Below are 68,217 nucleotides of genomic sequence, written 5' to 3'. Positions count from 1 at the left end.
GATCGATATAGCGTGCTTGAATTTTAAATATCACCTGGTCTATTTAATGTTACTTACATATCAAATTAACTATTAAGTTTCAAGTAATTAATTTCACAAACCTTTAACAGCGACGTTTTATTGGTTCTTTAGTATGTGTCCGATACCCTGTAACCGCAAATCCGAACAAGTAAGGCAGCTTGATCTGGCCTGGTTCGATTTTTGTATAGGCTATACCGATACCTGTAAGTGTTTATGGAAAACAAAACACGAAATATTCCTCGTCCTTCGTTAAATTCCGTTGAAATTATTTCAAATTATTTGTCGATTCTAAATTTAGATCATCAATATCCTTACTGATCAATACGAATATTTGAAGAGACCACGTATGAACGACCTTGCGTAATTGCATAAAATGGAGACAGTTGTTATATTTTACAACAAATTTGAAGTTAACGATAATTTGTGTAAAGTTGCGATTTGTACAGTATTTCTTTTTTTGTTATGCACTGCTCTGTTGATAACAAAATACACGATAAAGTGACCAGTGAGCATAGTTTGAAACCATTGATTTTCTTAAGATCTCCTATGGTACGATTAACTTTTGATTATGTGTGCAATGATTTGTTTGTCATGCATGCTAGTTATTATAATTAACAAGGATATCAGTAAAACTGATGGATGCTCCCCAATGATGCTTTGTAGATATATGGGTTAATTGTGTGGAAAAAAGTGAGACCTTGAGAAAATCTAATACTAGCCTCAGTGACCTTGACCTTGACCCCATTGACCTCAAACCTCATCAAAAGGTAGAGGTCCATGCAAGGTACCTACATGCCAAATATATAAGAGATCGGTCAAATATTGAAGGCGCTATGAGAAACTGTAGCCAAAGTGTGACCTTGAGAAAATCTATTATTAGCTTGGTGACCTTGACCCCAGTGACTACAAATCTCATCAAAAGGTAGAGGTCCATGCAAGGTACCTACATGCCAAATATGAAAGAGATCGGTAAAGTATTGAAGGTGTTATGAGAAACTGTAACAAAAGTGTGACAAAAAAATCTATTATTAGCCTTGGTGACCTTGACCTTGACCCCAGTGACCTCAAAAGTCATCAAAAGGTAGAGGTCCATGCAAGGTATCTATCTACATGCCAAATATGAAGTATGAAGTATTGAAGGTGCTATGAGAAACTGTAACAAAAGTCTATTATTAGCCTTGGTGACCTTGACCACAGTGACCTCAAACGTCATCAAAAGGTAGAGGTTGATGCAAAGTATCTACATGCCAAATATGAAAGAGATCGGTAAAGTATTGAAGGTGCTATGAGAAACTGTAACAAAAGTGTGACCGTACGGAAGTACGGAAGTGCGAAAGGACAAACTAGCAACTATATGTTCCCCATATATATATATTTATATAGATATTATATATTTATATAGATGGGGAGCATAATAATCAACAAATCATATTCAAAACACGCACACACGCTCGCACCCGCACACACACGCACGCGCGCATCCGCACGCACGCACACACTTAAACACTCACACACATATACGCACGCCTGTATATTTTGAGTATACCATGTGTTGTGTCGCATACACGATCTCCGTACCACATGATTAAGCAACTTATGAATATTTCTATTTGGTTCTTATACAAACGCATTTGGAATTCAACAAGTGTTAATTAATGTTTTGTCCGCTTTCCAACAGGATGTCCTGGTTTCGATCCTGCCTTAGAGAGAAATCTAATGATCATTCAAAGGACACCAAGCACACGTTCTTCCTAAGATATAGACTCGAGAGTGCCTATATACACCAAGGTTGCGGCGTAATTAAAATAAAATAAATATGTTCAATCACTAGCAGTTATTTTTCGAAACTTAAAATCTAGAGGTGTGACGCGCCATTAAACAGGTGTAAGCCCCAAGGACATGCATTCATCGTTCAAAGGCATCTATTACAGTTTAAGGGATTTTTATGAGAAGGTTATTGTTTGTATTGTTCTGTTTTGTATATGCAATGTATTGCTTTTTATCGTATGACAGTAGTCACAGTACTAACCCAGAAATCAAACGTGAATTCGTTACAGCTGGTGGAAATATTTCCACCCTAAAGATTTTGGAAGTGAAAGTGCGGTTATACAAGCATAAATTATTGATTGAATATAGATGCAAATCATAAATGTACGTTTGATATGAACCCAACGGACAAATATGTGATGAAACTTAACATAACTAGTATTAACGCTGATAACATGTTTGCAAAAAGTGCTGATCGTATCGTAGTAACGAAGAGCCGTTCGGATATTCCGGCCACATTATGTTTTTTTACCGAACAGTTTAGTGATTTAAACGTTTTTACAATTGAACCAACACACAATAATCAGTTAATGCAGATCTTTTCACTCGTTGGACAGTGAATTTACAGGAATTATTGTTGACCATGAAACGTATTTCTTTTAAAAGTAATATTAACATTATTATTATTGAAGCATACGATGGACTTTTGTTAAACGTTATCCGATTCAACTTGAAAGCTGCTAATGCTCATACTTTTAGGTTTTTAAACGTTTATGTTTCTTCCGCGTTGAAGTTAATAATATTACAAAAACATATACATTTAACATCTGTAATTACTAATTTTAATTTCTAGAAGCATGGTTCATCACAATCAAAAAAAAAGGTCATGTAACACTTAAACACTATACAATTAAGACGTTTATGCAAGTCAAGTGAAAGATCGGAAAATTTAAATCACAATAGCATAGGGTCGCCAGCAGAACAACGCAATAAATATAAACAAAATCACAACATTTTAAATGTTTCTTCATGCAGATATTTTATTGCAGCAGCATCCACTGGTAATGATTCAGCATACATGTTAAGGGACTTTATATTTTCTGTTGCTTTATAAATGAACATGCTGACACATTAAGTTGGCTTACATCAGTCCTACCTTGATGTTTTTGGTTAGTAACCGGCCCTAACAATCCCTTTTCACTCATATCATACGACATCATTCGCCAATACATTTCACGTATATTGTTTTTTTCCTAAGTGTAGTCTTTATGTTTTCTGTCGCTCAAAAGTTTGATTTTAAAAAAGGTATTTATATTTTTTATTCATGTTCTGCACTGTGAAAAATGCTGCATGACATTATGCTTCAGTAGAGAAAGTCAGTACACGTTAGACTAGATAGGTCACAATTACATGTTGTTGCTGGTAAGGCCGTTAGGCCGGGTTGTTAGGCTTCTGCAAATATCTTGTTTTTCAGAATATTTTACGGACATTGGAGAACGCTGTGTTAGAATTTAATGAACACAATTTAAATTGCAATGAAAACCGCAATGGACTTGTGTACGTTTATTGTGTTCCACCGACTATGTCATACAATATTTAATTTTAAGACAGCTTTTTCCAGTGCAGCATTTTAATTTTCTGATATTAATGCAGTAAACCTTATTTCTTCGTTCGTATAGTACCAATGCATTGTATACTTTCACATTTTTCTGGCCCGATTATAGATTGCATTAATCAGCGTCAACTTTTTGCATATGCTTTTGTTGATCCTTGTCTAATTTATATCTACATTTTTACACACAGGGCTCCTAGAAATTGTTTAACGTCATCAATAACTGACAATACATAATTGTCTTGTCTAAATTGCAATAACGACCAATAAGACATTCATGACCATGGAACCTAATAGCCTGTCGTCTGGGTCGACATTGTGTACCGTTTGTTAAAACGTACCTTCATCGGAATACATTTACGTAGGCTCATTTTCCTTTGAACCTTTTAATCGTGATTCAAAACAATGTATGCAGAGTAACAAAATTGCTTTGCTTGGTCGAACATAAATCTGAACATTTCGCGATTTTTTTTTGCGTTGATAACTACAACCCTGGTACTTTTCAAAATCCGCTTAAACGCCGAGTTGAAAACCTCTACGAATGGAAGGATTTACGCAAACGAATATGAGAACCAAAAATGTATCGAATTGTTTTGGAACTGATGTCGCGATGTCGCATGATTAGTTTTAGATAGCATAAACAATAATAAAACATTCCTCTGACGAAGTTTTTAACATGTATTTTCTAGGGTATTGTCAGCGAATTTTTCGGCGTAAGCTGCATAAGCCAGCTTTTCACCTTAGCCTGACCTTTGTAAGTGTCCAGTAAAATTCCAATAAAATTTCCCGCGGCTAGGTACGAATGAATACACTTCATTTATTCCATTGGCTGATTTGAGTATACCACCAGAACATTGGAAACATATCCGCGTCTTTGTAACACTGTTTTACTGTATGAAACAATTTTATCTCGAATGAAAAGGCTTAATAGATAGAACAGTTTTACACTCAATTCTCGACATCAATACAGTTTGTGCGTACACCTTTTATTTTCAGAGTATTACCAGCGCAAGAGCGTTTATACTTAAAAGGCTATGTTCTCATATTTAGTACTTCCTTCCTTATTCCTGTCAACATGTAAAAGTATAAAGAGCAACGGAAGCGAGGCCTCACTTTAAAGCATTGCATTTCAACCCGCGAGGTATATCGGGTCAATTCGCGGACATTCAGAGTTTATATACAGGTCATCACCGGAGTTGGCGGCCAGTAAAATAATCGTTATATAATAAAGACGCTATCCGTGAACTAGGTGACCTGGAATTTTCTTTAGACCAGAAATATGTTAAATGAAGATATTCAGCAATATAATTATGGTATGTAAATAATAGATTCTTAATGTGTTTTCAACAATACAATGATAAATATTATTGTTGATAAATTTAACAATAATTATTCGTCCATATTGCTTAATGTACTAAAGTGATATTATGAGCATGTAACAGTTTATAGGTGTCTATCGCAACCGTTGATTATTTTTGATGTTTCTACTTCATATACACTTATATTAATTAATGCAGCATCATCATACTAAAACAATATACCAGAAAGAGAAAAATAATGCATTTGAATATCAACCGTACTTTCGTTTGACAACTGATCATGCGTTTACGAGTTGAACCTAAATTTAGTTTTAGTGCAGATTTGTTCATACGACACAAAGACACGAAATTGTTTTACGGATCATTTCAGCTTACAGGACTGGGTGGGTCACGTAAGAATATCGAATATAAAATATATTTTTATAAACAACTGGTAGCAAGGTGAGTTGCAGATAATTAATCAGTAACCACATTTTAACTAACTATTTTGACCTGTTAATTCTTTTCAGCTCAATTCAACAGTGCAAAATGCCCATAATATCACTTTAAGCATTAGCACGATGATAATTGATACTGTTAATAATCGAATCAAATAGCAATGCCCGACAAACCACTAAAACAGGTTTGTTCGAAGAACGCGCCTATAAATACGGATACTTCTCGTGTGGCCGGTTGACTCATATGTTTAAATTTCACGTCCATTCTTCTTTTGGTTTTCTGTTTTGTATCTATAGGTTTATGACCAGCAATATGTTATAATGTAAAATAAGCCGCGAAAACTCCCCGTAACATCCCGTACTGCGTGTGATGCAGCTAAGAACTGCACAGAAAAAGACATTCGCTATCCTTGATCTCATTCATTAAACTATTTACGCCGTATATCTTTTTTAAAGATATTTCTTGTTTTACTAACATGTTATGAAACTATGGGCACTTAAACGTATGACCTAGTTTAATCCCAGTGCAAAGGTGTTCCCAAAAATGTCCAATCATATTGACGTATTTTAATGTCTATAAAAACATCAAATAATCTATTTACAAAAAAATATATATACATGTAGTTCCTCGCGGTAGCCATACACAGATACACTGATTCCCACGAGTCTGCATGTCGAAATGTGGAAAAAGTTTAGTTCACAATAAGTTTATTTGTTGGATGCGGCATTTTCCCTCATATGCATCATGATCTGATGCTACATTAACAAATATCACAGCTTTTTACCTTGTTGTTTCAGAACAGGATATGATTATGAAACTCGCTTTGTTGTCTTAGGGCACCAAGTGACCCTAGGATCGGAACATGTCAATCCCATAATCATGATTAAAACAAAGTTGTTTGACGTCCGCAAAAACGATATATATTACACACCATATATCTCATGATCTTCTGTTTTAAGAGATTTCAATTGTTGAAAACAGAATGATAAACCATATTGTGTTTGGTAATAACATAGAGGTTAACATATTTTATTTACGGTCATCTAAGTTATTTTATTAAAGCTTGTATTCATGAAATTCCATTTAAGGTCAATTTATTGCATTCCATCAAAGATGAATTCAATTCCATTTGTTATGCCCCCATTCGAAGAAGAGGAGGTATATTGTTTTGCTGGATGTCGGTCGGTCTGTCGGTCAGTCCGTCGGTGTATCTGTCGGAAGACCAGTTCGTTTCCTGTTTTTGGCCTTGGACAGTAGGTGACCCGTATTGAAATTGGGGTCACTAGGTCAAAGGTCAAGGTCACTGTCACAATAAGTGTGAACATCGTTTCCGATCAATAACTCATCAACGAATTGACCGATTGGCTTGATACTTCAAATGTGCATTGACCTTGGACAGTAGATGACCCCTATTGAAATTGGGGTCACTAGGTCAAAGGTCATGGTCACAATTAGTGGGAAAATCATTTCGGATTAATAACACATCAACGAATTGAGCGATTGGCTTGATACTTCAAATGTGCATTGACCTTGGAGAGTAGATGACCCCTATTGAAATTGGGGTCACTAGGTCAAAGGTCATGGTCACTGTCACAATTAGTGGGAAAATCATTTCGGAATAATAACACATCAACGAATTGAGCGATTGGCTTGATACTTCACATGTGCATTGGCCTTGGACAGTAGATGACCCCCATTGAAATCGGGGTCACTAGTTCTAAGCCCTTTTGGGGGGCATATGTATGTTTGGCCTCCAAGAACATGATGTCAATATTTGGCTCCCAAAGACATTGTTTTTTTATAGGCTACCCACGACATTGTCTATTATTTGGTTTACATTATATTGTCTTTTCTTGGATTCAGATTGTTTATTTTTGACTATCAATAAAATTGTCGCTAAATTGACTTCCCATACGAATATATATTATTGGCTTCCCATTACATTTACTATTATTGGCATCCCATTACATTGTCTTTTATTGGCTTACAATAAAATTGTAGTATTATTGGCATCATGTCCTGTTATAAGATTTATCTTATACCATCTCCCTAGTATGCCTTTACACAGTATTGTTTTCAAAACAAGTTATCAGTCATGTTTCAATGAGCCTATTGGCATGAATGGTTAATTAAAGACTTAACTGCAGGCAAAAGTAACATATTTTTTATTTATTAACACAGTCTCCAAAGTATTTCATCTGAATTATCAACATTCTTTTAAAGAAACAAATACATTCTGCAATATAAAATATCAACATACATTCTTCCATAAAATATGTCGGCTATAATATACAATCTCTCAGAAAATTTTAAGTAAAAAGTACTTAATATTAATATTTTTGCAATCTTTTATTTAATCATCAAGAAAGGTTGTATCCTAATGATGTTTTGGCAAGCTAACACAAAGCAAATAAGCAATCTTATAAGTTAACATAATGGATGCTCCCTAATAAATTTTGTCAAGCAGACTAAATATCATAAGGAATTGTATCAAAATTTTAATCAACTAATGCTTACAAATCTGTACAAGAGATGTTCCAAGACAGCACGATAGAATATCCTTGTGTTTTGTATGTGTTAAATGATCTTAAAGTGACCTAAAATAACGATGCTAAGACACGTTACATTTAAAACTTCAATGGACTAAATGTCATCGTTTCAGAAAATGTGAATTTAAACATGCATTTCCTAAGTACAATATAAGGGTCATATGAGGGTCATTTCCTGCTAGATTGCAGGTAATTTAAGGGCCTTGATATCCAAATTACCTTACATGATGACTTTACGGGCATCAGTGTATACCAGCAATAGTTACAGAGATATCGCCATGTCAACAATTTAAACAAAACACGATGAACAAGGGACAAAATTGTCACAAAACCAGGTTTTCATTGTGAAAAAAAAATCTGATAAAGGGAGAAAACTCAAACTGAACTTTTGAAATGAACAAACAAAATTAACCCCCTTTGTAAGTTTGTTTTTAAAAATAATCTATTTTTAGTCGTGGCGACCTTGACATTGGAGATATTGACGAGATTCTTTCGTGCGACACACCGTCCCATGATGGTGAACAAATGTGCCAAATGATTTTAAAATCTCACAATGAATGACATAGTTATGGCCAGGACAAGCTCATTTATGGCCATTTTTGACCTTTGAACTCAAAGTGTGACCTTGACCTTGGAGATATCGACGTAATTATTTTGCGCGACACACCCTCCAATGATGGTGAACAAATGTGCCAAATGATTTTAAAATCTGACAATGAACGACATAGTTATGGCCCGGACAAGCTTGTTCCGCCTGCCCGCCAGCCAGCCAGCCCGCCCGCATTCGCCAATCTAATAACCAGTTTTTTCCTTCGGAAAACCTGGTTAAAAAAATATAAGAATAGATCGATCTTATTGATAGCCAACCTATCTTAAACAAATAAAAATACTGCAAACATACTGACGTGTTGTTATTCCTTTCAATTAAATTACCAATGATATAATTAGTATCTCTTTATGAAAAGCCAGAGAAAACAAGGGCTGTTTGTAAAACATGCATGCCTCCCATATGGGCTGTCAGTTGTAGTGGCAGCCATTGTGTGAATAAGTTTTGTATCACTGTCACCTTGACCTTTGACCTAGTGACCTAAAAATCAACAGGGGTCATCTGCCAGTCATGATCAATGTACCTATAAAGTTTCATTATCCTAGGCCTAATTATTCTTGAGTTATCATCCGGAAACCATTTTACTGTTTCGAGTCACTGTGAACTTGACCTTTGACCTAGTGACCTGAAAATTAATAGGGGTCATCTGCCAGTCATGATCAATATAACTATGAAGGGTCATGATCCTAGGCGTAAGCATTCTTGAGTTATCATCTGGAAACCATTTTACTGTTTCGAGTCACTGTGACCTTGACATTTGACCTAGTGACCTGAAAATCAATAAGGGTCATCTGCCAGTCATGATCAATGTACCTATGAAGTTTCATGATCTTAGGCGTAAGCATTCTTGAGTTATCATCCGGAAACCATTTTACTGTTTTGAGTCACTGTGACCTTGACCTTTGACCTGGTGACCTGAAAATCAATAGGGGTAATTTGCCAGTCATGATCAATGTACCTATGAAGTTTCATGATCCTAGGCGTAAGCATTCTTGAGTTATCATCCGGAAACCATTTTACTATTTCGAGTCACTGTGACCTTGACTTTTGACCTAGTGACCTGAAAATCAATAGAAGTCTTCTGCCGGTCATGATCAATGTATCTATGAAGTCTCATGATCCTAAGGCGTAAGCATTCTTGAGTTATCATCCGGAAACCATTTTACTATTTCAAGTCACCGTGACCTTGACCTTTGACCTAGTGACCTGAAAATCAATAGGGGTCATCTGCCGGTCATGATCAATGTACCTATAAAGTTTCATGATCCTAGGCCTAAGCGTTCTTGAGTTTTCATCCGGAAACCATCTGGTGGACGGACCGACCGACGGACGGACCAACCGACATGTTCAAAACATGTTCAAAACAATATACCCCCTCTTCTTCGAAGGGGAGCATAATAAATAAAACAATTTCATAAATCTTTAAATTTCATAACAATGTGAACACTCAATGATTTATAGTGTTCTTGTAATATGACTTACAAATCATATAAAAGGTTTCTTTAATCTCAGCATGGAGTTGCAAAAACAATTTATGACTGAAGGTGGTAAAAAATGACACACTACGTGATATTTTAAAAATGTTCCATAACTCTGAAAAAACTACAACCGAGTAATGTACAATCTTCCTCTTGGTATCCATGTGACCTTTCAAGTCTCATTCAAAAACAGGAAGTTTAATAGTAAGAAAAACTTCTCAAAAACAAATAAATGTATACTTATAAGTCCCAGAATTGTGCTGGTAGTATGCACACCGCTTTGCAAGTAAGCTCATTTCATAATTTTTTTATTGACGTCAACTCAGTAGTTTGCTCAGAAGTAGCCATGATATTGCAAAAGACATGAATTGTGCATCACTAAAGCAGTGCTGAGAATTTAAAGGGTTAAAAAAAAATAAAGTTTCATACAAAATATCTTTTATTTGTAACCAGCAGCTGCTGAGGGTATTAGCACATTCTCTTCGTTATGAAATTTGATTTGATTTCATCCCACTCATTGCTAAAGAATCATCTGAAAAAGATAATTTGATGGGCTGCCGAAAAGTCACCTATCTACTTGAATTATGTCAGTGAGCGTAAAAAACGAGAAAAATCGTTAAAAAGCCTGTTTGAAAGACATACAAAGAAACAATTTTAAACTAAAGTCTTAGGTTTCTTAAAGAAAATTCAATTTTAATACACAGAACAATATATACAATCTATAACTCGTATGTTTATTCTGTTTGAGAAAAATATTTGCAAATTTCACAACATTTAAGAATTAATTCTTAAATGATAAGTGTAGGTTTATAGTGTATAAACACTTCTCCTGTGCATGTTCATATCAATGTATATATAGCTAGGACAGGATAACCTACATTGTTCATATTTCACACATACAAAAGTGCTAGCCTGATATATGGCAGAAACACTGATTATTTAACACATGCAGAAACATTGAGCTCTAAATGTTAAAAACTCAAGACTTTACAGACAATATCCAAAAACAGACACACACAAATAGTTCATGAATGTGATTGTTTGTCTTGCAAGTGTTATAGAAATTAACTACAAAACACGATAATAATTAAAGTATACATAAAAGAAAACTTACCTAATAGCACATACATAATTGCATCACAGATTCTTTACAATTATCAAACAAGAAATGTGTCCACACGACACGGATGCCCCCAACTGTAACTTTGTCACTACATAAAAGCATAAGTGTGTAAATATTTTTGAGATATACATCGCCTTTATTTTAGTAAACTATTAGTTTGCTGCATAACAGGTTTTCAATATTTAGATTTTGTTGTTTGTTATCTATGTCATCTGCTCCAGTTTGTAGATGTTTCGAACTTGGCCTAGAGATTGTCTAGATAAAACTTGAGACCATGTCTGGTGAAGATCGGATGAAAAGTACTTGCATTAGAGAGCGGACACCATGCTGAATGTTTAAAATGCACTAAGTGACCCCGTGACCCAGTTTTGGGCCAGATATGGCCCATGTTCACACTTGTAACTAAATTTGGTGAAGATCAAATAAAAACTACTTGAAATAGAGAGCGGACACCATGTTTAAAACGCACTAAGCGACTTCTTGACCTAGTTTTTGGCCCGGAATGGCCCATGTTCGAACTTGGCCAAGAGATCATCTGGATAAAACTTGTAACCAAGTTTGGTGAAGATCGGATGAAAAATACTTGAAATAGAGAGCGAACACCATGCTGAATGTTTAAAATGCACTAAGTGACCCCCTGACCTAGTTTTTGACCCCGTGACCTAGTTTTTGGCCCGGCATGGCCCATGTTCAAACTTGGCCTAGACATTATCTAGATAAAACTTATGACCAAGTTTGGTGAAGATCGGATGAAAACTACTTGAATTAGAGAGCGGACACCATGCTGAATGTTTAAAATGCACTAAGTGACCCCATGACCTAGTTTTTGACCCGGCATGGCCCATGTTCAAACTTAACTTTTAGATCATCTAGATAAAACTTGTGACCAAGTTTGGTGAAGATGGGATGAGAACTACATGAATTAGAGAGGGGACACGAAAAGTGTGACGGATGGACAGACAGACAGACAGACAAACCGACAGACAGTGCGAAAACTATATGCCGCCCGCTGTGGGCATAAAAACATTACAAAACAAACAATAGTAATCATCAAAATCATACAAATTTAAATAATGAACAAAAGGGCAATAATGGCCCAATGTTGCAAAACTAAATTTAAGACGCACAAAAAGTTCAAAAAAGTTCATAGTCGCAACATAAATATTTAAAGTTAACTGTAAAGATATATTATTACGAAGGACAACTAACACCAATAGCTAAATAAGAAAAATTGTCTGCTCTCTAGCATTTCTGTTTTTTAACAGAGCAGAATGATTTGTAGGAATATAGAGGTTCAGCCAATAAGCATCACTGTGAACTAGAAAATCACACAACGATTGGCAATTTAGTTGCATGATTATAGTTTAATAATTTTAAAACTCCCGAATAGCCACGGATTTAAACAATTGAACTTTTTGGAGGATATCCAAACTTTTCCCAAAATACTGTTCTGTGAATATATTCAACTTTGTTCAAATTAAACCACAGACCTATATTTTGCCTGCACATGACCCAGTTCTGAATTTGGTTTTATTAGGACAAATGTTCTGAACTGTTTTTCATATCAGTTTATGAATAATTAATATGGCCTCTAGATTTCTCAAAGAAAATGATGATGTCACATGAGTGATGGAGTGATGGAGAACATAATTAACATGTTATCATGAAATATGGTTCTTACAAAATTATACTTCTATCATTAACACACATGTGATGTGCCAATAAATTTCTTTCCATATGATAGTAAAATGTACATTTTTGGACCTTTATCTTACATTATGGCCCCACATGCACATTTGAGGAATATCATTCTATAATACGTAAAACATGAACCTGAAGGTACACACCCGCTGCCTTTTTTATGTTATGTTGGGGTGGGGTACTGTAAATGAAAAGTCATGTGATGGTAATTTTTAAAACTGTAATGTTGATGCTACTCAGATGACCCCACTTGTGAGCATTAAAGAAATCTGAATAATTGTGTCATGTGTCATATTATTATTACTTTTATTATATTTACATTATATTACACAGCATTATGTTAACAAATGATTGGGTAGTAACAGCTAAAAATAATCCATAAATAGTCAAGCTTAAAGGAATTAGTCTAATATGATTTGTAATTCTATTCACTACACACACATAATACTATACACGCACACTATTATAATTATTTAGTAAAATAATAATGTAAAGTCCACTATAGAAAGTCAAAGTATGCTCGATACTTCATGTGGGTGGACAACTCTTGGGCCTCCACTGTCAGCTCCGTCTCTCCAAACATCATCTTCACCTCAACACGAATCTTGTCTTCGCTATCTGGAAGGTTGACAACAACTTTGCCGAGGTATTCGCAATCCTGCTCGTCGACGAACATCGGTTCACGTTTTGGTGATGCAAAGATTTTCAACAGCATTTCTTTCTGATTGGACTTCAGCGTGACATGCTTTCCCGATCTAGCTTCGCCTACTCTGACGGTCTCACCTTCTTGGATGTACCGTTTGAAGATATCACGGCAACGATCAACTCCACCTACAGATACCCTGTGGTCTTCCTTGTGGATAGTTGAATCGAATGGGGGTGATATGTTAATACCATAGGTGTATTTTGAAACACGGGACGTAATCGACACTGGTTTATGACCGAAAATAACTGCTCCCCTTAAAACGCAAAGACCAGCCTCATCTGGAATGATCACTTTGCAATCTGGCAATGCCTTCATTACTGCATTCTGCAACATGGCACTCTCGGAAAATCCACCTACCATAAGAAATATTTTCGTATCTTTGACTTGTGGGTCTTGAAGAAGACTTTTGACATGGGCTATAATTTGATCTGTGCATGGCTTAAAAAGGTGCTGAAACACATTTGCATCGATCCTGAGTTTGTCGCTGAGCCATTTAATTTTTCCCTTGTAATTTGATCCATCTATAGCTTCATCAATAGTTTCTCCAGATTCCTTTTCATATGTCTGCACAATTTTTACAGGCACTTTAATTGTTATTTTCCCAGTGGATTCAGGGGTGATTGTGCGTTTTTTGGTTTCAAGTTCCCTCTGCAAGTCATGGTAATCAGCCGTGTTCTCGTCCTTGAATTTGGACCAAACTGGTCCACCTATAATCTTGATAATCATATTGTAAAATTCTTCGTCAACCTTTGTACCACCCCATGCACCACCGCTAGCTTTATGTAGTTCCTTGAGCCCACCGTCCGTCATTCTTTGATGTACAGTTATGTCAGCCGTGCCACCTAAAAGACAACAGCTTTTTTAACAGTTTTCTGTTGTGAAAAAAACACACTATATTATACAAAACATAAGTTGAACAAAGGAAAAAGAGGGCCATGATAGCACTGAATCGCTAACTTGAATTGCATTGTGATACTATTTATGTACAATAAGATAACCAAGTTAGGGCAGTGCAATTTTGACCACATAGTAAAGACTTGAACTAATTTTTTTGAAGACAAAAAATTCTGTTGGTGGGGTTTGTATGATGTTACAAACCAACAATCTAAAATAATGCCATTTTTCTATTTAAGCCTGTATATACCATGTGGTCCCCTACTGCCATTAGATATTACATGCCATATATCAAATCTCATATAAGGGCCTAAATTGCAGTTTGAGAAGAGATCTTTCACTATATTTATCTAGGGAAACAAATTATCCCAGGACGGGACATGTTGACCCAACATGCATAATTTCAGCATTCTTGGTAAAGGACCACCATAAAATGTAACAAGCCAATAATTATCCAATTTAGAGAAGATTTATTAAGCTATTTTGCTACATAAATCTAAATAAAGCATGTGACCATTAGGTGGTGCCATTTTCAATCACAGGGGCATGATTTAAACAACCTATGTCGAGGACCACTTAACAGTTTTTAATCTCTGAGCGTAGTAATTTTCGAGATTTTTCCATTTTAAGAATCTATTTTGAGCTTTGATGACCTACATAAACAGCAAATATTGAGGATTTAAACAATTTATAAAGAGGGTCACCCAAGAATCATTCCGGTGGAGTTTAAAACAAGAGATTTGTTTGTCAGAAACACAATGCCCCTTATTGCGCCGCTTTGAAATAAAATTTCAATATTATCATTTGGCAGGTTTAGAAATTATCTCCCTTTTATAGCTTATTACTTCCCTTGGATTGTATTTTTTGACTTTTGACTTTGAAGGATGACATTGACCTTTAAATTTGTTTCAGATTATATCCTTTAAAAAAATATTACTTCCCTTGTGAAAATGATCTGTACCTGCCAAATGATATAAAATAGAAATTATCTCCCTTAAAAGCTTGTTACTTCCCTTGGATTTTGTTGTTTGACTTTTGACCTTAAAGGATGACCTTGACCTTTCAACACTCAAAATGTGCAGCTTCATGAGATACATATGCATGCCAAATATCAAGTTGCTATCTTCAATATTGCAAAAGTTATGACCAATGTTAAAGTTTTCAGACGGACGGACAGACTGACTGACACACTGATGGACTGTTCAACTGTTATATGCCACCCTACTGGGGGCATAAAAATCCACAAAGCAGTTAAGAAGATGTTTTTTGAAGCAAAAAAAAACTAAATGTACCTCCAAGATCAATCACCATGTATTTGGTGCCAGCTGTGGCCACTTGAAACTTGGCGCCCTCAGAACCATGTATCTTGTCAGTGGGGATCAGCTGACAGTACAGAGAGGCTGCCTCTGGTTCCAGCGCTATCGACAACTGCCCACCATCAATACCTGCCTGCAAATAGTTGTTAATTGGGATTTTTCAAGGGGAGAAGGTTCAATTTGTGAGAGCTAATAAGTGGGCTATCATGGCTTGTATATTGCTCACCTGAGAAACATGACTTTTAAGGTTGTTGTTGTGTTGTTTTTGTTTTTTTTTAAGGGGGGGATCATGCCTTTTCAAAGGAAACAAGATGTGTTTGTGAAACACAATGTCCCCCTATATGATGTTTGACCTTGAAGGATGACCTTGACCTTGTGAAGGATGACCTTGACCTTTCACCACTCAAAATGTGCAGCTCCATGAGATACACATGCATGCCAAATATCAAGTTGCTATCTTCAATATTGCAAAAGTATTCATAAAATAAGCGATTTGGACCACATATATTTGACCTCTGACCTTGAAAGATGACCTTGACCTTTCACCACTCAAAATGTGCAGCTCCATGAGATGCACATGCATGCCAAATATCAAGTTGCTATCTTCAATATTGCAAAAGTATTAATAAAATAAGCGATTTGGGCCACATACCGTAGGTTTCCACGTATAGCGCGCAGTTTTTTACCTCCAAAAATCAAATTAAAAAGTTGATGCGCGTTATACATTGATACAACGCTATCCTGGCTGCTAAATTGGTAAAAATATGTTGTGTAATCGTAAATAATCAAAATGGCCGCCATGTTTTTTTTTCCAGAAAACCACCACCCTATAATCTTACTGACTGAGGGGCCATTGTCGAAACAACCATAAGTCGCTACTGGTAGGTATGAACGCTGTAGAAGAAGTTTTGTCAAAATAAATTTGTTTGAATAAACTTGCGGACATTTCTTTGTTTGTGTTTTAACACTTCCTTTTCGATGAATTCCGATGGGGATTGTTGTCGAGAGCAGGCAAAGGTAGGTGCGAACGAGGTCTTTTTACGGGTAACGGTAGGTGTGAAAGGGGATCATTTTGCACTTCGTAATTGGCAGATGATATTGAGTAATATGTGCCACGACTTGTGACAATATGCAATTGCATTTTGTGTGTATAAATATTCAACGTTCAACTGTGGTGTTTCAAACTATCGTTAGCAATCGCCTGAACTACAACACAGAGAGATATTGACATCGTCCTTCGCCCGCATACCTCAACAATTGTATCCCTGTCTTCTATGCGTAATTCAAATTTACCGGTAATGCCCACGCTTTCCCCGAGGAAAAATCACACGATGTACACTAATTCTTATTTTCTCACGTTTTTCACGAAATGCACGTGGACTGTTAATCTTTTGCAAGAAAATTATAAAATTGTCAGAAAAGTATAGTGCTATGCAACCCCTGCTCCTAATCATAATGACGCTTCCTATTTTGAATGCTTAATTAAGCTTTCCAATGCCCCGGATTATTGGACTGTGTAATAGTAAAATGGCGGCCATTTTCGGTCCGATTTGGTGGTTTTATTGTCTTGAAATATTTTTTTCTCCTTTTTTGCATTTAAAAAACAGCCTGCGCGCTATACACGGGTGCGCGCTATACGTGGAAACCTACGGTATATTTGACCTCTGACCTTGAAGGATGACCTTGACCTTAACCTTTCACCACTTAAAATGTGCAGCTCCATGAGATACACATGCATGCCTAATATCAAGTTGCTATCTTCAATATTGCAAAAGTATTCATAAAATGAGCGATTTTGGCCACATATATTTGACCTCTGACCTTGAAGGATGACCTTGACCTTGACCTTTCACCACTCAAAATGTGCAGCTTCATGAGATACACATGCATGCCAAATATGAAGTTGCTATCTTCAATATAGCAAAAGTTATTGCAAAATGTTAAAGTTGGCGCAAACAGACCAACGTACAGACCAAAGTACAGACCAACAGACAGGGCAAAAACAATATGTCCCCCACTACTATAGTGGGGGACATAAAAATACATGTCCAGGCAAAGTTTGAATTTCTTGGGTCAAGTGCAGTCATGAACTAGTTTACACAGTTTATTTTGCATATCTGTAAAATGAAAGGAATTTTCCACAATGGCTAACGGAGATTTAAGCTTTCATTGTATCAGAAGTATGACTACAGACTTTACTATTGGTTCACAAATGTAGTCAGACAAATACATTTTTTTTTGTACATTACTATGCAATACATCATCACTACAAGATGTCAGACAATTGCGAACCAAATTATGATTCTGTGCAAAAATGACGAATAACAATCGAATTTAAAAGGGGCATCATATATCATATATAATTACAAGAGATTGACAAGCTGCCTGTACCATCAATCAAGAATATTTTTTAGATAAAAACAACAAATATTTAGTATAAATGTACTCAGCAAATGTGTTTCATGGAAACCACAATGTTAGTAAACTGAAGTTAAGTATATTTTAACAAAATAACAATTTACAAAATCATCACATGAAAATGGAAAAAGACAAATCAATACAGCATGCTCTATATGCTAGCTGATTTTTGTATTATCAGATTCATATGCATATTCATTATTGTTTTAATTTGTGTTGTCACTCTATCCAGTTTAATGCTATGGCAAGGAGGTGAAATGGAAGATATTGAAAGGTGAACATATTAAATACACTTATTTAGACTGCAATAAATACTCCAATAACAAAACAACAACAGAAGTGTGTATATTTATAGTTCTTAAAACTGCCAATGATTCAATTAGATTTTAACATAAATACATAAATCTGGCTATGTGCTCCATTGTTTTCCCCAATAAAAAGGCTAGGCATGTATTCCCCCCTCCCAAGGAAAAAAATCCTGCATTGAAAGATAAAGGTTTAAAGGCTCACGCCAATTTTCATCAAGATTTAGAGAAAAGTTCATGCCCACAACATCTCCCCAAACAATGCCAGTCATTAACTGATCAAAATAGCTCACATTGAGGTGAATTAAAAACATTATGTTATTTAGAAACATATGAAGTGGGGGGTTTTAAAGGCAAATTCAATAGGTACAATTTAATAGGTTCAGTTGTGAACTTAAAATGTGTAGCAACATTATCATAGTTTACAAGAAAATAAACACCATAAAAGCGTTGTCAGACAAAACAGCAGTGTCCTGCCTGGTAAATGTTGTTGGAGTAAGAACAGGATGCCCATAACAATTTTTAATTTAGCTTTAGTACATTTAAGTAATGGCATGATACTTATTTTAATTATCTCTATAACCATAACAACCCAAATTTGTGTGTGACAAAATAATTGAAATAGCATGCATATATTAAGTTTGGACAAAGAGACGGACAAAACTGAAATAATTCCCTACATGGCTTTCTTTCCACAAACCTAGTTTTACCAACCTAGCTTAAGTAATTTTTGAGTTTTTGAATGATAAAGATGTGTGTTTTCACTTATTTCTGTACCCACAATTTTTGTCAGACATAAAACAAATCAATGAAATGATGCTCATATACCCCATATGTCCCTCTATCCACATACCACGTTTCATCAAACTATCTTGAGCAATTTTGAAGTTATTGCAGGATTCAGATTTTAGTCTTTTACTTTTTCCGTATCCATAGCAACCACATTTTTTTTCAGACGAAAAAACTGAAATAACATGCAAATTCCCTCTATCCACATACCGCGTCAGTACTTTTTTTGAATTATGCCAACAGACACACCAAATTACTAACACACAGTATTGAGGACACACAGTTAAGTCAAGGGTAAACCTATTGTCTCCTCCTATTCTACCGTTAGAGGACCAATAACTTGTAACTCACGGCAGCTACGCTTTAAAAGTTTGGGAAAAATTACCTTTTGGGCAGCTTCTCGCATGAACTGTTTGGCGGAATCAGACCAGATGGCTGGAACTGTGAGGACCCAGTGGATGTCTTTATTGTCCACTCCAGTACCACGAGTTTCAAGCAGCTTCAACAAGTGCTGTTTCAAATATTTAATAATTTCAGAAAAGACAACCATTGCCTTCATGGGTCGACCGCAGTCATCATCGATTTCGATGTCACGCTGAATCTGTGAATATACATGTTTTAAAAGATAATAAAATACACTCAACCATATTGATTTATTTTCTAATGGCTTGCAGCTTCACCATGGTCTAAATGATTCTTCTTTTTTCTTAAAAATATGTGGCATATATTTAGCACTTCATGCATTACTCGGGTTATATTTAATAAGCTGATTTTTAATGCTGAAATGGATATTATATATATTTTTTAAAATCCATTTCTATCCATCATAATTATGTTTCACGTTTAAACATTTGTTAAGTGTGTGTACATCTATTTCAAATGAACTATGCTTTGTAAACTTGTATTTTGATTACAAATCAAGCAATTCATATCAAGCTATATGGTTGCCTGGTACCTTACCATTTCCGTAACCAAAACTATTGCAAAAAACAACACAACTAGTATTAATTAACACAAACTCTCCACCATTGGTTATTTTGTCCTTTTGTCCTTTATAATGTTTTAATCGGATTGGCATGGGGATGCATTATTTACCTTTTTACCATGAAGCCTCATTTTAAATCGCTTGAAGAAAAAATAATTCTGGTGTTCATCATCTAATGCCAGCTCAGAGTAATTATTTTCCGCCTCGTAGCCAAAACTATGGAATGTTTGGTCTGCCTTAAACAGAACCACTGTAGGCGCTTTTAGTGAAACTAGAGACATTGAGCCGGCTACCCAATTTTGATTGGTTGACACTTTAGCTGGATCTGCAATTGAAACGAAATATTCAAAAAGAGGATATAAAGATGCACAATTCAATTGTTGACAAAATCACTCTGTAAATAAGTTAAAAATACAGAATTTTGAAACACTAAAATCTCTTTTTAAAATACTGAATGTCTAGTTTTGGCTTTTTTTAGTTTATGTAGCATATAAGTGTCCAAAATACTGAAATAAGTATTAAAATTGAAAAATTCCTTAATGGAAATGCAATATAAAGCATACATTAATGCCAATTTTTCTGATCATAGGAAACTTTTAAATAAAATCTCATAATCAAATGTGTTGGGTAACCAAATTATAATTAGTGGGCTTATGTTATGGTTATTGAAAGCAAGTTTAGCAATTAGACAGAATATGGCTAATAAGTGACCTGGCTGGCTTTTTAACCACATTTTGCTAGTCCAAAACAACCTAACATGCAGAAAATTCCTTAATAAATGATTCCTCACTAATGAATACCCCCCCCCTTTTTCAAAAATACAGAATACGTAAAAACTCACACTATCGATAATTCAAATACATGCTTAAAGTCAATCTTTGACTGAAATTTATCAATACTGGCCTACATAGTCAAATTATTGGAATTTTCTTATACATGTAGTGGCATAAAAAACAACATTATTTTAACCCCTAATAAAGATCTACCAAACCTTGCCTTAGGAAAATGTTAAAGCTCTGGGGCTATTATTATAGAACATACAGTATTTCTCTTAAATTAACAAGGGTTTATGGTAAGCCAAAGAAAAAATTTACCTGACTGGTAGTCATGCTTAAATGAAAAAGCATAGCCACTGTAAGTGGTGCCGAAATCAATGGCTGCCACTAAAATCTTCTCTTTCTTGTCAGCAAACGCTGTCGCCATGGTAAAGTACTTGTGCAATAATCTGAAGTTAAACAATCAAACAAGTGAACTTATTTTCTTTTTTTACTTAATTGCTATCTGCTCGAATTAACTGATGATGACGTTATCTTAATTAATATTTATAATTAATGATTACACCAATATTCTTTGATAGAAATAACTAAACAAACGGCATAATGTCATTGACACAGTATAAAGAAGTAATGTGAAAATACTGAACTCAAGCCGGGGATTGAACCCACGACCTCCACAGTGGTAAGTCAGACACTTTAACCTTGTTGCTAAAGACATAGCCCAACAGCAAGGCTGTTGGAAGTGACCTTATTTCACTACACTCCTCCACCTTTTAATGTTTCAAGACCCAAACATGCCCGCTACAGCATGTCTTGCATCCACATGGCCCTCCCAGAAACCATTAAACAGCTCAGACCAGACCCATTCCAGCATTCACAGTTCTTTTTTTGCCTTGTCCCCATTAATGTGAAAATACTGAGCTCAAGCCGGGGATTGAACCCAGGACCTCCAGAGTGGTAGTCAGACACTTTAACCACGTCGCTAAAGAGCTAGCCCAACAGCAAGGCTGTTGGAAGTGACCTGCTTTCACTACAGAAGTATTTTATAGCAAAATGCATGTTCCTTTTATAAACCCTTTACCACTTAGATACGTATTTTCACGCATTTGTAGTCCCTTAGAAAGTTATATTTAATTGAAGACCTTTCTTACTAGATTCAAGTTTTTAAGGCTTCAACTCCAAAACCTTAGGTACTGATGAGCAGCAAACAACATAAAACCTGAACAGACTGCGAGTCACTCGCAGGCTGTTCTGGTTTTATGCTGTTTGCACAAAGCCATTTTAACTCTGCTTCTAAGTGGGAAAGGGTAATATCAAGCCAATTAGCAATTGGCTACATCAAGAAAGTTGAAAAACAAATTAGAATAAATTAAACTATTTCTTTTCAATAACCTCATATCTCATACAATCAAGTTGAAAAATAGTGTGAGTACATACATTATAATTTAATGTAAACATTCTTATAAACAGACTATGTATACAAAACATAGAATATCATCTTTAAATACAACTTTCAAAACCAGAGAAAAATGCATGCACAGGTTTTTACCCTAGTGGTGCCCCTCTAGCTTTCTTAATGGAAAGCGAAACAAGAAAGATTTATGAAGTATTTTTAACACGGAAAATAACTTACTAAAATTAATTCGCGCGTTTTAATGCAGCAATGATTTAAGAACAATAATCATTTTATATTATCACACAATCTCACCTTTAAAGTGTTGTTGTTATAGTTGGAACATTCCACCTTTCCATGTAACAAGGAAGTGTGACAAGGCGTATTCGGAGTTGTTCGGATAAAATCGACGATAAGTACACTCGGCAAAAAAGTAAAGGAATCATCATGTGGTGACTTTTCAACGATAATTATGGTTTTACCACCCAATTTAATGAGTTTAGGGAGTTAAACATCACTGAAATTGTCATTTTCATTCAAATTGTTCATACAAACGTACTCTGTGCAAACGAAATTATTTCACAGTAATAAGTCTGTTTAAATATACTTTTTCACTCCTGAGGGTTGATCAAAATGTATGTCTGCTGTGTTTGTGTAGCGAACCCCGGGTTCAAAACATTTCTAGTAACATATACTATGATAAACTGAAACGTTTTCGGATACCAGGCGAGATGCATTTGTTAAGACTCAGTACTCACATGATAGGCTATTAATGAAACACATTTATCTGACAGGGTTCAACTTCAAATTGTATTATCTGAAATAAATGAAATGTTGGGAAAATGCTTCGAAAGTTTATCGTTTTATAATAGGAACATATTGGATATATATGTGTTTGTTTCTTACCTTGTGTTATTAAAGGAAACTTCAGATTGTAACAATAACACATTGATGATAATAACCGCTAATCCAAGAGCAGCGACGAAAGGAACGTTTCTGAAGAGAGGGGATGGGGGACAAATTCTATTTAAACTGGTCTCACATGCATGAACGTAAATATGACCCGTGTCATGCGAAAATGGTTCCTATGGTTTCTTATGCTAATGCACTCGTGCAGCCTGGTCAGTAGCTACGCTGTCCGCTTTTAAGTCACGTAATGTTTCGTTGTCTCATTTGCGGACAGTGTAATTCGTAACCAGACTGCGCCGATGCGTTGGCTGGTCTGATGCTACGCTGGCCGCATGTGTAATAAGACCCATTTTCGCGTGACGCGGCTCATTTGAGCATTTCAAGCATGTCATGCACCCATATATCTGTTTGCTTATTGTTTATTGATAGATCTTAGATGAACCCCAGGTCGTATTCTTTAACTATCATTATCACTTACCTGAGATATCCCCTTTAGACAATTTGTAGTAAAAAATCACCAAAGAAATGTCAGTAGATCGCATCTTACCACCATTGACCATTATCATGTTACCCTAGCATCGCTTAAGAATTACCATAGTACCGTTCTTTTCTTGATGCGTACAGTTTAGACCTTTTAATACAAAACTAAAGGTGATTTTTTATCAAACATTTGACCAGTTGATTAGTTAATTAAAGGCCTCGTTACAGAAATGTCTGGCCTCTGGGTCTGATATTCCTATCCGTCGATTGGTTCATCATAAAATAAGGGCGGTCAGGGTGCAAACGCACATGGTTATAAAGGCATGATACATTAACTATTGAGAAAGGGTGTGGGTTTATAAAAAAGGATTCAAATAAGCCTTTTATTAACAGGAATGTGAATATTAAGAAGCGACGGGCTCTTAATTTCAAATATGGAAACATTACAAATGTATATCTTTTATTACCAGCTAAAAGCTGAATATTGCTTATTCAATTCAAAATGCGTCCCAACTTTCGCGAGTCTAGTTAGTTAATTAGGTAGAGTCACCACATAATGCAACATCGAGCGCCCCACATAATGCAGCATCGGGTGCCCCACATAATGCAGCTTCAGGTGCCACACATAAAGCAGCCTCGGGCGCACAAAAAAGGTAGACTCAGGCGCCCCACATTATACAGCATCAGGCGTGTCACATAATGCAGCCTCAGGTGCCACACATAATTCAGTCTCAGGCGTCCCAAATAATGCAGCATCAGGCGCTCTAGATTGTGAAGCTTAAGGTTCCCCACATAATGCAGCCTTAGGCGCCGCAAATAATTCAGCCTCGGGAGGCCCACGTAATGCAGCCTCGGGCGCCCAGTATAATGCATTCTCTGGTGCCCTATATTATGAAGCCTCAGGCGCCCCATTAATGCAGCCGTAAGCGCCCTAAATAATGCAGCCTTAGGCGGCCCGCATAATCCAGTTTCAGGCGCCCCGCATAATGCAGTCTCATGCGCCCTAGATTATGAAGCTTTAGGCTCTCCACATAATGCAGCTTTAGGCGCCCCACATTATGCAGCTTCATAAGGTCCGCGTCATGCAGTCTTAGGCGCCCTACAAAATGCAGCATCAGTCGACCAATATAATACAGCCTCAGGTGCCCTAGATTATGATGCCTCAGGCGCCCCATGTAATGCAGCCGTAATTAAACGCATCAAATAATAGAGCCTTAGGCGGCCCACATAATGCAGCATCAGGCGTCCCACATAATGCAACCGAGGGCGTCGTACATACTATAGCCTTAGACGACCCCACATAATGAAGTCACCGGCCCCACATAAATTGCAGCCTCAGGCGTCATATATAATGCGGCCTCAGACGTCCCACATTATGCAGAATTAGTAACCCTACATAATGCAGCCCCGCACGATACAGACTCAGGCGCCATATAATGCAGCCCAAGGCACTACACATAATGCAGCCTCATGCCGTGCACATCATGCAGCCTCATGCGCTACACATAATTCAGCCCCAGACGCTCCACATAATGCAGCCTCAGGTGTCTCACATAATGCAGCATCAGATGGCTGACATAATGCAACCTCAGTTTCAACACATAATGCAGCCTCAGACGTACCACAAAATTCAGCCTCAGGGGCCCCACATAATGTAGGATCAGAAACCCAACATAATGCAACATCAGACACTCCACATAATTCATCCTCAGTCGGCCCACATAATGCGGCCTCAGGCGCCCAACATAATGCAGTATTGCACCCAAAATAATGCAACTTATGCTGCCTCAGTCGCTCTACACAATGGAGTCTCAATCGTCCCACATTAAATGATTATGCAGCCTGAGGCGCCCTACATAATGCAGTCTCTGGCGCATAATATAATGCAGACTCATACGCCCCACAGTATGCAGCCTCAGTCGCCCGACATAATGCAGCCTCAGACGCCCACATAATGCAGCCTCAGACGCCCCCGTGATGCAGCCTCAGTCGCCACACATAATGCAGCCTCAGACGCCCACATAATGCAGCCTCAGTCGCCCGACATACTACAGCCTCAGACGCCCACATAATGCAGCCTCAGTCGCCCACATAATGCAGCCACAGTCGCCCCACATAATGCAGCCTCAGACGCCCACATAATGCAGCCTTAGTCGCCCGACATAATGCAGCCTCAGACGCCCCACATAATGCTGCCTCAGGCGCCCGACATAATGCAGCCTCAGGCGCCCCACATAATGCAGCTTCAGACGCCCACATAATGCAGCCTCAGTCGCCTACATAATGCAGCCTCAGTCGCCCAACATAATGCAGTTTCAAACGCCCCACATAGTGCAGCCTCAGTCACCAGACATAACGCAGTTTTAGATGCCCTACATAATGCAGCCTCAGGCGCCCCACATAATGCAGCCTCAGACGCCCACATAATGCAGCCTCAGTCGCCCCACATAATGCAGCCTCAGACGCCACACAATATGCAGATTTAGACGCCCCACATAATGCAGTCTCATGCACCCAACATAATGTTGCCTCAGTCGCTCCACATAATGCAGCCTCAGGCGCCACACTTAGTGCAGCATCATACCCCACACATAATGCAGCCCTAGGCGCCCCACAAAATGCAGCCTCAGGTGCCAAACATAGTGCAGCATCATGCTACACATATTGCAGCCCCAGGCGCCCCACATAATACAGCCTTAGGCACCCAAATTAATGCAGCTTAATGCGCCCCACATGATGGAGCCTTAGGCGGCCTACAAAATGCAGCATCAGGCGCCCACATAATACAGCATCAGGCGGTCCATATAATGCAGCACCAGGCGCCACACAATGCAGCCTTAGACCCTCCCATAATGCAGCCTTTGGCGCCAACATAATTTTACCACAGGCGCCAGTACATGAAGAATCCTCAGACGCCCTGCATTATGAAGCCACAGGCAAGAAAGTATATCATATTCTTCGAAATACACACACACGCATTTATTTTCAAATGATCGTAGCTGTTATTTCTAGCAGTTCAGATGTATAGGACAATTACAGGTATTTAAATGATTGTAGTTTTCATATTTAATGCTTTATTAAAACACTAGATCCATTGAAACAATCATTTTAACACACGAACAACTTACAAATAGCAACAACTCTGAATAAAAAACATGTATCATTATAGGTATAAGGCTCATTTACGCTAATTAAAACTATTGCAGAATTACTGGACACACACATTGACTTATTTAATATAAGCACATGTCAGTAACTGAATAAAATACCTAGGAGCAAATACTAATGTGGAAATTGTGATTATTGTACTATGCATCCATTCAAATGTCCTTTATCAATGTACACAGTTTATCTTTTTTTTAATTCAATATAAAGTAAATACGCCTGCTGTAGAGCAATAACTTTTTAATTCCTGACAAAAGTGTTAAATGTGTGGGTCTATTACTCTGCCATTCCACTTAATGCCCTCTATCATTATGTTAAGATTCATTTGAACCCATGAAAACTTCCTGAGTTATTTTCCACACAAGGCCATCTAACGGACGGAATGTGTCAATTCATGGTTCATCTCTTCGGGGGGGGGGGGGGGGGGAGGGGGGGGGAGGGGGATACCACTTACAATTTTAAAAGTGTCATAGTTTCAAAGATGTCTTTTCATTGGTATTGTAGTGTTTAAAGTAATTAACAAAGTTATGGACGAACGTCTATCGCAAGAAACACGAAGACAGTTGCTGCCTGCTGTGGCACAACTTAAGCCTTCACAATTCTTGAAAGTTACCATTATTTTATCTTGTGTTTAGTACAACTAGTCATTATGTTGTCTGTTGTTGTTTTTAATTAACGAATACATATTCCTATTAGTGAATAAGCGAGCGTGCGGGCGAGTACATTTATAAGCCCCTAATAAGTTCTAGGTTGATTGCAAACCTCGCCTTCCTAAATTTCATTTAAGTTCTGCCCTAACCCCAAGGAGGATCATGCGTACACCAGGCCCCCTGGGAATGCCTATTATTTTCCAAACTGGTTATAGACAGTTTGCAAAATTGACATCAATGTGAATGTATAAACATAGAATGTTAAAGCATGTGTATTGTAAGCGTGGTGGCGCTCAATAACTTCCCGTAGACAAGTATTCAACTTTGAGAAGTATCTTCTTAATAAATTCATTGTTATTGACTTGTTTGGGTTGGCCCTATATATTTTCCTTCACTTAATGTCAATTGCATCGACAATCCGGCTAATGATAAAACATAACTAGAAACAATCAAACGACTGTATTTTTTATATTTATCATACTCTTACACGCCATAAGGTTCATAATTTGTACTGCAGTCATCAAATGTTGTATTGAAGTCATCAAAGGTTGTATCATACGAGAATTATATCAAAACAATCAAACAAACAAATAATAATAAATATTTGCAGAACAATTAAAATTCCAAATTATACTAACAATTACTCTGTAAAAGATGTATTCTTGTAAAATATGAAAGTCATAACACGCCACACAGACAGCTATCGTTACCGACACAAGGCCAAACAATCAACACAGGTTTGCCAATTAATTAAAGGCTTATCATTAATGGTCACATTTATTCATATATTCGAATACGTTATCAATATGTTCAAACAACACACACGTTTTTAAAAATTTGTTGTAGTTTATTAGTATGTCAATATGAAACTACCGTAAACGCCACGGGGCGGTTCAAAGGAAGTCGAAGAATGAAGTGTATTTGTTGTTGGTGGACATTTCCTGAGCTTCTACGTGCAGCTCCGTCTCGCCAAATATCATCTTCACCTCGACCTTTATGAGTTCATCGCGATCCGGAAGCTGGACTACAACTTGGCCGAGCAGCTCCACTTCCGGTTCGTCGACGAACTGCGGTGTTTTCTTTGGAGAAGCGAAAATGTTAAGCAGCATTTCCGTTTGGTGCGTATTAAGGGTAATATGGCGTCCAGAACGCTCCTCGCCCACCCGTATGGATTCACCTTCCCGGATGTAACTTTTGAACACATTTTGGCACCGGTCCCTACCTCCGATGGTTACTTTGTGCGACTCTGGGTGGGAATTCGGGTCGAACGGCGGTGATATATTTATGCCGTATGTGTAACGGGACACTCGGGACGTAATCGCTACGGGGCGATGACCGAATATAACGGCCCCTTTCATGACGCACAAACCAGCGTCTTCCGGTATAATGACTCGGCATTTTTTGAACGCATTCTCTATGGCATCGTGCATCATTTCCGATTCTGAAAATCCACCTACCATCAGCATCAAGTCTGTTCCCTTTACCTCGGGGTGGTTCAATAAATCCCGAATGTGTTCCACGATTTTGTCGATGCAATCTTTAAAAAGACCTTTAAAAATCGTGGCATCTAGTCGGATTTTATCGGAATGCCAAACCAGCTTTCCGGCATATGGCGATCCTTTGATGGCATCTTCGATTGACTCTCCAGTCTCTTTAGTATAAGCCTCTCGAAGATTTACGGGAACTGAAAACAATAAACAATCAGTATTTATCGGAAATAAAATTAGTAAAAATGATTTAATTATACAATCATAAAGCAGCATACAAAATATACATGAAAAATGTAATAAATGTTAAAGTGCGTATGCACGATTTTGTCAAATATTTATGAATTTTTATAAAAAACTTATTATACATATATTTCTATTTCAATATAAATTAACATAAAAGTAAAGAAGAACATGTGTTGAAAAATGCGAAATAAGCCAGATATTTAATTCTGAAATCGAAAATCTCTGTACAGTCGAATTTGCCAGCATGTATTTTATGCACGTACGATGTGAATCTAAATTAAGTTTTACGGACTATTTTAATTTCCTGAAACGATATCTATTCATACGACACACGAACACTAACTCCGATCCTAATAAAAAGAAGAATGCTTCGGTAATTGAAGGAATACTTGTACGAAATATCTTCGTGACAATCAGCTCGGGGCGCTAATTTGTCTTTGCTGCATTTTACGAAATTCGTCTTCAATGTATATTTTTTCTTGCCTATTTTGTGTTATTGTAACATATTTTTATCAATATATTACAATTTAACACACATCATAATTGTACATACCCACTTACATAAGACAACTTGTTACATACATATCGGGGTATCCGTTTTATACAATAAAATAATTGTGTACATGTACCTTTCAAGGTTATTTTTCCCGACGTAGATGGCTTCATTGTTCGCTTTTTCACCTCCAGTTCGCGTTGCAGGTACAGGTAGTCGGCCCTGTGTTCTTCGCAGAATTTGTCGAGCACAGGGGCACCGATGATCTTAATGAGCATTTGCTTGAACGCCTCGTCCACCCTTGTGCCGCCCCACGCTCCTCCGCTTGCCTTGTGGACCTCCCTCAGACCCCCACCAGAGTGCCGCTCGTGTACCGTGATGTCCGCTGTACCACCTATACAGAACGCGTAAACATTATCAGAGAAAGAACGTTACTTTTGATTAATGGTTTGTGAAAAAAAACTACAGTGAATGTATATTAAACCGTGAACATGTGTTCGTAAAGTAAATTTATATTAAACCGTGCCATGTGAGAGAAAAAACACAAACAAATTAATTTACTATTATTACCGGAGTAATGCTCACGGTTGCTTAGGCTTGAGTGTCTTATTAAGAATTATACGAATGTATTCAATTTACAATACAATTTCAAAACCATGTCATAGAAAAAGCATAAAAAAAGTGTGTACACAAATTAGATAGTTCAAAACCGCCTAAATCCAAGGATAATAACCCAAATAAGTCTATGGTGGGGGCCTTTTTTACAATTTAATACCATTTAAATCATATCGGGGCAGTTTATGTTTTTGGGGACGTGTTCAAGTGTTCAACAGCTTTCAAAACAGAATACACGTATACCTCCGAGGTCGATCACCATGTACTTTGAACCCGTACTCGCCACATCGAACGTAAGTCCGGCGGTGCCGTGGATTTTCTCCGTCGGTAGATACTGGCAGTAGAGTGAAGCAGCTTCCGGTTCCAGGGCTATCGTCAGCTGAGAACCGGCTATATCCGCCTAAACACGTGGAACATACAATGTCAGGTATATGGTGATGTTGATACCTCATAGATATGCACCAAATTTGCAAATACTCGTTTTACAAAGAAAATTCCAACAGAGAGTGTCAGTTTATTTTTCACATTCGACTTTGCTTAGAACGTTAGCAAGCCAATAGTTTGGACCATTTATGCAACATTATTGCTATGTATACTGATAGTTTGAATGGTATAATTAGTTATAATGTGTAGGGCAAAACTACGCCATTGCTAACAAACGATGTCCTAGTAAAAAAGGATTTCAGCGCTAAAGTTTGCATTTACCCAAAATAGACGGCAAACATTTACGTCTCACTGACTAGTATGCATATTGAACAACCCTGATTATTTATGTGTTTATGTTTCGTACTTGTTTAAATTGAATAATGCTTTTCCTGTAGACTTACTGTGATGTTGTAAGCTAACTTGAAGAACTATATTGGCATTAACAAACATACTCGTTTAGCACTGATTCAGATTGTTATACTCTATTTCATCAGGCACGAGTTTATGCCAAGATTATTGTATTTTAGTGGTCGATTTGTTTGTCTAATTTATCAAGTACTTGTACGAACATTAATTTCATATTTATCGATACATATAATTTTAAAACCATTCACACATAAACACCAGAATCAGGTTCATGTCAGCGAGTGATCAAATGCGGCGAGTGATCAAATGCGGCCAAATGCAGCGAGTGACCAAATGCGGCCAGTGATCAAATGCGCAGTAAGTACAATACCACTAACAATTCATCCTATCATTTGCATCCACATGTCAAGCTTACTAGCTAAGTAACGTACTTTATACGCGGCCTCCCTCATGAACTGTTTCGCAGAGTCCGCCCAGATGGCGGGCACGGTGATAATCCAGTGGATATCCTCGTTTTTCATCTCGGTTCCCCGCTTCTTCAGCGCCTTCAGCATGTGGTCCTTCAGGTACCAGATGACCTTGCCGAAAACTGTGATGGCCGGAAGCTTTCGACCTTTGTCGTCTTGTAGATCCATATCTCTGTGAATCTGTATGGAGGGATGTTATTTCAGTGTAAATTTATTATTCAAAATTCTGAGTTTACCATTGTCTGTAAGATCTCCATGGAGTGAAAAAATATCACTACACAAAAATGAGTTAAAAACATAACGGAAGTAAAATACAGTTACACAATTGTGGTATTGCAAAATGTTTATGTTGTGAAAATTGTAATGAACATATTCGTGTATTGTAATTCTGGTAAAACTTCGAAAAAGTCTAGGAAACCCATACTTCCCGTTTTTGAAATGAAAGCGAATTCAAACTGCAACGAAGCATAAATTTGAGCTATGGAAACATTTCAATATGACTTAGAAAAGCACCTAATCAAATTGAACGCTAAACAATTCTGCGCTTTTCATTGTTGACTTTAATTGGGTTATATCGAGTTTTCTCGTGCGTTTTCATGGTTACTTTCATGTAAGTTTTTATTTATTTCACATGAATGAAAACGCGTATATAACATACATATTGGATGGAATGGTTACCACGTTACCTTTTGATTGTTTTCATGATGCAGCCTCATTTTAAACCTGGAGAAGTAGTACCAGTCGTGGTGTTCGTTGTCAAGGGCGAGTTCCGAGTAAGCGTCCTCCGCCTCGTACCCGAAACTGTTAAACTCCCCTTTCTGGTCGAATAGCACCACAGTTGGGGCTGAAAAAGATATCACTGATTATATATATAATTCCCATAGCCTCACAGCCAGTGTAGTTATAGCTATAGAGGCACTTGAAAGGAAGATGAGACAATAACAAGAAATACCTGTTCTACCATTTCAAGGATAAATTCAAACATCTGTTTGGTTGTCAACCAAATTTTTGAAAGAAGCACTTGAATCTGAAAGCTAGCTGGTCCGTCGGCTTTGTTCCTTTCCGATCCCCTTACGGTCAAAATCGCGACATTTGATTTCACTTGGGGCATTAACCTTGTGGCATTACGACATATCAACTAGATGTCACTTCACTAAAAAATGCACAATACAAACAAAGTACTTTAAAAAAACAAATCTGGCCAATGGACAATGAATGAGTTTCATAAACACCCACCTGTGCAGGTTTGCTATTTTCATAAGTAAACACGCGCTCGAAGCCAACTTTGTGAATCTTGTGATATGTTTGTATTTGCTGCTCAATGAGACTGGGGTATTTCCATTGAACGTGTATGAATCATGTTACTCAACGTGCCTTCATTGGACACAGTTCTTATTAATTTATACAGACCAATAGGCAAAGGTAATAAATTTAGATTGAATGTTACATGTACAAAAGTACTTTTTGAAAATTAGACGAACCAGAAAATACTTTCTCTGAAAAAAAACCTGCATAATGACTTATTTGTTTCCTGAATTGCAAAATCGTAAATTTGGCCGATGTTACTGCTTATCTTAACCTCAGGAGGAATAATATTATAACAAATATAACGTATAATAACAGATTTGGGCTTAATTGAGCAAAACATACACATGAATTTGGCTTTTATCTCAGATCTTTATTTTGCTATGTTTAAAACTTTTACAGGACTGTTGGAGTGATAACAAAAATGCAAATTTTCGTCAAATTTTAACCAAGACATATTAGTGGATAGAGTAGACTTAATATTTATGGTAAATTAAACTGGGTTGATACTGAATACTTGTGCAATTGCGATTCGACTATATGTTTATTAACTTTTGTGTAGTCTTTGTTACAGTTTCAGAAGGACCTCATCCATTATCAGAAGGACCAGTATGTTTTGAGATTAAGAGGCACACCCTGTTCCTGCACAAAAAGTTTGTGTTGAACAATGGAACATTTATCTTAAAATAGCTTAAGTTAACAACATTATAATTTATTAGTGTAAAAAAGTGATATGGTTTTCGTTTTAACTACATTGGTGTATATTAAATCGTCCAATTTTGCATGTGTCTATTAAACATGCATTTCAAGATCGAATTAATAAAACTGATCTAGGGATGACCCAATTGTGTGCAGTAATCACCTTTATATGAGGAGACCGCCATGCTTCCTGCCACCCACCCTTGGTTGATGGAAATCTTTGTCGGGTCTGCATTATAGTCAGTTTTCAAAGAGAATGCATAGCCACTGTAGGTTGTGCCAAAATCAATGGCTGCCACCATCATCTTCTCCTTCTTGGCGGTCACTGCGCTCGCCATGGTGATGTGAGGGGGTCACTTTTCAAGGTTTTTATGTTCCAATGTCTATTATACCTGGCATAGAATGTAATGCATAAATGAAAGCAATGTAAATTGTATCAAACTTAGACATGATTGGTTAAAAGGAGTTGTAAAAAGGGCACACAACACATCAAAGTTCGTAATTTGAAAATGATTAATAGGCATAGTCAAACAATGCAGATTTACATACATATTTATGCCATTTGAATCAATATTACGATGATTAAAAAACTGTGCAGAAAGATATTCATCTATAAGCATTTAGTAGAGAGCTCTCTCAAAATATGGAACGCATGGCCCACCAGCCTTCTATAGATGCTAATGTCAACAGTCAGATTTTCTATAAATTATGAACTTTCTGTGTAAAGTTGTTATGACGCTGTTGTTAATAATTAATTTTAATAAGGATCTTAAGGAATGAGTCTTTGGCAGACCCATAGGTATATACTTCAAAACCATGGACACAATATATATAAAACGAAAGTACGCCTTAATTATTTTGGTAAGTGTATATCCTTGTTAAATTGTTAAACGATTTTCAGATAAAGCTTCTTATACCACAAGACACTAAAAACTTCACTAACTGATCGCTTTTTAATAAATTAAGTGTTTAACAACCATTTGGTGTTAATGAACAACGGTTACAAATCAATATTTATACGATAATTCATTGAAAACGAAAGTAAGATATTTACCTTAAGGCTACACCAGGTTTAGACTTGCTTCCGGTTAACTGGTTCCCGATTTGATCATACCGGAAACAAGTTTTCTGAAATGTGAAATAGAAAGTAGGATTTTTATGTCGTTTGAAAACTGTAGTTAAGTATGTGTTTAAAATCTTTTGATGGCGTTAAAATATTATAATTTTTCTTAATCAAATTGCTCACCGGTTTCTTATGTTTAATAAAGATGAAACCACTTGAATCAACGGGTATTATTTTACTACCTCCCTTGATTCGAGTTTGGTATCTGTACGCTACGGAATCCGGATAGTGCCATCTATAATCTCGCCCTTCTTTCATCAAGGGCGACACTAGACATACAAAGCGATACTCGATATTTTGCGCGACAGTCGCGGCGACGCACGATATATTTAACACGATATATCGCCCTTGTTTAGGTAGCCCAAAAGGCGATATATCGTGTTAAATGTATCGTGCGTCGCCGCGACTGTCGCGCAAACTATCGTGCGTCGCCGCGACTGTCGAGTAAAATATCGTGTATCGCTTCGTGTGTCTAGTGTCGCCCTTGATGAAAAAATGGCGAGATTATAGATGGCCTATCCGGATTCCGTAGTACGCACACTATTTGAATATAACGATTGACTGTAACATGCTGTAAAATTACGTTCAATTGTTTAAATAATTGCTTTGAATGTGGTTAAGTACAGAATTGATTTGTTTTCATATTCTGTATCTTCGTGGGCCTAATAATTCATTTATTCAACGCTATAAGTGATATATAATCTGAGATAAAGAATATTGACTCTGTAGTTTATTGTGTTGACTGCGACATAATTGGGCATTGTCAAAAGCATACTCTACTCTGCAACGAATAAAATCCTCGCGGTTCTAATCGGTAATCTCAAGTCAGTAGTATTTAATGTGCGACATATATGTTTACCACTAATCAATGTGTTTACATACCCTATGCGTGGTATTAAACGCTTCGGAAGGCTTATGTAAATCAACTTGCGTAAATATATCAGTTATCAGATCCTATTCCACGAATGTATGAAACGATTTATAAGCAATTTACTTCCTCGTTCGTGTCCAGTGGAGATCTGACTTACAGACGTTTATATTTACTATAATACGTCTGACCAAAGTTTTACAAGTAGCTGAAGACCCACTTTGACGATACTAAGGGGTACACAAACGTTCTCTTCATAAAAAGGTTAGATGGATTTTAATTTCTTTTGCTTTTAAGGGTTTTTAGAATTTATACTTTTTATTCTGATACTGACTTCCTTTTATCTAGAACAAGAATAATTTGTGCATTCACGTTTGGGTAATCACTTCATTTGTCATTTAGTTAAATGTGTCCAATAACTGTGTGCAATTATGTGTGTAGGTTTTTTGCGTAATAAGATCAAAACAATAATTAAGTCGTTTATTTTCAATAACAGTTCCAAACAAGGTAGATCTGCCAATCTGTTGTTTTTTTGACATTGTTTACTCTACTCAAGTCATTTTCCTCTTTAACAAAGATTCGTGATGACAGAAATCTTAAACAACTTTGCAACATATATTTTGTTCATAACAAATAATTTGCGATTTTGAATAGGGAAATAATTTATATAAAAAAAAACACTTTACACTGGTGAATACCATAAACAAAGTTCTGGGCTGGCAGAAAAGAAAATTGGTTGGTCTGGTGAGTACAAACAAATATACGTTCGATTTACGCCTAATCCTTAACTTCAGTTACTGAACATAATTAACCTCCAAAAAGTGTGCGACAATGTTACTAACAAGATTTCACGATGCAAAACGGAATAATTCGAGCATATTCAGTTTAACGCCTATAGCCTATTAAAGGGATCTTTTCACGGTTTGGTAAATTGACAAAATTGAAAAAAGATGTTTCAGATTAGCAAATTTTTGTTTTTGTTATGATATTTGTGAGGAAACAGTATTACTGAACATTTACCATAGTCCAATATAGCCAATATATGTATCTTTTGACGATTTGAAAACCTAAAAATTATAAAGCCTTGCAATGCGAAACGATTGAATAATTTGGAGAGTTCTGTTGTCGTTTAAATTAACGAAACTACGAAGATTGCTTATATAAGGTATAAAATACTTAAACTGTGCATACACGGCAGGTCGATACATCTGTAGTCGCGAAGACGCTGGACGACCTGTAAATAAATCTTAAACGCACACACACAAACTGTGTATACCCGGCGGAATTGCCGAGAGGGCTTATGCGTTTTTACTTCAGACTATCTCCAGGACTCCGGGGGTCACTGGTTCGAGCCCTGGTACCGGCTACTTTTTTCCTTTTTTTAAATTTTATTCTTGATTTTTTACTGGAGCTTTTAAGATCCAATGTTTACATTTATCAATATAAAGCATTTAATGACAAACTTCAAAATATGCCAAAATCTGTGAAAAGGCCCCATTAAGTGACACAATATTTGTGCACCTATAAAGCCATCGTAGTATAAAATGTCGCAATACAATGACCATTCCTAAATATGGTGTAACCGAGAAATTATTGCATTAAAATGTTGAAGTGTAAAGTCTTACAATAACGTTTATTAATTTTCAATTATTTAAAAAATAGAACAAATGCAAATGTCAAAAGAATGTTACGTACTAACGATCAAAATCCAAAAATGTATGGTTTTATTGGAGTAAATAGCCCATCAACTAAGGCAGAATAGTCATCCATAGTCCGTACATCCGAATATATTGTGTACCTACCGGTATACATACAACTTGTTCGGTTCATATAAAAAATAATCTGGTGAATAATGTTGACAGTACTAACCCGCACCCGACGACCTCGGTCTATGAGATCAATCTTTCCGGCACCATGGATAGGTATACAGACACCTTTTCTACGTCAACAGTCAGCGATATACAAACGAAGGCACGTCGACGAACACGTAGAGAAGACCGATCGCATACACAGGCCTGTGAAAAAGCTCAGTCGAAACCTTCAGATGCGGAAAATCGTGATGGTAGACCGGATACATCAAACGCTGCCGATACTATTTCACTGTCAAGAAACGTTTCTTTCGTGCCTTATCCATCTGCAGCGTATCCCAACTACCAACCACCGACCGTTAAGGATGAGGAATTATCGATAAAAGCACTTAAAACATTCTTCAGCAGGTTTGAAGAGATGCAGCAGTTGGTTGGAGATGCTAAACAGGAGATGCATAATGTACGTCGAATCTTATTATTAATCGAAACGCGATGACATTAACATCGCACCTTAAAATACCTTAAAATAATCAAAGAATCGAACGATTGTTTTAATTATCTGATTTGTCGGGCTGTAACCATGTCTTTGCACGATTGTAAACGATTCGGGCTAATGCCACTGGGGTTTAAATCATACGCTTTATAAATCCTTTTGTTGTTTATTGAGCATTTAACAACGGAAATTATATGCGTATATTAAAATTAGAACGAAAACTAAATATGTTCAAAATGTGTTGTTATTTGAAAGCTTAATGATGTCGTTGTTTTAGTGAATAATGTGCAAGTATTTATTAATACCACTGGTTCGATTATACTACTATTTAACATAGGATTATAATATATCTATATTACAATATAGTATTTTTGAATGTAATTTTGCATAACAATATTACTCTACAGTTTTCCAGCTTACAAAACCCGATGCAGGTAAATAGTCTGAAAGACAAAGCAACTAAACTGGAAGAAAAAATGCTTGCTATGGAGAAAACTCATGCTGATAAAATCGACCACATCGAAAAGGCATACGAAGATCTGAAACGATCAAAAGAACAGATTGAATTCAAAAACGATGAACTTAAGCTAGAACTGGAAAAAGCAAAACTTGCTAATAATGAATTAGTAACACAAAATAATAATATTACGTCAGAAAATCGACTTAATCAAAAAGAGCTGGCAAAAACAAAAAATGACTTAAATAAAGTGAAAGCAGAATTGTCGCAATCCAACTCTAGGTATGTGACATTTTTTTGTAACAAATTGAATAATAGTTGCAATGTATTTGTATCGTACTTTTCCTGGTTATTTGTTTTAATGTTAAGTAACTGGAATCAAACGATTAACATGCGAACCATCAATTTCATTTTTTGTGATTCAAAGTATGGCTAGTTACAATATTCATACTTAAATATTACTGTTTGTTCGAATACCCCATCGAGGCAGTGTTCGCAGCCTATTATTTGGCTTGTTTTAAGGTTAAGCAGACAAATGAGCAACAGCCTGACAGAGAACAACCCACAAATAGCTGATCTCAGTGATTCAAACAGACCGTCAAAACTGGGAGAAAAACACTCGGTAGGTGAAAGTGCGCAAGTACTTTTTGTCTGTTTGTTTCAATTCTAATATTTAATAAACAGTAAAGATCTGTTAATGCTTTATACAGGAACTCTACGATAACGAATGGACAGATGCATATGAAGTCCTTGAGCTCACTTGTGGAGGCGAACTGAACGCTATTCAAAAACTTTTTGAAATTCTGATGGTATGTATCATTTACATGAGGATGAAATGTGCTGCAGGTTTTATATTTTAATTAGGATAGGAAGGTAAAACAATTAGTATGTTTACTAAATAAGGGGTCGCCTTAATCACACACTATGAATTTATTCGGGGAATTTATTGTAAAAGTCAGGTAGAAAAACCGATATGTATTGACAAACAAAGTAGTAATCAATGACCGTTTGACGTTGTTGGAAATACATAGCCGCGTGTTGATATCAATGTACCTGTTTTTGGATTCCATTATGTATTAATAAGAATACATACTATTAATATATATGCCTTATTGTGAGTGTTGTTATTGTAGGATGTCAATGAGTTTTGTAAATCTAAATCCGAAGAACAGAGTCTTCAGCTTAAGCAAGTTTCCTTCATGTCCAACGCGGAGGTAAGCGCCAAAATTGTTTAATTATGAGGTCTGTAATTCAGGGCATTGTACATATTGCATTATGCATTGTAATGTTATTATTAATCATTATCGAATGGATCTACACTGCGATACAAATTCTCATATTTTAGCAGTTAGCCAGCCATATGCATTTTAATTGCCATTTCTTCCGCTTTTTGGTTTAGACAATTTAATGACATACTGATGTTTCGTGAGAGGAATGTGTATATATTGAAACTGCTCTTAGCCCCAACACAATTTAGTACCCTGTTCTTAAAATAACAACTCATATAATGTATGTATGAGGCCATCAATAACCAACCGTTTGTTAGTGCATTGTGATGGTAAAATAAATTATTATTTATAAACAGATATTAAGTATTTTTATCGCTGAAATCATTTCTTCATACCATGTATCGCTACCATATTACACCATGTTTCAGCCGAGTAATTTACCAGACGCACCTGAACTAAAGAAACAGATGAAAGAGTTCAGAAAATACACAGCAGAGCTCAGTGTCCAGGCGTTGTGCAAGGTAATTAGTGTTCCAATTATAAAAGAAAAAAATTCTGTCTTCATTAAACTGTTCACATAATTTGCGATATTTAATTTATGTTGTTCCGTAAATATCCAGTATTTTCTGGTACATTTTAGGAGTATACTCGAAAAACACAATCAAAACAACGAGAACTCTTCGCTGATCACAGGGTTTGTAAGTACATAGACGGATGTGTGAAGCTCTGCTGGTTGATGAATGCTCATGATCCTCCTGTTGTATTCTCCCCTCCTGTTTCGCCGAATTCAGATTTTGACCTCAGCATCTACAAAGCATACACCGAGTCCGGAAGTAAGGTACAGTTTATAGTCTGGCCGGCATTGCATCTACACGAAGGAGGTCCTATCCTCGAGAGAGGCGTGGCTCAAGGGCGTTCACCAGTAGGCAAACATAACAACAGGGCATCCGCACATAAGGCAACGACCCATAATAACTCGCCAGGACGTCAGAATTCGTCGTCTGATTTGGGAATTAACTCACCAAAAGCTCGAGAGGCTTGGGCTACGGATGACCCAAAGCAAGGTTCGTTGATATCTGATTTGGACAAGACACAAGCTTTTTTTAAAAGAGGCAATGATGCGACTGAGCGACAAACACAGAAGTTGCAAACAGAACCGGGAAGTAATCAACAATCTGCTCAACTATTCCCCACAACAGAAGATGGAAACTATGGAAGTGATGCCAATGTGGGGCGTGATGTAACAAACCAGTCTAATACACGAAACGGGCGTTATGTACCTGACCCTTTTGACCAACTTGCTGCATTCGATAATCAGTCTTCCAACACGAAGATAACTGATCAACCAACAAGACGCTCGAACGCATTTAGCTCATCCGTTACTGTTCCAATGTCAACATACGTTGTTGTCCCTTCTCAGCATGACATGGAACAATTTTATAGTTACATGAGATACGGTGAGTTTTCGTGTCGAAGTGTGTTAGGGGAAGCGACGTATAACAAGTGTATTAATTATTACAATAATGTCGTTTTGCGTAACCTTGGACAATTTCGTACGTGATTAGAAATATTTGTAAATCTTAATCATTTTAAATCGAAAAACATGTGTCTCTTCAAAAGAGAAAGTTCGTTGAAAGCAGTCACGCATGGTTAAACACATTGAGCTTTTCGAAAAACTAGTAACATTCAACACTTAACAGTCGCTATTTTGCCACACTTGAGTGGACATTTCTTTAATAATCTAAACCATGTAAGGTGCCCCAATATTGTATCACCAAAGGCGTTTCCAATACCACACATGTAAATGCTTCTCCATCAACAAGCTTAAGTTTGTATTTACGGTGTGATTTTGCCTTACTACGCTCCTCAAAATGCGATGAATATAGCAGAAATCCGAACCAAAATTGTCTTTGAACTATGGTGTATCGTTTAAATGTTGATTTGAATGTATTTTAAGTTTTATAACTGTATAAAATTATTGAGTACGTGGCCTGTTGTTAAAAGATTAAACTGGATGTCAACGGTACGAAATTTGTTTTGTTTTTTTAATGTAAGTAAAAGTGTGTCTAATTGCAGTTTAAGAACTGCCATATTTCTTTTTGTTTGTTTACATATAGTGATGGTATTGAAAATGCGAGTGTTCCAGTGTACTCGAATTCTTTTAAACGGAGGATTTTCAAAACATTTGCACATTTAATTAATAACATTGATTGTAAATGCTTAAAAACATAAGAACACAAAAATATCATATGGAGCATCAGGGGCAGACGTAAGACCAAACGCGCTAAAGAAGACAAGAAAACAAGCTTCAATATTTGTACATATGAATGATACAGCAAGAAATTGCGTTCACATTATTGTTTGTGGGTAAATCTAGCAAAACTAAAGAAAAAATTCATCATAATATACAGTTATGTAATAACAGATATCAGATCGTTTGCACGTTTATTATCGATATTGTGGCACGACAGCTATAGTATTTCTTAGATAAGATATTTATTACACCAACAAACCAATTCATTATGGTTCACACTTTAGTAATTCAATACATTTTGGCATTAATATATGACGCATTATTTCGCTCCGCCATAGTCTTAACAAAAATGTCATATCTTATAATATATGTATTGACCAAACTGTTATAAAAATCCAATTTGGCATCCTTGATGATGCTTCGAATTATAAATTCATCATTATCGTAAAGAACGTGTGTGATCTAGCTTTTTCGATATTTTACACAACTGACAACAGCAGCTAGCCGGCAACGCAGCCAGCTGTGTACAAAAGTATAACTTGGCCTAGTTGATTTGACCTGGTTTAAGCGGTCAGTTTAAATTCCTTCTGACAAAAATCATAGTCTGCAGTCGTTGCTAAAGTAACAGAGATACTCAAAATCAACAAATATTTCGTAAAATAAAGTTAACCCATACAAAATTAGCGTTCCTTATAGCTATAGACAAGATTTCAACGCTAGGTGTGGTATGTTAACATTTATTTAACGAGATACAAAATACAAGTTTTTTGTGTGTTACAATATAGTCCATGTTAATTTCCCGCCACGATATCCGAACATTTACGAGCGAACGCGAGACTGGCTTCGGGGAGCGTCGGAAGAACAACGAATTCGTGCGTCCGAAGCTGACCAAAACAAATATCGCGTTCGCTTGTAAATGTTCGGAATATTGTACGAAATATTCGTTGCTTTTGAGTGTTTTTAACCATTAATTAGAGGTCACCTGCTGTATATGGTCAGCATATTTTATGAGTGTTTCTTTGAATAATCCCATGTTAATGATGGTGATTGTGAATGATCTAATGTGTAATAGTGTCCACCAAAAGTTATATTAATCAGACAAATGGACTCCACGCTCAGTGGTCCCCTGCCTGAAGTAGACACCTGCCTATAGCAGCCATTTTGTCACTTGCAGGGACAGCATGCTTAACGCAGCTTTGATTGTATTGGCGTTCGCACTTAATTGAATGATCCTTAGTCTGAATTAACTTACCCTGTCAAATGTTTTAAACAGTTAAGAAATGTACTAGACTGTACTGCAGACACTCCCTGGTGTCAACTTTGATTATACGACTCAACTCAAGACGACCTCTTGGGGTCAATTAATTGCACAAGTTAAACAAGAGCACCGCATAACGGGTGCCACGCTCGGCTGCGAAAGCTTGTCAGAATATTTTTTTAGAGGTCACAGTGACCTTGACCTTTGACCTAGTGACCCAACACGAGATGTGTTTGTTAGAAACACAATGCACCCTACTGCACCGCATTTAAATAAAATTTCTATTTATCATTTGGCAGGTATAGAAATTATCTCCCTTCAAAGGTTCTTACTTCCCATGAATTTTGTCTAATCCAACCGGGGGGGGGGGGGGGGTCTCACAGTCAATTATGACCATGTCAGACATCACTGACAACCAAGGCCTGTGGTTTAAAAGAGATCATAACCAGAGTTGATCATGAATCTATAGACATGAGTCCACAGGTATGTAATGTTCATCAAAGAAATAATAATTATATCATAAAAAACTTTGAAAAATCAATCATTTGGGTTATAAATAATCAAAATAATAAATCTGTACAGTAACTGTGAAAAGAACTTCAATTCTTGGTAAGGAAATATATAATATGAGATTTATAATTATATAAATTACTTCCCTTGAAAATAATTGTCTCTAACAAATCTCTATTTTTAGTAGCAAATAATTAAAAGCCACTATACTGTCTGTGACTGTAGATTCACTACTCAAAATGTGCAGCTCCATGAGATACACATGCATGTCAAATATATAAAGTGGCTATGTTCAATATTGAATAATTTTCTCCCTTTTTAAAGCTTATTACTTCCCTTAAATCTGTATTTTTTACCATAGACCGTAAAGGATGACCTTGACCTTTTACCACAATATGTTTGTCAGAAACACAATGCCGCCTACTGCGCCGCTTTGATTTATTTAACAAAAATATATACGTGGGCAGGTCAGATAACTATGTCCATTTAAAGCTTATTACTTCCCTTGACTTTGTTTTTTCGACCATAGACCTTGAAGGATGATGTTCACCTTGAAATTTTACCACTCAAAATGTGCAGCTCCATGAGATACACATGCATGCCAAATATCAAGGTGCTATCTTCAATATTTAAAAAGTTATGGCCAAAATTAAGGTTTTAGCACGACGCCTACGGCGTACGGCGGACGACGATCTGGCTATAACAATAGCTCGGGTTTTCTCCGAAAACAGCCTCGCTAAAAATCTGTTTGCAAAAAAACACACATATTTGTAAATCAAATGCATAAACGTCGATAGCACACAAAAAAAATGTTTCGAAGGAACTCAAGTGCATTATTTTTGATTTTTGAAACATAACGTGAATATCAGCCACATTTAGATACTCTGTAAATGTCATAATAAAACACGTATTAAATAATTTTAAACTGACATTTTTATTTGAAAAATTACATGTTAACACTCTGTAAATTTTATAATGCCACACGGTCCTTTTTGTTGAGTTTTTGAACAATGAATGGTTTTTAGTTTGCTTATACTCTTAAATCGTGCTTTTGACGCGTTGATGTTTTTTCAATTTGATTATATACCCACTTTTAAACTATTGATTAAACAACATAAAAAGAATTATCCAACCTGAGCACACACAGTTAAAATTCGTTCTTATATTTAAATGGCTCAAGATATGCTATGATAATGTAAGAATCGAAATGTATCCTTTTGGCAGAACTATATATGTGTAGGACTAAATAACATTATAAGATGAACAGGAATGCAGAACGCTGAATTTAACTGATGAATTTATGATGAATATCAAATTTTATGGGTTTATAAGTATTTCGGATATTAGTTTGGCGTTATAAAGATACATTTATTACACGTGTGTTGGAACTAAAGCACTTATCGAGGGAATCATTAATTCTTTGAAGTGAGACATTAGATACATATTTATGATCTGCTAATTGTCAGACAATACATCTTCCAAGAAGATTAAGCACCATGACAAAGGCCCGATGAAACGTCAACCAAATGAAATTCCATTAACATTCAAGTATTGTTTGAGCACAGTCCCCTCATTTTTGTCCAATAAACCTGATTGACAAAATCTCAAATGGGCAATGACATCTAGGTTTGATAAATGGCAATGATGAGCAGTAGGATTTCCCTTTATGTACATCTAAAAGTCAAAATAATATCTTTCAGGGCGCGTGAGGTAAGTTTTCAAACGGCAGCATAACAAATTAATAATAAACAAAAACAGAAACACTCATGACTGGTAAGTGTCTACAGTTCAAAGTTCTTGAACGGTTCTTTTCAGCAGCTATTAAGTAGTTCATGCCATTTCGGAACGAAGCTGTATATAATACACATTATACTTTTAAACATAACATAGCTATTGCGATTCAGAGGAAGTAAACACATGAAGCATATGTCATTTTTATCTTTATGTGCAGACATTTCCTTTGCCTCCACGGGCAGTTCCGTCTCGCCAAATATCATCTTCACCTCCACATCAACTTAAATCAGCTCATCGCTGTCTGGAAGTTGGACCGTGACTTGTCCAAGAATTTCCTCTTCCGGTTCGTCAACCAACTGCGGCTTTTTCTGTGAAAACGCTTACATTATATTAAGCAATATTTCCGTCTGTTGCGTTCTGAGGTTAATATGGCGACCAAATCGCTCTTCGTTCAGTTTTATTGTTTCGCTTTCATAACGTAATGTTTAAGCACATTTTATCACCAATCTCTCTCTTTCTCTGATGGTTCCTTCGTGCGACTCTGGATGGGAGTCGCTCGGAATCATGACTCGGCAATTTTTTTAAATCGTTCTTTATAGCATCTTGCATCATTACCGATCTGGAAATGCGCCTACGATTTACAACAGGTCTGTGTTCTTAATTTTGGGCTTGATCAGTAACTGGTCAATGTAATGAATAATTATGTCAATGCAGCCTTTAAAACGTGAATTAACTCACTATTTCATTGTGAGTAAATCAATTATTCCCTAATCTAAAATGCTTCAAAAAACAAAAACGAACAACAACACAACTTATAGGTACAAGGCATGTTATTGGCAGCAAAATACAAATTCAATAGAATCTTGATTAAGCGGACTTCATCCACCTGCAATGACCCAGGGCGTGATTGCTCATGGGACGGAGTGCTGATGATTGACTGTTTGAAATATGTAGAAACCCAAAATGTAAAGGCCATCTTGGTAACTGAAAATATACTAAATAATGTTACAGCAAAGGAGTCAACAAGTAAGTAATACTGAACTATCAATAAAAATAATACCGTTGGCTGCATCTTATATGAAAATCTGAAACGAACTCCATTTACTATATTAACAACAATAGTGTATAAAAACTTCTTTTAAAACCGTCATAAATTCTGAAAATAAAAATTAATAATTAAAAAAAATGCACATATATCATACATATGATATAGCAAATTAAGCCAAGTAAGGGGGGGGGGGGGGCGTGAAAACGACCTCGAGTGACAAAAAACGCGTCTATACACCTTTATAACGTCACGAAACCTTGCAATGCAAGAGCTAATTTCCCGCTAAATCAAATCGTAAAACGAACAAATACGATCAATACCGAAAATTATAAATAGAACCAATTTAGAAACGTGAATAATTTCATTTACTCACTATTTCATTGTGAGTAAATCAATTATTCCCTAATCTAAATTGCTTCAAAAAACAAAAAAGAACAACAACACAACATATAGGTACAAGGAATGTTATTGGCATAAAATCGAGTAAAACAAAGAGAGTTTCTTGTATCAATATAAATGTATGTAATTTTAAACTTAGTTATGAAAATAAATTAAATAGAAAGTATTCTTAGCCAATTTTATCTCTATTCTGTACTATTGCAAACATCTAGACAGCCAGACTTCTATCCTCATCCTCTTACAGCAACCGACCTCAGAATAAGCGCTTCTTCTGCAGAGCACGTACCTTGGCCTTCCGCCAATCGCAGAGCACATAACTTGGCATTCCGCCAATTGCAGAGCACGTGATTTGGCATTCCGCCAATTGCATAGCACATAACTTGGCATTCCGCCAATTGCAGAGCAATACATGTAAATACGCATTCGCCCAATTGCAGAGCACATAACTAGGCATTCGACCGATTGCAGAGCACATAACTTGGCATTCCGCCAATTGCAGAGCACATAACTTGGCATTTCGCCAATGTAGAGCATATAACTTGGCATTCAGCCAATTGCAGAGCACATAACTTGGCATTCCGCCAATTGCAGAGCACATACATGTAACTATACATTCGGCCAAATGCAGAGCGCATAACTAGGCATTCGGCCGAATGCAGAGCACATAATTTGGCATTCCGCCAATTGCAGAGCACATAACTTGGCATTCCGCCAATTGCAGAGCACATAACTTGGCATTCCGCAAAATGCAGAGCACATAACTTGGCATTCCGCAAAATGCAGAGCACATAACTTGCCATTCCGCAAAATGCAGAGCACATAACTTGGCATTCCGCAAAATGCAGAGCACATAACTTGGCATTCCACCAATTGCAGAGCAAATAACTTGGCATTCCGCCAATTGCAGAGCACATAACTTGTCATTCCGCCAATTGCAGAACACAAAACTTCGCATTCCGCCAATTCCAGAGAACATAGCTTGGCATTTCCTCAATTGCAATACACATTACCTGCTGTTCTGCCAATTATCAAAGAAATAATATGCCAATCCGCCAATATTAATCCACAAAAAGATTGTATTCCGCCTACTACAGAGCACATCACGACTAACTAACATTCAACTAATCACAACGCGAATTTAAAACAAATAACTTATTATAAACCAAGTAGAATCTTGAAAATTATACTCCTCAAAGTAGCCAAACATATTTTTTGCAAGCTATTCAAATAGCCAACAACATTGCTTATATCATGTATACGAATAATACTTAAATACAAACAAACATTAATGCATATATCTTAATAATCAAACATATAAGAAGACAGTCTATGAACTACAAATTGAAGAGCACATACATGTAACTAGGCATCTGGCCAATTGCAGAACACATAACCTGCTATTCCGCCAATTATCAAACACATAACATGCCAATCCGTCAATATTATTATACACAAATATTGTATTCCGCCCACTACAGAGCACATCACCACTAACTGACATTCCACTTATCACAACTCGAATTTAACAAAAATAACTTATTTTAAACCAAGTATAATATTGAGAATATAAATCCTCAAAGTAAGCAACCATATCATTTTGCATTAAAAATTATTCAAATAGGACCAGTGTTGATTATATCATGTACACGAATAATACTGAAGTAAAAATAAATATAGATGCATATATTTTAATAATCTATGAACTACCACTGCCACAAAAGATAACACACAATTAACGCACCCCACTAGACCGAAAAAAATGCAAACCAAATTTAACAGCATCCAGCCTGAACTCTGTAATTTTCTTCTTAAAAATATCTGTAACACTTGAATACGAGATTGACTGACTTGTTTAAAATCTAAGAACATAAGTGTTAGTCCTTTTGCAAAACCGAACTGAACGAAATAAACACTCAGATGACGAATGTTCTATATTTGCCTTATTCAAGTAACGTTCAAGTAAATTTGAATTACACCTCGCATTAACTGTCCTGGTAATAATAACATTATTCCCTTCCCTCAGAACGTCTATTTTCGATTTGTGAACAAAATATTACAATGCGTGTCTAGAATATCAATATGGCATCTCTATAGAGCAAGCGCTTCAGAGATACGGAAAAAAACAACAAACGATAAAACAAACAACCAATTCTTATATCAGCCAAAAAACTGTTTTAGACGCATAACGCTTTACAAATAATTAAATTAAAGAATAAATTGGTATCTTTTTATGTACTAGTTTGGAAACAGGCCGAGTACTCCAACTTAAACATAACATTTACCAATCATTCTCACATGGATAGTTTACATGAGCCATCATATTAGCCCACTTAATAGCATAAAAGATGTTATTCAACTTAGATTTGCTGCATTTCTTCCGACTTGCATTCAACTCGCCACTAACTAAATTTTTCAAAAGCTATATATGTGTACGTCCTAATCGTGGAAACCTCACGTACGTCCGTTTAAACAAGCATTTCTGACAGCTGAAAACAGTTCTGGGGACAACGTTGATGATCTCGAAACATCCTGCCAGGCTTTAGACATAAAACATATGTAAACATAGAACAGAAAATAACGCATGGAAAATCTTAAGATTAATACATATTTTCAAGAAGATAAACAATTGCATGGATTATTTGTATTAAAAATAGTTAATTACAATGAAATTTCAAATAACAAAGATGTTCAAAATAATAACAACATTAAAAAACATCTGATACACCTTTAATTCAAATTAAGACCAAATGAATACGAAAAACCCCATACCCAGTAATGGAACAACCCATTTTCCCACGGTAAATTGTTTACGTTCTAAATTTATCTCGGGGGTCTTCTCAAAATAGCCATTGTCAGTGAACAACTCCTAGTCAGCAACAGTCGATGCGAGCAACAAGAACATTGCTGGTAAATTTCTTTGATCCGAAATCGGTATTTTACCTTGAACATAAATTTCTCTAGCGTCATTAATAAATTTCTCTAGCGTTATTAAAAACTAAAATTTCTGCAATATATTGGTTAAACACAGAAAATCAAACAACGTAGGGAAAAAAAGGAATAGACGGCCAATATGGAGCGACTAAAGTGCCCTTTGCCTTGCACTTTTCTAAACAAAAAACGCGTCTATACACCTTTATAACGTCACGAAACCTTGCAATGCAAGAGCTAATTTCCCGCTAAATCAAATCGTAAAACGAACAAATACGATCAATACCGAAAACTATAAATAGAACCAATTTAGAAACGTGAATGATTTCATTTTCCGGCTTATGGCGAACCTTTAAAAGCCGCTTGAAATGATCCCCCTGTGTCTGTTGTAAACATTTCTGCTCGCAGAACATGAGCTGCAATATGCTATCATGTACAAGAAACATGACAACCACTAATTCTTTTACATGTCTTCTGTACCACCTAAAAACGAATTGTTCAGAATCAATTACCTATAACGCATTGATCCTGACAGATCGAATAAAGTGATCCGTTCTGTGTTTCGCAACATTAAAGACTGTCTGATTATGTCTTTGTTATTTTTTTGTTTGATTTTTGCCGTATTCCACAGTTTTGGAAACGATCGGATTTTATTTGTGTTTTTATAACGTATGGGTTTTCTCTAATCATGACCATGAATGTAAGACCCAAACCATTTTCTTACTATATGAGTGATGTCTATTACGATCAATTCAACCGAAGACTATACTTCCCAGATCAACAACTGTAACTGTTGCTCTATTTCTACGCTTCAATTCATACAAATCTGACTATATGTAGCTCAAAGGCATTTGTTTCCTTTCGGCAAGATGCTTTTTGTTTAGCTCGTTGTATGTGAGAGTATGGAATGAAAACTCTGCTAGCAGATTGCTTCACCGGTTCAAGTTTAAACTGGTTCCCAATCGAAACACACGAGAAAACAATTTGAATTTAGTGTCAAAAGTAGTATATTAAAGTCGTTTTCAAAATGGAAGTAAAGCTAACTTTTGCTTAAGACCTTTTGATATCGTTGTATTATATTTTGTTTATAAAAAATGCACAGCAGTTTCGTGTGTCCAATAAAAATAAAACGGCTCTTATAAACGCGTTTTATTGTATTATCTCCCTTGAATCCAGTTTGTGTTCGGATCAAAAAATAAATTAATGTTATATTGACTGTCACATTACGTTCGCTTGTTTTAATCAATGTATTGAATGTGATTAATTATAGAAGTGATTTTATTTTATATTATGTAAATTCGTAGCCTAATCATGTGTTATTCTACACTGAAACATAATATAATATACAATCGGTATAGGTATAGAATATTGGCTTGCTTTGACTGTGAGGTACGTCCAATTCTCTATCGAAACGATTTAAGCGTGAATTTTCAAGATCGCGATACGAGTCGGTAATCTGAACTTACTAGTATTTCATGTACCACGCACATTAAAACTAATTTTCATTGTGTTTATATACGGAATGCGTGGTATTTAACGCTTTGGTGAGCCAATTAAAATTCCCATGCGTCATTATCCTATCTTATTCCACGAATGAAGGTAACGGAGATTTAAGCATTTTATTTCCTCGTTCGTGTCAAGTGGAGATATGACTTATATAAACATTTATAATAAAACAATAATACGACTGGCCAAGGTTTTACAAGGACCGGTTGTTGAAAACACACGTTTGTTTAGACCCTATTGAAGGATAACCCATTGGTACTGCTTCAGGAAAAAAAGGTTTGTGGAATTTTATTTTATATGGTAATATATTAAAATGTACGGGTAGAAAGGCAATACAGATCGTTATCGATAAGGGCGCATGGCGGCTTTTGCTTTTTTTACAAACAACACTTCTCTTTTTTCTACTTTTTTTCATAGCCGTCTACCAGAGTTTCTGTTTCCTCTCTGGTCCAATTTGAACTGCGCGACGCAATGTTATCAATAGTTCGTCTGACAGTCGCGCGCGTAAATGACGTCACGATTTTAGGAAAAAGTGGTGTTTAACCTATTGAAAGTTGCAACCGCATTGATGAAACGAACTTAGTCGAGAGTTGCAAATCGATGAGAAAAAACTTGATACTTGCAACTTGCAACTGTACTGCACCATAACCTTCAATAGAAATGTGGTATTACCTTCGAAAAGGCTTATACAAGTTACAGGTGGTGGTCACTGACTGTTTATATAGACCTATTTGAAGTTGTATTTCAATTTCTTCAATACACATATGAATATGAAGTTGTTGCAATCAAACGTTAAGGTGAATTTAAAGTACAAAAAGGGGTTAATTATTCTTAATTGTAGCTCGCAGTGTTTGGCCTTGGTCAGTGATCTTCACTAATGATCATGAATACGTGTGTGAAGATTCGGCTGAATCTGTGTAGTGGGTCAATGGCAGAGATATGTACTGCACACAAACCTGATCAAAATTATGTGTTGCATGCCACCCTCAACATGACTTGTTAATTACGACCTGGGGCATAATCCTGCGAAAAAGCCGGCCATAATTTTTAGGTCTTGGTCAATGGATGCTCATAAAGGCTCTTAACACATAATTATGTAAACATGTGAAGGTTTATTTTAATATCTGCTTTGTTACAGATATATGGCGCAGTTTGACGCAAATGTCAAACTGAAAGTTCTCAGTACAAAAAGGGTAATCGTAATTTAAAATTGAAGATAAGAGTTAAAGAACTTGGTAAGTGACCTCACAGATGACCCGAACATATAAGAGAAGTTCCATTTAAAAACATGTAGTAGAAACGATGATATTGAAAACATTGCCCGTTTTCATTCACAAGAGCATAATTTGGACGTCGACCGATGCAGACATTAGGCTGATCACTATAGTTCAGACTATTCTATGAATAGTCGAGCTAAAAGCAACAGAATCGCAAAAGAAACTGTTTCGCATAGCGTATCATATATGGACAACACTTGTATTTACATAAGGCCAACCTTTCTCGCTATTGATATTTGGGCCAAGACCACAAGTTTCCGTTGCAAAACTACCGGCGCGGCCTATGATTGTCTAACATCTTTATGGCCTTTCACGACAAGTGATTCCCGTATCGATCTACATGGTAATATTTCCGAGATCTTCGGCCATGCATTGCTGACAACCTATTATCAAAGCGCATGGACGTATCTTCAAGCCAAAAATGAATGTTACATTATCATGTTGGACTTGTGTAGAGAAGTAACATAGTGAAATATTGTTGTTAAAGTCAACAGTTAGATCTTTAATTCATTTTTCGGTGAAAAAAAATCGTCGCTGGTATAAAAAATCTGTCAAAGTATTCCGCTCTTTCTAAACGCTTTTGACACTAATGAAAAGTGAATAATGGTTTATAGATAATTGCGTTCATAATTCTCAACACTTATAGGCACAAATAACGCATGTTCACTGTCTTTTTTAAGTGAAATTATGGGCATTTTTCACTGTTGAATTCAGCTGAAAAGAATTAACAGGTCAAAATATTTAGTTAAAATGTGGTAACTGACCAATTATTTGCAACTCATCGTGCTACCAGTTGTTTATAAAAAAATGTATATATTAATTTATTCGATATTTTACATGACTCTCAGCAGAGCGGAAATGTCTTTTATTAGGATCGGAGTTGGTGTTCGTGTGTCGTATGAAAGATACCGTTGCAGGAAATTAAAATGATCCGTAAAACAAAATTGTGTCTTTGTGTCGTATGCACGAATCTGCACTAAAACTAAATTTAGATTCACATCGTACATGCCTGATATACATGCTTGCAAATTCGACTGTTGATATTAAAATGATTTATTTTTTGGGATATTGTTTTAGTATATTGATGCTGCATTAACAAATGTAAGTGTATATGAAGTGAAAAAAATAAAAATAAACAACGGTTGCGATAGACACCTATAAACATAGCATATACTGTTAAGATGCGTCTAATGTCACTTTAAACCGGCTCAATATATCATTGTTTTCTGAGAACTTTGTTTTCTAAGTTTCGTGAACATTTTTCACCCATGACAATCTGATACTTCAGCACACCTGCACGTATTGATGGAAGTATACAAACACAATAGATTTTCGTTTCCATATTATTATTGTCTTGTGACAATATGTGTCTAAAATGAGGTCGTAATATCATATAAATGAAGCGATTAAAGATTATACAAATGAACACATACAGAACTATACGTTTCTAAAGGTACTATTTAAGGACATGTATCTATATGTATTATTCAATATACTGATCCAACATCATGATTTTAATGTTATTTTATACTAATAAGTTATCAAACGTGTTTAGTATTAAGATTCTACTTGGCTGCATAAAATCAAAACAGTACAGAAACAAACACACGTATTGTATGAATTGGAAGGAAATTTTTAAACAAAAAGAGGATTTTAAATGTTGAAGAATGCATGTTATATCATTTTAGAACAAAATTTAAAAAAATGATATGAACAAATACATTGTACTAACCAAGAAATTGTTATTTTAGGAACTGAAGTATATAATAAAACGTGTTCAAAATAAATTAATATTAAAACTTGTTTTGTCTTTTTTAACAAAAGTACATTATTTACCTTGTGTGACACGTTACTAGTTTTACGTTTGTTGATTTACGAAAAGCACACGTCACCTTCAGCCACAATATTGCGTATACATACTATGTACACACTATGGCTTATATTTCAATGTTATAACACAAAGAAAAACATAGTTTATGTTGAATCAATACTGTCACGGAGGGACCAGACATTCCGTAAACTAAGCACTTAAACATAAATTATGATAAGCGCATATACTTGCATTCCGTCTGCAATAATATGTTTGTGGTAATATTGATTTTATTTTTATGTTCCCTTTTCCTAGGCGGTGACCGAAGAATTAATCCGCACTAATTGAACTACTTTTTATTTAGTTTTGCATTCCCTTTTTTCTATCTCGTTCCCTCGACTTAGTAAGTCGTTCCCCGGACATAGCTAGCTCTTTCACACGAGGTAGTAGTTAATGTCCTCGAGTAAGAAGCCGTGGGAACGAGATAGAAAATAGAGGAGTGAATGTCACTTCAATCTCACCGTATGGTAAAGTATAGATTTATCTGAGTCATTTCTACGAAGGCGAATTAAGAAAAAAATCTACTTCCTCTTTCGTTGTTTATTGCTTCATATAAATATATTTTAACAATGCAGTCACATATTGGCGGACAGTTGCTCTGTCAGAGTTGAACGTATAGCGAGGTACACCAATAAGGTGGAAAAAGGTACGTGGCTTATTAAACATAAACTGTCATTTTAAAATTGTAATTTCACAGTGTCGTAGCCAAAGACTATGGGAAATGGGGGTAACGACATTCGGTATTTTGTGTCTGTTTAGAAGACATATGGTTCGTTTTGGTGGCATCTAAAATATTGTTTTAATGCGAATACGTCTATATCATTTATATTATATTTAGCATTTCTAGTTTACAATTATGGCATTTATATCCACAGATGATCGATACACATGTTTATAGAAGGGTAACAATAGAAAGGCCAACATCAGTTGTTTGACACAATTTCTCTCTCCCCCCCCCCCCCCTCACACACACATATATTTAGATTTTATTTTCGATGTTATCAGAGTCAAGCGCGTGTCACAGAATAATACAAGTTATAAATATACATTTCTTTCAACCGCTTACAGCTTAGTAAATGCTGCCATTTTGCAAAATTACCTGTATAACGAACAATACAACGTAAATGTGGTAAAATATGTATGATTAACCAAGCTTAATCGAAATAAAAACAACCACTACGTTAAATGCTCGGCAAAGTGGTTTATTGAGGCGCGTTAAAAGTATTTTAGGTGTTACTAATTCAAAGAATATTTGATATATTTGTCGTGGCCTCAAACAATGTTTTATTGCAGTTGAAATGCGTTCAGTTCGTTACATATGTATTTGTAGCAAGAGTATGATTTTTTCTTGCGCGCAACCTTAAAGCGACATGTAAATGCAGTAAACAAATACAAGACGTACAGTTATCGTGGTGAGAAAGCCGTGAACATTCAAAGGACACAGCCAAGAGCCATGTGTGAAGAATGGATATGTTTTAGTAATATGAAAAAAAAACAGCCGCGACATACTTATCGACGTTCCTTGAATACACTTTTACTGTTTAAATAACAGTAAGGACGTAAATATGATTTTCTTACGGAATCCCTAAACTACAACATCGTATTGGCAAATATACGATGGTATGAACTTAATATCAGCACGCCGGGAATGCGGATACTTTGATAACGGATGGCACTTCGATAACACAGAACAACAAAACCCACGCGCGAGGGAACAGTTCTTTAGCTGTTTTGCATTATGTTCAGTTCATTTGGTTTTCACACACGGAATATCGTGTGGTCGTTTAATGGAATAGCACTTAGTATTGCGTAGAAAGAAATCCGCGGAAAAACGGTCGATTGTGTTATCAAAGCGCTGTAGGCGCTAATGGTCTAGGGCTAGATTTAGTGTGACGTAAAATGCATTTACAGTGTTTTGTCCGAATTTCTCCCTTTGTCCGAATTTATACGGATTGACCCTAGCGGTTGAGTGCAGAAGCTCAGAGACTGTAAGACAAAACAATAGTTGTGTATATAATACAGTGTACATAGACGGTGAAGGACAACACGATACGGGTTGTGGAAACGATAACCTTTTGTTCAACTCTACAGATCTGGAAGAGGTTTGTCTACATAGGCGGTGAAGATATACAACAACAACAACATGGCCGCAAAAAACTGTTATTGTTAGCGTCAAATAAATCACTTTCAATAGCCTACAATAGCTTTCTATTATATAATTAACAGATCAGGAAAACACTCATACTTCCTTTGAAATGTGTATACAAAAGAAAATCCACTTAAGCCCAAGTCTCACTTTTGCCGGTAAAGCCCCGGTCCATCCCGGTTTGCTAAAGAGGGTCGACCGGCGAGGACCGGGATGGTTAATAGAATTTTTTTAACGCAGTCACACTATTTCCCGGTGAAGCCCCGGTTGAAGCCGGTAAACAGCTCGGCAGAGTCCCGGTCAACCCGGACTGGCTACTGTTTATCTCGGTGAAGCCCCGGCAGAGCCCCGGTTGTCGCCGGTAGTGCCCCGGTTGGGCCCCGGTAAAAGCCGGCAGAGCCCCGGTATTCCGTATCACCGCCGGCACTCACCGTGTCTATACCGGCATCAGATCCCCGGTAGAGCTACGGCAATGCCCCGGTTTTATCCCGGTCGTCGCCGGTAATGCCCCGGCGAAGTCCCGGTGAATGCCGGTGGCTTTCCGGCAGAGCGCCTGTTTTCTTATATATCGTAGCTATACCGGGACACTAACGGCATTCATCGGGGCGTTGCCGTAGCTCTGCCGGGGTCTTGTCCCCGGTGCCGCGCCGGTCGTTGCCGGTCCTTCCCGGTGACTCCCGGTTCATCCCGGATGTATTAAACATTTTAATACTTTATTGATGGAGCCCTGGTAGAGCCCCGGTTCATCCCGATAGAACCCGGATTACGCAAAGGGGCTCCGCCAGCATCATAGTGAGACTGGGCCTTTACCCTGATAAAGAACGGTGTACAGATTGTGTACGTTGTCTCACGTAGAACTTTTCGCGCTCGATTTGAGCGCTCGATCTGCGCAGTGAAATATCATATCCGGTAACTTCGTATATTTCCGAGAATGATCATGAATATTTGTTGTTGTTTTTTCGTTTTCTTTTTTCTTGAATGTTTCGTTAACGCAAAATAAAATAACAAATCTTAAAATATGTTTATACATACGAAATGTAATGTCTTCAAAAATGTTTCAGAAAAAAAATCTTCTTACTGTCTCCGTAGACACTCGTATCTTTTCTGCCTAGACCGTCAAGTGAGGAACTTATTCTCGCATGAATATGCAAACAAAAATAAAAAATGTCGTAACCAATGCTTAGCAATTTTGCTTCAATAATATTTTTTACACGTTTTATGACACTGTCATGTTATATGTATTTGAAAAAATTCAAATGTTTAAAGAGTCGGGTGCCAAATGTTCATGGACACTTCTTTAACCGATCATCTCAATGACAATAGCACTTCTGTTCCCAATTACTCGACACTTTTCGCCAGATATAACACACTCGTTTTAAGTTAATTAGAAATGCAGAATTCACTGTGGAATACCTTTATAGTAAGCAGGCAATTCATAAGGAGTATGTACTGACGTAAAATAAAAACGAATTGCCGAAACATTTTCTTTTCCCTTTGAAAAATGATTATGCTTTTGTTGAAAGATAATGCAAAACTAATTCGATATTTGTGACGAGAACAGTCTACATGACCATACATTTTTCAATTTTCGAGTCACCCAACCGCCGGATCTTCGCAAAGTACACGAGCTTAAACAAGTTAAACAAACGTTCTTTGTTGCGAAACGGTTGATCTAAAGCATTTTTAATTATGTCTTAATGAAGGTACTAAGGCCATGTACTTTTATATTAGATAGCCTGCCATAAAACATCACTCTGCTTAAACTGCTACTTAGAGATAAATATCAGCAGCCATGCAGGCCGAAAATTCTTTTAACTCAACCAATAAAGATATTTAGGGTCAGGGGAATTGCACTTCGAGCTAACTTTATCATTGCGTTAAAGCAAATGCTCTCTATAAGCAGAGCTCAAAGTAAATGGAGTTTTTTATTCTCTTATTAATTTTGTTGCTACGCATAAGTATCGTCTTGATGATGCGATTCTAATGTACACCAATGACATGATTTTATGAAGAACAAAGGTGTATTTGACCCTTTCGCTCTTGTTATTTAGAGCCCTGCTGTATGTTAAATTAAACACGATCGTGTTGATCCACGCTATACGTTGTATTTTCATCTCTCTTAATCTCAAGTTACCACCAAAATTATGTTCATTATGTAGACAATTATTTCCGGTCGTCACTTGAAAAATATATTTTCTACATAAATAGTAGTCTTACTCAAAAACTGCAACTATAATATTAATAGTATAAATTAATAGTAATGTGTTTTTTGAACACAAACAACGCCATTGGTTATATTTCACGTGTGTTTGTTATGCATGTATTCTTGACGTATCGCGCTTGACTATGCATAATTATTCTTACTTCAAAATTTTTGGTAATAATAGCCATAATATACATCAATGCATTTCAGGTAGGAGATAAAACTTTGTTATCAGAGTGCCATATTTGTTGTTATCTTAAGTGTCTCTTATCTGGAATCAGAGTTTCTGCAACTTCATGAATTCCAACTATTAAACCACCTTCGTTTATATCTCATTGAAGACTGTCAAAATTTAAGTATTTGAAGCACAGTGATTACTCTGCATGCTAGAAGATCATAAAATATCTTGCAATATTTCTAAGTAGTTTTATTCTGTTCAAATGTTTACTGTTCATACAGTTTATGCGGTTTTCCGACCGAATTTTCTATTTTAGGGCAAAAACCTACCATTTTTCCGTGATTTTTTCTTCACTCTTGAAAAGGATACACAATATATCAACTCGACCATGAGCCTTGTCTATAAAACTAATCTTTCTGACAAAACTTAAAAAAGAAAAATGAGGAACTAACCTCTCGCGCGGGGCTTTTTTTCTCTGTTATTTAAGTGCCATCGGTAATCGAAGTATCCGCATAACCAGCGTTATCAGAGAAAACCATTAATACGCGTTTATATTAACCGAACTTTACTACGTTGCGAATATTTCCACGATTCTCTTTCATAGTGAACTCAAACTACGTTTACATCAACAAGAACTGATATTCAAGTTTAACTTTATTTTAAACAAATTCGAGTATGTGTATTTATATCAGTTAATAAATTGTTATCGCGTTTATAAAAACTTCTTGCCGTGAACGTTGACAAAAATAGTGAAATAATGCTTGCCTTTCGCGTTGACTACGACGCTCAGGATTACATTTACATGAATATAACAGACGAAGTGAAATAGTTCGCCTTTGTTAGCTTTTCTTTATTGTATTATATGTTAACTGGCAATACTCTGACAAACATTTCTCAGAGAATAAGATTTTCTGTTCCGCAAATTAGCCTCAGCGTTGCTCGACGAAGAAACTATTTAATCACATGAAACCAAATTATAAAAAAACGTTGTAAGTGATAGAAGATATTTAATATTTTTCAAATGGAATATTTCGTTGAATATTACAGAATAATCTTAAATAGAATAAGCTTGATAATTAGCTTGAATTATTAAGATTTTGCTTTATTGTGCATACCATTGCTTTTCATTCATTTATCATAAAACATATTCTTAACTAAAGAACAATATAATCATGCTTTAAATTATATGGTTTTCTAGGAACAAAACATGGACGGGCCACCAACGTCATCATCGCATGGTAGTGTTGCTGCAGACGTGCCAGATCAAGGTGAAACAAGTGGACACCAGTCGGATACTCCTTCCCTCCGAACGTTAAACCCCAAATTGGAGGAGATACATAAAGAAGTAGAAAGTGATAGAAAAGAGATGCACAACGTGAGTCTGAACGCTTACGATCTGTTTTTGTAAATAAAACATGTCGCATAAAAGACGTTAAGATATAGTGTGGTGATAACCGGATACATACAGGTAAAGTGTAAAGGTAATTGCTCTGAAGCTTCTTGCAAATATTCGTACAATATTATTTCACTAATACGCGCTCTACAATACACTTTGTGTTTGTTGTGCTTATAACGTAACGGGTCAATATCTATGATAAGAATTTCAAGTAGGGAAGTCGGTATCGAAAAACGAAATTAAATGTATGCCAAAGTAAGCATAACGATATCAATGGAAAACGTTACAGTAGTAGACTTAACTCAACAGACCGTCAAGGTTGCATAAATAAGCCTTTCATAGTCGATATAAGCATAAAAAGTATTGGTCCTTACATTTATCTGTGAATAGTTTGATAATGGTTTATTACTTAATACACAGTTGATTATGGTATCAAAGTCATTATTGTTTGGGTTTCGAATTGGATTTGATAACGGAATTAAATATATTGATAATATATTAAAAACCACATGTTGACGCCACCGGAACATTTATTATTGTATACATCATAGCGATCAATGTGACGACAGTTTTCATATAATAATATATAAATGATTGTGAAATTGACATTAGTTGTGTATATAAGTTTCGACTTCGATCACAAAGATGACATTGCTCATGTTATAATTTAGTAATAATTTTAACATAATATTATACATATGTTGTCAATCACAAAGTATAATATTTGTAGTAACGTTGGGTTGTTTTTTTAATAGAAAACAATGTTGTGTTTAATAAACTACAGTCCAGCTCGAGTTTAACTGGGATTTACCTCGAATTCAATTTAATTGTGAATTGCGGGGCAGGCCCGTAAGGGTCTGGCCTCCCGCCGTATTTTTTAGTATTGGACTTGAATTTTTTTTACGAACTCTAAAGTTATGTATCTTATAAATTAGAATAGTGTGTGGACTTGTTTAATAGCAGAATGAAAACTCAGTGAACACTTCACCGGATTTGTGTATGCTTTGTTACCCAATCTAACTATGCATCACGCCTAACGATTGATTTAAACGCATATTGTTTAATATCATAACAATTAACTACCGCACATACGCTTATGCAGGTACAACTTGAAATCCCGAAAACCGAGATCGACGATTTAAACCATAAATTGACAGAAGCGATACGAGTAAACAGTCAATTAGTGTCACAAAATAAATTTCTGCAAAAGGATCTTGATAGAACAAAAGGCGACTTAGAAAAGGTCAATTTAGATTTGGAAGAATGCAAATCAAGGTTTGTAACTCTTTTATTATATATAAATTCATGAACTCCATGATAAATTAACTTTTATTTATTTTTATAATTAATGGTGCAAACCATCTGCTGGATGACAATTTCAGCGTAATCTTTTATATTGTTCATGGGTTCCCTATTTGTGCACAAAGAATAAATCATTAAACTGCATAATTTAAATTGCCGATCTGAAATACTTCGCATTATTTGTAATGTATGTTTAGTGTATTTAAATAATCAAAATTATATTAATATATCTAGATAATCACACATGAAATAGTTAAAACCTTTATTTTCAGACGCGTATGTATAAATTAAAAGGAAACGAGAAATCGGCGTTTATATTAATACTTAGTCCTAAAACAGCAGTCCAACATTGTTGGTAACGTAACTTCTCTCAACCTATTTAATTCATTATATAGTATGCGTGTCTTAGTAGTAAGTGTATACACGAGACGCATTTGTCGAAAAGTATTATAGATACCATGACAAGATAGTGCGATACTTCTAAGACTTGTTGTTCTTCCAATTTAAAGTGCAGAAAGAATTACTTACAGTTTTTTTTAATACAATACACTGTTCTATTTGCTCCGAAATGGACATTGTTATTATGTTTTTAGCGACATGAAAATGTCTTTAAATAGGAATTTACATAATTAATAAGTTAACACCTTATGAATTCTTTATTGAGTAAAATGTTCGGTTTCATGATTTTACTTACGCTCATGAATGCGTGTTAAATAACAGAGTGTAATCACACAATATTTGAGACAATTCAGTAATTCACGGGTCTTAATTAAGCACATTTGTCCAATTCGATTGGCGTCAAGTATTTTCGCTTCATAAATGCTCATACGATTTTAGGTAAAACGTTATCGCAAAAACCTACGGTTAAATAATCTTTGCCTTACTTTATTTATAAGAAACAAGTAATTTGTAGCATCTATACTATATAAAATAGATTGTCACGCAAGTTTTCGCTCAATAAGTTAACGCTTGTTAAAGAAAAGCAACACGTATCGTTCAGGTTAAGCAGAAAGATGAGCAATGCGCTGACAGAGAACAATACCCAGATAACTGATCTCAGTGATTCAAACAGGCCATCAAAACTGGGAGAAAAACACTCGGTAAGATCATTAACTTGTTTTTCTTATGACAAACGGAACCTTGATAATACAAATAATTTATATATATAAATTCTGTGAAAGTGTGTTGTTGTATTCAGCATAATGTGTATAAAAAAGAACTCTATATACGCAGATTCAAAATAAACGGTACACAAACGACAATATCACTCTAGAATGCACGTTTGTGTCGTTCATATTTATCTTAATGCATGAATGTTCTACAGGAATATGTAAAAGTTGGAATCATAACCTTTCAATCGTTATTCAGTGTGATTTTAGGTTACTCTGTAATGTACAAAGTATTATAACAACAATTCCGATTTACGTACTTATTTTATTTTATAGGAGCTGTACGACAACGAGTGGACTGACGCCTTTGAAGAATTAGTGAAAAAATATGAAACAGACGAATCCGCTATTAAAACACTTCTTGCAATATTAAAGGTACACGTTTTGTATTGTATACACTTTAAAATCGTAATAAATAAGGCAGATTTTATAAACAGTTATTTTTTGTATGTGTCATATGATCTAATAAAACAAGTTAGACAAGTCAAACAGGAAAACAGTTGTGAATATTTTGAATTTTCAAAGCATAGTTCGAATACTGACCATCCACGATTTTACATTTCAAAATCTGACTTTTATCCATTCTTTAGAAAGCAACCCTTTTATTAAGATTTTAAATATACTACTTTTTTCAAGCGTTAAGTTTGTGTAGCTAAATCTGTTCTGGATATATTCAATAGACGGCCTTAGTATGTAACATGAACGAAGATTTCAACATTCTTGACCAAAAAGTAATAGTTTGTTCTTTTAGGTTGTTGCAGAGTATTTATATGGAAACATCACCACCAGTGCGTATTGTAAAATGATGAATGACCCATCTTTGTTTTCTTGCAGGATGTTCACACGTTCTGTGAAGTAAAATCCGCTGAACAAAGTAAGCAACTTAGGCAGGTGGCTTGCATGTGGAACGAGGAGATAAGATATGCAAAATCATCTAACTTGTACAGATAATGTAATTGTGAAATTTATTGCATATGTTGAAATTGTATTTACATTGAAACGATTATGTTTTAGCTCGAACGTGAATCATATACACTTCAAACACCGGTGAAAGAGTTTAGGAAGTACACAGCAGAACTCGGTGTCCAAGCTGTTCGCAAGGTGCTTATTCAGATTTGTATTTATGTTCATGTAGAGGACTATTTACACGTAATCAAATATTAACAGAAAATCTGAATAATTTTTCCCACAGATTAAAATAATAATCGTATTTATTGTGATACTATTTGACTTTCATACCCATGTAACTGAATTCCAAAATATATGTGTTTGAATGAATGTCGTGTCATAGTTATGTTATTTAAATAAATATCTCAATATGTTAATCATTTATGGAAAAGGACAAAAAGATTTTATATTATGAACTTATGCATAATAAGATATTACTTAAAGGCCCATTGGATGCATTTTGGACCATTTTGGACGTTTGCCGTTGTTAAAAAGAGCAATACTTAACTGTCCTGTTATGTTCATATTAATATGTCCGTTATAAATTTATACTTTTTGTCGTCGTGAACAAATCCTTAGCGAGCTACATTTCTGATTTTACACTATATTGTAATTCAGGATTATTATGAGACAGAAAAAACAAAGAACCTAGAATTCTTCTCGAAATCAAAGAAACGTAAGTACATCGACGGATGTCTGAAGCTCTGCTGGCTGATGAATGTACAGGACCCTCCGGTAATTTTTGCTGATGCAGCAGCCCCAAATTCGGATTTCAACACTGTACTGTACAAACCGTACACATGCTCTGGAAGTCATGTTGACTATGTCGTCTGACCGGCATTGTTGCTACACCCAGGAGGCGCAATCCTTGCGAAGGGTATAGCGCAAGGGTATAATGAACGCACCACCAGTCACAAAGCATCAATTCATACCGAACACAGATCCCATGGTTGCCATGATAGTTCCGCAGTTACACATGGTATTAGCAGAAAACCTGTTGAAGTCAAAGATGCTAGTGGACCTGGAAAGGAAACGACACCTCATGATCAATTGTTCATCAAAGAATGATACAGAGAATACAAGTAGTAACGCAGTCGCAATGTCGGTTGACCAACTTGTTCAAGATTTGTTTGCTACAACGTCGAAGAAGAAAAACTCTGGTGACCCTATGCGTAACATGTCCAGTGACCGACCAGCAGATCTATCAAAATCTTAAGTTGATACTACACTCGGGAATGCAGCAACGTTATGAAACGTATGGTTTATAAGAAGATTCAAATGTGTTTTAATAATTTTTATAGGAAGCCTGACTTAAGAAGAATGATATTATCGTAAGTTTAAAATATGTATATTTGAAATGTATATCATGCATATAAGCGAATGGCACTTAATATTATTAATGACACAACGTGTACATGTATTGACAGAACACAGCTTTCAGGTCTGTCTTAAACTAGCTAGAATGGATGTTGTCATGTGCCGATAGGTAATCTATTAACCCGATGTATACTTTCTATATTCCCACTCCAATAATCAAAACTATAATATGACCTTTTATTTCTTCAAAACCATTTTATTTAGCATTCGTATGAATGCACAATATATGTCATAGGTCTATTGAAGATGCTTAGTGTCGGGCATAATGATCACTGTAATTCTACAGCAGTTAATAACATAAGCCTAAAAAATTTCGTATTTAAATTGTTGATAATGAACATACCGAGCTATTTAAGTATGTGAATCTGAATCAGATAATGCCTACATAATATTCTCAGAAAATAGTCATACAAAAGATATATGTCACCAAATTTATTTTGTGAACAAAAGGAATGACACTAAAAAAGTAATATATTGTTTTGCACTACTTGTGTCATCTGGTCGAAACAGCGTTGTTTAAATCTGCACTATGTGTATATATAGCAAGGCAAGTGATCGCCTTTCAAATTATGTGCACGCTATTTAAATAAAATGTCACCTTGTTTATAAAACGCAAAAAAAATATTCAATAACTTAAAATCAGATGTAGTATTTTATTATGATAAATTTATATTTCAAGTGTTCTATATATAATGTACATAGGTCAAATATTTTTATATTTTGCGACATGTTGTATATGTATCCCGAATAAAAATATAATGGTCCATTATTAATTGGTACAAATTATCTCACCATGAGCTGTTATATATTTTGTTGCAGCTGAAAACCTATACATTAATACGCGTATCTAAAAGTGAAAATTGCAATAATTTATTTCAAGAATCCCTATAAACTGTCCTCTGAACTGCATAGTTTTGCTCTTCAAGATTGCGAAGGAGTAAACGCCTCATTTCACAAGCGTAACAAGGGGGAGGGATGCGTACTCGGCGAATTCAACCCTAAAATGTATAGGACATGCATATATCAGAATATAGAAGCGAAATATATGTCAATCTTTTTTCGCTCGCTTCGCTCGCAACTAGAATGCGTTAAAATAGTGATTTTTGCTTACTTTAAATCGATACTAGTTGGTATTGGTACGACTTACTGCAAATATAAATGAAGATGAGATTATTCTTAATTTTGTTTATAAATATGTATAAACACATTTCAGCTACATATGCATTACTCCTAGACCACGTGACAATTTTTAATAAAGATACAAAGAAACCAACATTATTTAGACATTTAAGCTCAATACTAGGCTCTCAAAGGTTTCACGATAGCGAATTAGTAAAATTCGGATAGTTTGGGTGTGATCTCTCGACGATCCAAAACCATTGCATACCAGTTTTTTTAACAATTCCTCGATATTCCGAAAGCCTCGCTACCTGATCAGGATGAAACAGCTTTCGGCGTTTAAATTATGAAAGTTTTAAATTTCGGACGATTAATGATTTTTGGGAGATTTGGTATGTCCAGAACAATCGGAAACCATTCGTTACTTTCTGGAACCCGTCACAATTGTCAGTGCAAATTCGTAAAGTCTTTTCAGGCTATTTAATATCGTATTAATCCAGAGCGGATTCTCTGAGATGCATAAACACAATTGTATAAGTATGATATATTGAACGGCTATGACGTCGGAATGTGTACAAGGGGCCAACTCATCTTCAAGGTTTACAAACACGTATGAGCACAAGGCGTAAGGATCGTTTCTAAGCTTTTGTGTTCATGTATTTTCTTGAAAATAGTGTCATTCTTTCAAGACAAAATGCCCAAAATAATTAGTACATCGTGCGTTTGGGTTTTAATATTGAATAACATGGTAACACGATTTTTTTAATTCTAGAATAATAATTTCACTCTACTGAAAAGCAATGCATTGTTTTATTTGATAGTAATTTTAGCATATTCCGATTTGATATTATTGATATGTTGTAAATAAAATATTATATAATTGTAGTATGATATTGTTAATTACAAACGACAGATGGTAAAAGACCCACTAAACAACATACTTAGTTGTCAGCTTTGTACGAAGCACACATAAATGAGCGTATTATACCTGCAAATATACCATTTCAGAACGTCATAAAAGATGTGGTTGTACGATTTTCCTTTTTTTGAATAATCATACAATTTATTAACACACAATACTATTTTGAGAAGTCCTTAAAGCGAGATTATACGATTTTGTCAAATATTTATGAATTGATATGAAATCTGTAAAAAAAAACTTATTATTAATATATTTCATTATAAATTAAAATAAAATATAAGAAAAACATGTGTAAAAAAATCAAAATAAGCCAGATCTTTAATTTTGAAATCGAAAATGTCTGTACAGTCGAATTCGCCAGCATGTATATCATGCATGTAAGATGTGAATCTAAATTTAGTTTAACGGTTTATTTTAAATTTCTGCCACGATATATATTCATACGACACACGAACACTAACTCCGATCCTATTAAAAAGACGAATGCTTCGGTTATTGTAGGAAAATATATACGAAATATCTTCGTCAATATCGGCTCGTGGCGCTTATTTGTCTTTTCTGCATTTTATGAAATTCGACTTCAATTTTTTTGCCTATATTGTGTTATTGTTACATATTTTTATCAATATATTACAATTTAACAAATATAAAAATCGTATACTCTCGCTTTAATACTTATTATAGCAATAACAAGGTTAAATAATAAGTTTGTCTTAAACGTGAGTTGAACCCCAATACAAAATCCCAAGTGCTACCCATTGTCTATAGTGGCGTTTGAAATAAAATCGTGTTAAAAGCATTTTGTCATTTATGAAACTTTTCTCCCAATAATTGTTTTAAAACGTTACTTACGCTAAGTATTATGGAATACAATGTAATCCAAACTGTAGTAATTGCGTAACCTTTTCCGTTTTATAAGTTCCTTTTATCTTTACAGTATGCCTGTTTAACACTAAATGTCTATACATGTGTGATCTTTTAAACAACATCATTTGATATGTTCGCCGTTTCAATCGGTGTTTATCACAGGAGCTTTACGACAACGAATTGACGGACGCCTTGAAAGAATTGGTACAATATGATGGTGATGAAAAAGCTATTTTAACACTTCTTAATATTCTTATACCTGCATTTCTCTACGTATTGATATTATATAAAAGCGAGTTTTAAATGTATATGAAGTAAACGTT

At 35.8% G+C, this 68,217-nt stretch overlaps 3 protein-coding genes across 11 annotated transcripts; 1 reads left to right on the top strand and 2 right to left on the bottom strand.

Moving 5' to 3' along the window:
* Positions 1-7,504: 7,504 nt before the first annotated feature.
* LOC127876545 (heat shock 70 kDa protein 12A-like) lies at positions 7,505-22,631 on the bottom strand. Its single transcript, XM_052421850.1, has 6 exons — positions 22,513-22,631; positions 21,123-21,253; positions 20,139-20,353; positions 19,429-19,644; positions 15,508-15,664; positions 7,505-14,163 (listed from the first exon to the last, which is right to left on the bottom strand). The coding sequence occupies exons 2-6, from the start codon at positions 21,229-21,231 to the stop codon at positions 13,115-13,117; spliced, it is 1,746 nt and encodes a 581-aa protein (XP_052277810.1). The 5' UTR covers positions 21,232-21,253; positions 22,513-22,631; the 3' UTR covers positions 7,505-13,114.
* Positions 22,632-27,861: 5,230 nt separating this feature from the next.
* On the bottom strand, positions 27,862-34,769 carry LOC127876544 (heat shock 70 kDa protein 12A-like). Of its 2 annotated transcripts, XM_052421848.1 has the most exons (8): positions 34,752-34,769; positions 34,560-34,633; positions 33,669-33,897; positions 32,188-32,345; positions 31,466-31,681; positions 30,486-30,642; positions 29,764-30,021; positions 27,862-29,085 (listed from the first exon to the last, which is right to left on the bottom strand). In XM_052421848.1, the coding sequence occupies exons 3-8, from the start codon at positions 33,841-33,843 to the stop codon at positions 28,295-28,297; spliced, it is 1,755 nt and encodes a 584-aa protein (XP_052277808.1). In that variant the 5' UTR covers positions 33,844-33,897; positions 34,560-34,633; positions 34,752-34,769; the 3' UTR covers positions 27,862-28,294. The 2 variants fall into 2 exon arrangements, with proteins under 2 accessions (XP_052277808.1, XP_052277809.1); XM_052421849.1 differs by lacking the exon at positions 34,752-34,769 and having other exon boundaries at positions 34,560-34,648.
* On the top strand, positions 34,395-66,990 carry LOC127876540 (myosin-4-like). Of its 8 annotated transcripts, XM_052421842.1 has the most exons (10): positions 34,395-34,687; positions 35,641-35,760; positions 36,695-36,853; positions 37,359-37,764; positions 38,205-38,536; positions 38,777-38,876; positions 38,965-39,063; positions 39,388-39,468; positions 39,912-40,004; positions 40,124-41,502. In XM_052421842.1, exons 4-10 carry the CDS (start codon positions 37,411-37,413, stop codon positions 41,042-41,044), a joined length of 1,980 nt encoding a protein of 659 aa, XP_052277802.1. In that variant the 5' UTR covers positions 34,395-34,687; positions 35,641-35,760; positions 36,695-36,853; positions 37,359-37,410; the 3' UTR covers positions 41,045-41,502. The 8 variants fall into 8 exon arrangements, with proteins under 8 accessions (XP_052277802.1, XP_052277800.1, XP_052277801.1 ...); XM_052421840.1 differs by lacking the exon at positions 36,695-36,853; XM_052421839.1 differs by lacking the exon at positions 36,695-36,853 and having other exon boundaries at positions 34,612-34,687; positions 35,573-35,760.
* Positions 66,991-68,217: the final 1,227 nt, after the last annotated feature.

The sequence above is a fragment of the Dreissena polymorpha genome, chromosome 4 (genome assembly GCF_020536995.1).
Source record: "Dreissena polymorpha isolate Duluth1 chromosome 4, UMN_Dpol_1.0, whole genome shotgun sequence".
NCBI lineage: Eukaryota > Metazoa > Mollusca > Bivalvia > Myida > Dreissenidae > Dreissena > Dreissena polymorpha.
The sequence above is the reverse complement of the archived record's forward strand: the minus strand, read 5'-3'. Positions and strand labels throughout refer to the sequence as shown.

Coding starts and splice junctions, on each gene's coding strand:
- LOC127876545 (XM_052421850.1), bottom strand. CDS start 21,231: ATGGCGACAGCGTTTGCTGACAAGAAAGAGAAGATTTTAGTGGCAGCC. Junction 19,645..20,138: donor TGAGGCTTCATGGTAAAAAG/GTAAATAATGCA, acceptor GTATATTCACAG/ATTCAGCGTGACATCGAAAT. Junction 15,665..19,428: donor TGCGAGAAGCTGCCCAAAAG/GTAATTTTTCCC, acceptor AACTATTTGCAG/GCAGGTATTGATGGTGGGCA.
- LOC127876544 (XM_052421848.1), bottom strand. CDS start 33,843: ATGGCGAGCGCAGTGACCGCCAAGAAGGAGAAGATGATGGTGGCAGCC. Junction 32,346..33,668: donor GGCGGTCTCCTCATATAAAG/GTGATTACTGCA, acceptor TATCTTTTTCAG/CCCCAACTGTGGTGCTATTC. Junction 30,643..31,465: donor TGAGGGAGGCCGCGTATAAA/GTACGTTACTTA, acceptor CCACGTGTTTAG/GCGGATATAGCCGGTTCTCA.
- LOC127876540 (XM_052421841.1), top strand. CDS start 37,411: ATGGATAGGTATACAGACACCTTTTCTACGTCAACAGTCAGCGATATA. Junction 38,537..38,776: donor TTGTCGCAATCCAACTCTAG/GTATGTGACATT, acceptor GCTTGTTTTAAG/GTTAAGCAGACAAATGAGCA. Junction 40,005..40,123: donor GTGTCCAGGCGTTGTGCAAG/GTAATTAGTGTT, acceptor GGTACATTTTAG/GAGTATACTCGAAAAACACA.